General features: G+C 43.1%; 4 non-coding genes and 2 pseudogenes across 4 annotated transcripts; 5 read left to right on the top strand and 1 right to left on the bottom strand.

Annotated features, from left to right (window-relative positions):
- Positions 1 to 6,945: 6,945 nt before the first annotated feature.
- On the top strand, positions 6,946 to 7,064 carry LOC148824628 (5S ribosomal RNA; annotated as a pseudogene).
- A 10,691-nt stretch (positions 7,065 to 17,755) lies between these two features.
- LOC148824627 (5S ribosomal RNA) lies at positions 17,756 to 17,874 on the top strand (annotated as a pseudogene).
- A 26,090-nt stretch (positions 17,875 to 43,964) lies between these two features.
- trnag-ccc (transfer RNA glycine (anticodon CCC)) lies at positions 43,965 to 44,036 on the bottom strand. The gene has a single exon. It is a non-coding gene; the product is annotated as a tRNA-Gly (tRNA).
- Positions 44,037 to 49,575: 5,539 nt separating this feature from the next.
- trnal-uaa (transfer RNA leucine (anticodon UAA)) lies at positions 49,576 to 49,658 on the top strand. Its single transcript has one exon. It is a non-coding gene; the product is annotated as a tRNA-Leu (tRNA).
- A 10,254-nt stretch (positions 49,659 to 59,912) lies between these two features.
- On the top strand, positions 59,913 to 59,994 carry trnas-acu (transfer RNA serine (anticodon ACU)). The gene has a single exon. It is a non-coding gene; the product is annotated as a tRNA-Ser (tRNA).
- Positions 59,995 to 68,482: 8,488 nt separating this feature from the next.
- On the top strand, positions 68,483 to 68,556 carry trnat-agu (transfer RNA threonine (anticodon AGU)). The gene has a single exon. It is a non-coding gene; the product is annotated as a tRNA-Thr (tRNA).
- The last annotated feature ends 3,533 nt before the right edge of the window (positions 68,557 to 72,089 follow it).

Below are 72,089 nucleotides of genomic sequence, written 5' to 3'. Positions count from 1 at the left end.
TGCTCTCACGAGGCACCAGTTCTGTAGGGTTTGGGCATTTACGGTGACAATTATTAATTGTAGCCGTAAATCACGAAATTGATTCTTTTAATGGCCTTAGAATCCAACCATGCGATATAACTCAAACAACGCACACACACACGGGTACTAATACACGAGGATACATTTATTAATACATAAAATATGCATGTAAACCTAACAGATCTTATCGTGACGGTTTTTAGAATACAAAAGATATATATTCATTCAGTAACAAAGAGTTACATATATCAAGAGGACATACGTTCAGTATATCATTCATTTAGACCATTTCGTAATTGAACTTGGTTACAACTTCTACATTAGATACTCAAAACAAGTACATAACTCTTAGGAATTAAATTGATATCAACTGGTTGGGATAACAATTGAATTCTTGAGCTGTAATGCATTGAAGTTGAATACTCATCCAATCTCTGGGGATTCAGATCTCCTGCGGGCTCTCTGGCTCTGTGCCAGGCTGTGCTGTGCTGCTTGCGACGGTGCGCTGCTGATGCTCACTGACTGGCTAGTTAGTGTTGGCTTTAACTAGCAAAGTTTGTGCACAGGAGAAGAGATGACTGTGGGTCCCAGCAAGTCATGAAGCGCTAGTTCTGAATAGTGATTCAGCTGTCCACAGTTCCGACCTGTTCACGAGGCTTGCTGCTGATGCTAACCTCGGGTGGATCCTTTGGTTACTCTCTGTCAACCTCCGCTCTCGACTCTTAGAACAGAGGAAAGTTCTGGCACTTGGACACACTGGCCGTTCCGTGGTTGTCCAGGCTGAGTCTCAGGATGGTCAGGAGGCGCGCTGCGAGAATGTCCTGCCCTTGGGAGCCTTCTGCTCATGGGCCGTCCTGCCCTGGAATTCTCCTTTAGAATTCTCCTTAGAAAAGTCTTTAGAATAGTCTTGGAGCTCTGTGTTGCCTGTTTTTACCTGGAGGAACTTCAGCTCATTCATTGGCTGAAAGTTCCATGGGCATCAGAATCCCACGTGGGTTACTCGGCCCTACCAGTCCCTGATTGGTTGATCAAGGTGAGATATGAGTCACTTACTCCTGACACTTAGGAATGTAGTCCAGATGTCCATCTGGCACTCCCTAGACAGATAGGTGCCAATGGATGACCATTGATCATGATAGCCAGGCTTAGCTAAGTGCATCCCCATTTGGGAGCTGTCCCTTATCAAAAGAAAACATCTTTAAATCAGCCTGCATGAATAGCTTCTCTGTTGCTGCACCACAGAGATGAAGAGAGAGATGGGGCCTCATTTGGGAAAGCACAGCAACACTTAATTCTGTCTTATTAATAAGCATTGCCGCTACATATTCCCCCTTTTTGAAGGTCACGAGGTCCTGAGGCGTTGTTGCCTTCAAAACAAAACAGAGTTAAGTGATGTCCCTTGTCATTAGAACATTAACCTTAAATGTCCACATTACTCCTTGAGAATTCATATCGGAACCAGCATTGGGAACAAACAGGATGAATAAAATCTGGAGTATGTATAAACACGGTAGGAGACATCATCTCAGTCTAGGCATTACACATCAGGAAGTTCACTGTCAGTATCTGATACCTCTGTAGGCAGATATTTGGGAAGAAGTAACTTCCTTTCTTTTGACATGCTACCTTTGACTCATTCATGCTACCCGGAGTACATCTTGATGTGAGAGTACAGCATTCAGAGTACATTGTCAGTCATGACCCAGCTACCCGGCAGTAGTGTTACAATAACAACAGTTCTTGTTCCCAGCCCCCCTGATAAACCACGACACCTGTGTTGGGCACCTGCCAGGGTGGGTTGGAGGTTTGTTCCATTAAAGCAAACTAACTACCTGTACCTCTTCAGGGCGTAGTGTTTCTTGGATTTCTATCCAATTCAATAGTGTGGCACCTGAAGGCATCCACGACCTCCAGTTTGGTCTTATGTTGTCTGGTTCCAGACCGTACAGTGTTAAGTCACCAAGCTGTACTATGGCCTCCTCGGGAACTTGCAGGAAAACTGATTGGTTAGGTAGCTGCATTGTGGTAGCTGTATCATGCCTGTCACAAGTCATGGTGACAGTTAAATGTGGTGTGCTGACCAGCCATTTACTTCCCACCTGCTCTTCATGGGGTTCATTAACCTCCTTCTGCCCATTAGTAGCTTTACACCCTTCATTGGTGAATCATTTAGACACAGCCAATGGATAGCTTTGGTAGCTATACCCATCTCAAGATTTGGAACCGAATTCAATCTTGGATTGCCTTCTGGGTGAGCTATGAGCGATGGGGTGGTTAATGTCACATACTCCTCTACTGAGAAGAGTGGAATCAAGTGGGTTGGGAATTGTGCCATGGCTAGACTGGCTACAGTGGCACTAATCTCCCTTAACAGGTCTTGTGTCAACATTCTGGCCTGTTGCACACAAGCATAAACCCACTGTATAACACCGGCAATCATGTCCACTGGTTGGGGGATAAGGTTTAACCCTGTTGCATAGGAAATTGCCTGTAGGGTTTTCCCTAAGCTTTCCAACTTTTGCTGCTGTTGATACCGTCTGTCACTACCCTCGGGCATCTCTGACACCTACCTACTTGGGGCAGTCAGGGTGAGAGTGCCAGTAGCAAACAAACCTACCAGAAATAGCAAATGCACAACAGTGGTGGCAGCAATCAGTCCCCCAAAAGTCTTTTAGGGTGGCTAATCCCAGTCATCTCCTTCTGAGTGACTGTCACCTTTCTAAGCTGGCGCAGCATGTACATGGTGTCTTTCTCAGTATGCCATGTGGCATCCTGGACACCAACATCCTGGAAATCTGGGGAGATCTGACGCAGCTGCTGATGCTGCTCCTCCATTTCCAGGGCATCTGCTTTTTTGATTTGTTCATGCCTGTGCTCTAGGAACCCTGCAGGGGCGGTGCAGCTGTGGAGCATGCCTGACCCTCGGCTGAGTGGTCATCTGGAGCACCTGAGTGATCTGGGATTGTTACCCCGAGTCTCACTGTTCAGGTCCACCCTGCACACTTCCTGATTGAGGAATCCCTCTATCGGCATGTTAACAAACGTTCGCTGGGCGTGGGTGTAGGACACCTGCTCGCTCCCCCCTTCCCTAGCTAGGGGTTCAGGAAGCTTCCCCAGCACTGGGATAGCTAGTTCACTGTCTTTGAACTTACTATCACCCACCAGGCCCATGTCAGTGCAGGCAGGAATTCTGACACCCCTCTTTGCGATGCCCTGCACTGGCAGGCGGGTGGCTTGACCATCCAGCTCCAATCTGGCTGAACCACTGTTGGTCAGACTCAGACTGACAGACTGAGCTGGTGGCTGTAAGAAAACCGGCTCGGCTTTCATTCCCTGTCCCTTCTGGGGGACTGGGTGTGTTGGCAACCCTGCCGTTGAGGCAGGAACAATCAGGTCAATCTCACTCACTACCTGGTAGTTGTGAGAAATAATGTTACCTGACTGCAGGTTCCCTGGGTCACAGCAGAGGGAATTGGCATCTGGGATCAGGTGTGTCCACAGCGCAGTAGTCTCAGCGTCCAGCTGGACCTCCTGTCTAACCTGTGAATGTTGCACCAGGGGCACCTGGTGGTGGCCCTGTGACAGCTGCTCAAGCAGATCCTCACTGATAGAGGACCTCTCAGGGCTAAGGGTGAGGGCTACATCACCAACCTGCTCTCTTGCCATCTGGATCCGTTCCACCACTGCGGGGTGGTGGTCCTGACCCCTCTTGGGTGCCAGGGTGCACAGGGAAAGCTCCTTCTCATCACCAGGTGAGGAGATCTGCTCCTCTTTAGGGATGTAAAAGGGGTGTGTTTTACCTGGTGGATCCGGCGGCTGCTTGGAGCACCGCTCCTGTGGCAGGGAGGCTGTTGGGACCTTGGCCGGGACAGGACTACCCTGTATATTCGGGGAACAAGGAAATATTTTTATTTCTTGTCCAGAGGGAACAGAAGGAATCTTCACATAGGCTTCTGTGTTCGGTGGGCACTGTGTGAGCACAGTCTGCCTCTTGGCCCCCCTTTCCTTCTGTACAGAAGGCTTAGGAGCCTTGACCTGTTTCCACACTTTGCCTTTCTGGTGATCCACCAAAGGTTCCACTCTGAGTCGCATGCCCTTTTCTTTTTCTACCCGTTTGAGCTTGCCGTGTGACATCAAACACCTTTCAACCTCAGTGTCAATTAGTGTCTCACTGTGTAAGACATCTCCCATGGCAGCCTTGAGGTAAAAGCTTCCTGCTTTTCCTCTCTGTTTTACTGCCTGCTCTGTGACTTCAGGGGTGGAGTCAGCACTCGCTTGGGAGTGGCTGACCTCATCCAGGCAGGAACCCTTCCACTCAATCAGATAGACTGAGGGAGGGAGAGGGGGCGGGTCTCTGCCTCCTCCAGTGGAGAGTATCAGCTCATTCACGCTTCCGGCAGCCTTGGGGAGTGGTTGTCTCTGTCCTAATAAAACTTGTTCAAGCCTGGCCAGGCGGGCGGCTACTGAATCCTTTTGTTCAGCTTTATCTAGCCCTTTCCCTCCCCCGGTGTTCTCATGGCACTTAGGACGCTGGGTGCGGTCCTGTGTGCCTGCTTTGGAACGGGGCTTAGCCAGCTCAGGAGCCTGTGCTCCTTCGAGCAGGGGGGAATTAACCCTGCTGGCTCTGACGGCGAACACAGTCGCTTTAACAGCTTTTTGCTCAGAGCGACTTTGGACATCATACTCCCAGGCTTTCTGCATGAATCTCTTAATATCAGTCATTTTCATGGTCTGTGCATCTGTATGCATTAAGATCATCTTTCTGACTGACGGGTGGAGATTCGCAATGAATAAACCCTTGAAATGTGTGTTCTCTTTGCAACCCTCATCATTTCGCCCTGCAAAATAAGTTCATCTAAGTCTCTCGTAATATTCGCGAGGGGACTCTGCTCTCTCGTGCTTAATGTTAAGGTGCTTTCTCCTGTTCTGTGGCGTTTGGCAGGTACTGCAGGGTATACCTGAGGTCTTGAATATAACTCTCGATATTATTCTCTGACACTGCAGGGTCAAATCTCTCCATGTCCTTTGCTAGCTCTCTCAGAGAATGGAGGTTTATTCTCCTAGCTTCTCCGCTGACGGAGATATGACGGAGATCGTGGTCAGACCTGTCGCTGCTAGAGAGAGTGCTTAATAGCGACTCGAATTCAGACCTTTTAGCAACCATCGTTAAACTTAAAGAGTATTACTTTTAAGTATGAAATCACAGTTCTACCACAGAAAACCACAAGATCAAGTATGCAATCAACCCAGTAGATCGCAAAATATCACAAAACAATCAAGCACTGCTTAAAGAGCAAGGGGAACTTTTTTCCTTTCGGCTTTCAGCACACTGTATTGTCGAGTATGAAACCCGCGGTGTTTTATATTGAATTATTCCACTTGGTTGACTCATTTCAGTCTTACCATAGCCCGTCCAGGGACGCCAATAAATGTAGTGTGCTCTCTGAAGGCACCAGTTCTGTAGGGTTTGGGCATTTACGGGGACATTTATTAATTGTAGCCGTAAATCACAAAATGATTCTTTTGATGGCCTTAGAATCCAACCATGCGATATAACTCAAACAACGCACACAGACGGGTACTAATACACGAGGATACATTTATTAATACATCAAATATGCATATAAACCTAACAGATCTTATCGAGAGGGTTATCAGAATACAAAAGGTATATATACAATCAGTTACAAAGAGTTACATATATCAAGAGGACATACGTTCAGTATATCATTCATTTAGACCGTTTCATAAAGTGAACTTGGTTACAACTTCTACATTAGATACTGAAAACAAGTACATAACTCTTAGGAATTAAATTGATATCAACTGGTTGGGATAACAATTGAATTCTTGAGCTGTAATGCATTTTAGTTGAATACTCATCCAATCTCTGGGGATTCAGATCTCCTGCGGGCTCTCTGGTTCCGTGCCAGGCTGTGCTGTGCTGCAGATGCTCACTGACCGGCTAGTTAGTGTTGGCTTTAACTAGCAAAGTTTGTGCACAGGAGAAAAGATGACTGTGGGTCCCAGCAAGTCAGGAAGAGGACCGGTTCATTCCTGATGAAGCGCTAGTTCTGAATAGTGATTCAGCTGTCCACAGTTCCGACCTGTTCACGAGGCTTGCTGCTGGTGCTAACCTCGGGTGGATCCTCTGGTTACTCTCTGGCAACCTCCGCTCTAGACTCTTAGAACAAAGGAAAGTTCTGGCACTCGGACACACTGGCCGTTCCGTGGTTGTCCGGGCTGAGTCTCAGGATGGTCAGGAGGCGCGCTGCGAGAATGTCCTGCCCTTGGGAGCCTTTAGCTCCTGGGCCGTCCTGCCCTGGAATTCTCCTTTGAATTCCCTTTAGAAAAGTCCACGAAATAGTCTCTCAGGCCCTCTGTGTTGCCTGTTTTTACCTGGAGGAACTTCACCTCGTTCATTGGCTGAAAGTTCCACGGGCATTACATCACGAGTCCCACGTGGGTTACTCGGCCCTACCAGTCCCTGATTGGTTGATCAAGGTGAGATATGAGCCACTTACTCCTGACACTTAGGAATGCAGTCCAGATGTATATCTGGCACACCCTAGACAGATAGGTGCCAATGGATGACCATTGATCATGATAGCCAGGCTTAGCTAAGTGCATCCCCATTTGGGAGCTGTCCCTTAACAAAAGAAAACATCTTTAAATCAGCCTGCATGAATAGTTTCTCTGTGGCTGCACCACAGAGATGAACAGAGAGATGGGGCCTCATTTGGAAAAGCACAGCAACACTTAATTCTGTCTTATTAACAAGCATTGCCGCTACAAGTGAAAGACTGAAGTGAAATAGAGCGGGGACGAAGGCAGTGAAGAGAGAGAACGTGGGAAGAAGAGCGTCGTAAAAGAGGTGATGGAGCTGTCCTCTCTAAAAGATGGGTGCCAGTGAGCCCTGCTGCTGCTTATGGTCACACCCCCTTGAGCACTCCTGATCTTGTCTGATCTCGAAAGCTAAGCAGGGACGGGCCTGGTTAGTACTTGGATGGGAGACCGCCTGGGAATACCAGGTGCTGTAAGCTTTTAAGCGCAGGAGGCGCCCTATCCCCGCTCGCTCGCTCATTCCCCTGTTCACACGTGCAGTGCGGCTTTTCCGTCTGTTTATTTGTCAGCTTTGGCGAGAGACGGGTGCTTGTGTATTAGCGTGAGCGTTTTTTATTCTGATCATGAACAGTTTTACAAGTCCGCAAAGGATCGAGGAAAGGTTTATCGCCAGCTGAAAAGAGACACAGCGCTTCGGCTGTGGAGACTTGTTCGGCTGGCGTTCGGGGAGTCGCGTTTTTCAGAATTGTATTGAGATCGTTTTCCACAGAGCTCAGATGTCAAAGCACAGCAGCAGCTCTCCACAGCGATCCTCTATAGCGCCCTTTCTCCCGCAGCTCCGTCCTCATTGGAAGGAAGCAAGAGTGAAAGGCTGAAGTGAAATAGAGCGGGGACGAAGGCAGTGAAGAGAGAGAACGTGGGAAGATGAGAAAAACGCAAGGGAAAAAAAGCAGCGTCGTAAAAGAGGTGACGGAGCTGTCCTCTCTATAAGAAGGGTGCCAGTGAGCCCTGCTCTCGCTTACGGCCACACCCCCTTGAGCAGGCCCTCTGACGTCACAGGGGGCGTGGTCAGCGTGAGAGCAGGAAGAAGGAGAGGAATAGAGGATTTGTTTGTCTCAAGTAAGACTTTGTTTTTTGTGAATTTTTGGGGTTTTTTGGTGTTTTTGGTTGATTTTTGAAGCCCTCCCCTTCAGCCTAGCGCTGTTTGGGGAGGGGAGAGACTTTTGGTTTTTTGTTGTTGCTTTTTTGTTGCTTTCTGAGTCCTGTTTGTGTTTTAATGGAAGGAAAAAACATGGAGGCAGAGAATGTTATTGTAGTGGAGGAGGAGAGTGGTGTAGGAAAGAGAAGGATGAGGAATTCAGACCGACCCCCCCGGCGGGTTTTTGCAAGGGCGCATACTGTTGTGGTGGATGTGAGCGGCGTGGAGAAACCATCTGCGGATGCTATTATCGCAGCGGTGCACGGCGTCTGTGGGGAGGGCTCTCTTTTTGCCTGTCGCCCCCGGACGCCAAAAGAGTTTGAACTGACTCTGGACTCAAAAGAACATGCGGACGCGGTGGCTGTGGGGCTGGATGTGCAGGGCACACCCTGCTACTGCCGCTGGCTGGAGCGGAAGGAGGTAGTGGTTTCCTTTCTCCACCTCCCGGCATATATCTCAGATGAGACTATCAAGGAGAAGCTGAGTAGCTGGGGGGTGAGAGTGATTTCGGACATCAGGATGCGCCACTACCCCGGGACCACCATTGCTGATGGCACGAGGTTTGTTCGGATTCACTTTCCCGAGCATGTAGCCTCGTTGCCATACAGCACCCGCTTCGCCACGGCAGAGGGGGAGCAGTACTTCAGGGTCCTCCACGACCAGCAACAAAGGGTGTGTCATGTCTGCCTGGACTCGGGGCACATCGCCAAGGACTGCCCTGAGTTCCTCTGCTATGAGTGCTGACAGCCCGGCCACCGCGCCAGCAACTGCACCGCTGCCAAGTGCCCAGACTGCCTCCATGCGCTCATGAGCTGCAACTGTGAGCCGGAGCCGGAAGATCCAGCCGCCGCAGGAGCAGCTGCCCGCAACGCTGAGGGGGTTGAAGATGGACTACAAGTGGCCGCTGCAGCTGAGCATGGAGAGTTGCCAGCAGCGGCGCCCCAGGACCCCGGTGAGCCAGCAACGCCCCAGCCGGTGATGGGGGAGAGGCAGAGGGAGGCCCCTCCAATCCTGGGTACAGCGCAGCAGAAAGGAGCCGGGGACCAGCCAGCATCTCCACCAGCAGGGGCGCCCCGTTGCCCTAACAAACCTGCTGCGTCCCACTCTGTGCCGCAAGAGAAGCGGAGGGAGGTTGCTCCACAACAGGCGGCGGTGCAGCGTGGTGCAGCTGAGATCCTACGGGCACCACCACCACCAGAGGCGGCCCCTCAGCGTACCAGTGGGCTTATGACACCCCAGCCTGTGCAGGGAGAGAGGCAGAGGGAGGAGGCGACGGCACCAGCACCACCACCACCATCACCGTCAGCGGTTCCCCAGCTTACCGGTGAGCCAGCAGGGCCCTCTTCTGGGTCCAGGGATGAGAAACCTGCTGGGGTCAGCAAAGGCGCTGCTGCGAGGCGTGTGACCAAGCGGCAGCGGCAACGGCGACAAGATCCTGGCAAGGTGGACATAGGCCCAAACGAAGAGACCCCCGAGGACCCAGAGGAGCCTGAGGGGAAGCGCCCGGTTGCCCTGCAGCGGCCACAAGACACCGCCCTGCCTGGTGAGGGAGCCTCTTCAATACTTGGGCAGGCACCGTTGGCAGAGACTGAGGAAGGGGAGTTGGATATGGTCGTGGGAGGAAAGGTAGGGGAAGTGGTGGAAGAAGGAATGGAGGATGGGTGTCTGGAGATGGATGGGGCAGGGACAGAGGAGGGGAAATTACAGGGCATGAAGATGGAGGGGGAAGGGAGGTGGTGGAGATGGATGGGGTGGAGAGGGAGGACAGGGAGGAGGGGGAGGGGAGTGGGCGAGCCGGGGTACAACTGCCTGGGCCCTCGAAGGCTGGGATCCAGTGGCACCACGTCAGGCCTCAGCCCAACCTCAAGCCCAGTTCAAGAGTTGTCCGCAGACCCATCCCTGATGTCTCTGCGGTGGCGGAGACAGGGGCTGGGGAGGAAGCGGCAAGTGTTGGCAATGAGAATGTGGCAGAAAGGGCAGGGGAACTGTCGTGCGGGCCGGAGAATTAACTTCACTCTTTCCCGGCCATATGCGTGATGGCATCTTTCGCCTCTTTAAATGCCAACGGGCTGAGGGACGGAGCGAAGCTGGGGGCAGTGTTACCTCTGCTGGGGCGGACGGATGTTGTCTGCCTCCAGGAGACCTTCTGGGACGTGGAGTGTGTCCGGAAGGTGCGAGCACAGTGGGACGGGGAGCTGTTTTACAGCAACGCCTCCAGCCTGTGCAGGAGGGGGGGTGGCCGTGGTGGTGAGGAGGGGAGTGTGCGAGAGCGTCAGGCTCCTGCACCGCGACACGGACGGCCGGCTCCTGCAGGTCTGTCTCGGGTTTCCAGGACAGTCCGTGCTGCTGAGCAACATCTACGCCCCCAATGGGGAAGCGGAGCGGCTCGCCTTCTTCACGCAGCTGGAGGCGAGCTGCTTTCAGCAGCCAGGGCTGGTCGTCGGAGATTTTAACTGTGCACTGAGTGCGCTCGATGTCGCGGTTGGGATGACCTTTAAGAGCAGCGCTGCTCGCAGCTTCCTGGAGCGCAGTGCGGAAGCTCACGGGTTCGTGGATGTGTGGCATCAGGCTTATGGTGCGCGGAGGGACTTTTCTCGGCGGCAGGTCGTTGAAGGTGTCTTGAGACAGAGCCGGATCGACCTGTTGCTGGGGCACATGAGTCTCTTCCCGTGCCGGAGCCGGATGCGCTATGTGTTCATGACCCTGAGCGACCATGCTGTGCTTCACTTCTCTCTAGCAGTGGCACAGGAAGACCGGGGCCCCAGCCTCCTGTGCTTTAATAACGCGCTCCTGGGGGAGGCTTCATTCTGTCAGGGCATAGAAGACCTAATCCGGCAGCAGCTGCAGTGTCCCCTGTATAGGTCAGAAAAGCTGGTCTGGTGGGATAATCTCAAGTACGCCATCAAAGAGTTCAGTATCTCGTATGGCCTGTCCCGGGGGCGGGAGAAGGCCAGGCGGGAGAGACAGTTTCGGGCTCGGATCGCCTCAGAGCTCGGGCTCCTGGCAGATCACGGCGGGGGCTGCGAGCTCTTGCTGGAGCTGAGGGGTGAGCTGCAAGCCCTGGAGGAGGAGAAGTGGAGAGGAGCCAGGGTGCGCAGCAGAGCCCACACAGTGGGCAAAAGACGTATAATATACGTCTATTAAACGCATACCTTAGACGTCTAAATGTGGTCCGCAATTCGTCTAAAATGAAATTCTAATATACGTCTATTGTTATACGTCAATTATACGTCTATGATTAGATGTGCATTATACGTAAATGGTTGGAGTTCTATTATACGGATAAATTTAGAGGACTATTATACATATATGGTTGGGGTTCCAGATAACTTTAGAGGACTATTATACGTATATGGTTAGAGATCTATTATACAGATAACCTTAGAGGTCTATTATACGTATATGGTTAGAGGTCTATTATACGTATATGGTTAGAGGTCTATTATACGGATAACTTTAGAGGTCTATTATACGTATATGGTTAGAGGTCTATTATACGGATAACTTTAGAGGACTATTATACGTATATGGTTAGAGGTCTATTATACAGATAACTTTAGAGGACTATTATACATATATGTGTAGAGGTCTATTATACATCAAAGATAGGTTTTACAGGTGTAGAAACTAGTAAATCAAGCCAATGATTTGGTTTAGAAATTTATTCTGAAAATACACATTCACACCTGTGTAGTGGTTTGATGGGTTTACTGAGACAATTATTAATTGTAACAGTAATCGCAAGGTTGTTCGTTGTAGCTTTTAGAAAATCAATCGTCAGAACAACTAACAACGCACACACACGGGTTCAATACACGAGATACATTTATTAATATAAATTGTGCACCAAAGATATACTAGTCTGCCTGGATACGAGCGGCAGACCTTACTGTGAGGGTTATCAATATACAAGGTATATAATCTCGAAGAGATGCAAACACAAAGAGATACACAACAGAGAATAGATGTCAATATATATCGTTCGGTTACCAAATCGCTAATCAGTGTTATTACCCACTGTTACTCTAAACTCGGAAGTAAATACATTACTCATGAATTAAATTGATAACAACTTGTGTTGAGGTACAATTGAATTCTCGAGACGCAATGTAGAACATGGGGTTTACTTATCCACTGTGTATGGATTTGGAATCTCCCGGCACGAACACCAAACCAGCTGACAGGCTCTGTTGCAGCCTCTGTTGCAGCGGTTGTCCAATGGGCGTTGTGTCGGCATCCTCTGGCTACCGGCCAACCAGTCAAGGTGCAGCTCGGAGAAGGACGGGCGGAGGAATCTGACTGCGGCGTGCAGGGCAGTCGTTGCTCCGAGGGGATTTACCAGCAGTCCGGCTGGCTAGTAGAAAGTCTCTATGCACAGAGTGTGACTGCGAGTCCTCACAAGTCACTCTTTTGCCTGGGAAGAAGCTGGTTCGTTCCCGGTCCAGTGCTGCTTCTGAATAAGCTATTCAGGTTGTCAACGAGGGTCCAACTGTAGGCTGCCGTTGATCAAGCGGAGCATTCACGCTGGTAGAATTCTGAGTACGTACGGGATCCTCGGCCTCGCGCTTAGAACAAAGTCCAAGTCCTTTTGCAGACAACAGCAGTTGTCACGTGATTGTCTCTGAGGATGCACGAAAATGGCCAAGGAGAGCCCCGATCTGAGCTTGCGCTCCCTTTTTGACCAAGACCCAGATGTGTGCTGATTGGTTGAGAGTTTGGCGGGCATTGGAGACCCACGTGGTATTCCCACGCCCTGCCAGTCCCTGATTGGTTGGTCAAGATGAGATATAAGTCACTTACTCTTGACACTTAGGAATGCAGTCCAGATGTCCATTCGGCACTCCCTAGACTGATAGGCGCCAATGGATGACCATTGATCATGATAGCCAGGCTTAGCTAAGTGCATCCCCGTCTGGGAGCTTGTTCCTTATCAAAAGAAAACATCTTAAATCAGCCTGCATGAAGACTTTCTCTGTGGCTGCACCACAGAGATGGAGGGTGAGATGGGGCCTCCTTTAGGACAGCATACCAAAGCTTAATTCTGTCTTATTAACATGCATTGCCACTACACCTGAAAAATATGTATTTCAAATTATACATTGTATACAATCAATCAACAATCAACATACGGGCAATAATCATAAAAAACACAACTAGCTACAAATTCTGGTAACATGGCAATATACAGTATAGTAATGACAAACACAAACTAATTACATTAATACACTAACTCAAAACCACATTTATTCAAATATAAATTTTAAAATGTACAACTTCTATATTTCCAAGAAAAAAAATATTACAATGGAAGTTAAGACGATTTTTGTCCACTATTTGCAAACCCTGTCTAATTGTCCTAACAGTTAGAACCAGAAACCTATTATTTTCAGTGTCCAGATCTCCTGGCCCCCTGCCTTGCATATGCATTCTTCAAGTAACGCATTGCGTGCTCCTTTATTTCTTTTTCTGTTGATGTAGGGTGGGACTTCAGCACTGCAGCTAGGAGAAAATTATATATTACTTCCCAAATAAATGATGATTAATATCTTCTTTAGTATAATCTAAAAAATGAACGGTTTACTAAGCTCAAAGCTGAAATAAATGTATAAAATTTGGCTTGCATCATAGCAGTTGAGCAATAAAGTCTGTCCTAATTAAAGAGTACCCAAAGTTTGAAAGTACAACATAGAATAAGAATAAGAGAAACGGCAAAACGATTTTGTGTCATCTTCCCCATTCACACTATTTTATGTGCCATTTTTTGCTTATTCACGTACTATTTTAATCAAAATAATATTAAGAAAGATCTGTATGTATTCAGATAGTATTATTATTATTCATACTTACTCGTCAAAAGAGGATTGCTCAGATATTTGCGGATAAATACTTCAATCTTCTACGTTTGAAAAACGTGTCCAAAATGGTGACCAACGAATACTAGCAATGCATTGTGGTATTTAACCGGAAAATATGCTGGGTTAGATATTTTCTCAACGTATGCGTTTATTAATGTTGTCGATATTATGATTGAAATTTAACATTGATAATACATCGCGGCTATGTGCCCCCTGCTATGTGCTGATGTGCAATTTTAACGCATGCAGTTAGTAAGGATTGGTCACTGTTGTATGGTATTATATATAATGACATTATGGAATAGGATGGGGACAGGCCTGGCATCACGGGGGAGGGAGGAGTGTCACCCCTTCAGTTTTGGGCAAAAAGATTTACCTATCTTAATTAGCGCCCAAAAAAATAGTTGTACTTTGTCAATGGTCAGACAACACTAAATGACAATAACAGTCACTCGGACTGTTTGATGTGCAGGAGGGCTATCCGTCCAGGAACTGCACATACTGTATCAGTGTCATTATTGAGTGTCAACATTACGATCCTGTTTGCTCAGGTGGACCGATTCCTTGCAGTAGTTTATCATCATACTTAAAATCGTTATATAACTAGGACTAGTTATAGCAGTCTGTGCTTTCTATCGGTTTTACAACAATTTTTTCTTAACGATTCAGAACCTCCATCGATGTAGCTGCAAAAATGAACGCTTGTGGTACTTTTCGCTCCAGGCAATACAAACCACGAGAGTGCCGAAAAATGTGAAACTGAACTTCATCGCAAATACCAGATTGCTAGTCGTTATCTTCTATCATGAAGCACTAATCAATGGCATAGCTGCGAGATCCCCGGGCACTGCGCACTGATGGGGGACGGGGTGTCCAGGAAATGGTATCAACTTTTCTCAAGAAAATAAAAATAGAAACTCTATAGGCACTCAAACATTTTACTGTTTTTTTCAGGCAGGTGCACCGTGTACGAAGTAAATTCTTTTCGCAGTAATTAATTTATTTATTATATTTATTACTTTATTTATTATACACGTGCAAATAAAATAATTACTGCGAAAAGAATTTACTTCGTACACTGTGCAGAGTGCCGTATACTCCTAGTTGCGGCATACACGATACATACAGTAAAAAGCCTCAGGCACTGTGTTAGATGTATTTTTGACGTTATATATGCGTTTATTCATGTCGTCGATTTTACGGTTGCAATTCGACGTTGATTATACGTCGCGGCGACGTATACATACGTATAGCCGTATTTTCGCTGTGAATATACGTATATTCGACGAATCACTGCCCACTGGGCAGTATCTGGCCGAGGGCGAGAAGAGCACGAGGTTCTTCTTCGGCCTGGAGCAGGAGAGGCAGCGCAGCTCCTACATCAAGGAGCTGGTGGGATAGGACGGTGTGCAGCTCTCTGCCCCTGAGGCTGTTAGGAATGAGGTGTTTTCTTTTTATAGCGCCTTGTTCTGGTCCGAAGGGGTGGATGAGCAGCAGACCCGGGCTATGCTGGCCGGGGTGAGTACGCGCCTGTCACAGAGCGATCGTGAGCTCTGTGACAGTGCGCTGAGCTTGCAGGAAGTGCTTGAGGCACTTCGGGGCTCGTCTCCTAACAAGAGCCCCGGACTGGGACGGGATCTCCTCCGAGCTCTACAGACACTTTCAGCAGTCCCTGGGGCCCCTCCTTCTGGAGGTGTTCCAGGAGATTGCCAGGACCGGCGCTCTGACCCCATCTATGAGAAGGGGGGTGATCTCTCTTGTCTACAAAAAGCAGGGGGATCCCTCCCTTTTGAAAAACTTTCGCCCGATCAGCCTGTTGAACTCTATAAGATCCTAACTCGTGTTCTCTCCCTCAGGCTCGGGAAGGTTCTGCCCAGGATCCTGTCACCTTCGCAGACCTACTGCGTCAAGTGGAGAGACATCGCGGATACGGTGTGCTCCATCAGAGATGTCGTGGACTTTATGTGGGAGCAGCCGAGGGGCGGATACGTCCTGAAACTGGACCAGGAGAAGGCCTTCGACAGGGTGGAGCATTCCTTCCTGTTTGAGGTCTTGAAGAGCTTCGGCTTCGGCGAGGCCTTCATCTCCTGGGTGAGGCTCGTGTACAAGGGGATCGTGAGCTGTGTCAAGGTGAACGGTTCCCTCACGAGCTTCTTTCCAGTGACCAGGTCAGTGTGGCAGGGCTGCCCTCTGTCGGCTCTGCTCTACTCCTTAGTGGCTGAGCCCCTGGGTCTGGTGATCCGCAGTAAGGAGGGGGTGTGCGGCGTCGCCTTGCCTGGGGGCACCGCCACCTCGTTGATCTACCAATATGCTGACGACACCACACTGATGTTGGCAGAGGTGGCGGAGATCTCGGCCATTTTGGAGGTGATGTAGGCCTACTGCGCTGCCTCGGGCGCCAAGGTAAACTTGGAGAAGTCTGATGTCATGCCGGTGGGGAGGGCAGACCTGGTCACGGGTCACCTGGAGGTCCTTGGCGTCTACATTAGCGCTGATGAGCAGGCCACTGGGCTTCTCCTGTGGAAGGAGAAGCTCATTAAGATGAGGGCCAGGCTAAATCGGTGGAGACACAGGTCCCTGACCCTTAGGGGAAGGGTCCTGCTCGATAACACACTGTGCCTGTCCCTCTTGTGGTACCCACTGTCTGTGATGCCTCTTCCTGAACGGGTAGAGAACGAGATTAGGCAACTGGTGGTGGGATTCGTGTGGGAGGGGAAGCCTCCGCGGGTCGCTCATGACACCCTCATTGGGGAAATCTCCAGGGGTGCACCACCAGCATGTTCTACAGGCTGATGGTGGCGAAACGGTTCAGAGCGCCGGTCTCAGAGGTGTTCTGGGGTAAGATCTTCCGCCACCTCGAGCCGGCATGGATCTGGACATGTCTGAGGCTGCCTTTCCTGCCCCAGAGATGCGAGCAGCTGGACTTCTTCATCCATCACAACTGCGTTTTCACCAAGATTGTGCTGCAGCGCTTCCATGCTGGGGAGGACTCCCTCTGCCCGGTGTGCGGGCAGTGGACGGAGGGGCTGCTGCACCTCTTTGTCAGTTATGATGGATTGAAGGATTTGAGGGCGTACTTGACGGATCTGCTGGATGGCCTGTTTTGCTCTGTTCGAGGAACTGTTCTTGACGGGGTGCCCTGGAAAGAGCTGTTCCTTTTTGGATACCGCGGGTCTGAGGGGGGGAGTTAATGCGATTTTAGTGAACCTCCTCCTCAGCCTAGTGAGGGCAGCTGTCTGGGAGAGGAGGAACCTGGTGATGTACAATGGCTTGAAGCCAGACCTTGTCAGGCTGTACATCGCCAGGGTGAAGGACTGCTTCTCTCTCAGCCTGGCCTACTGCAGGGCTGTGAGGCAGATGGCCAACTTTCACAGGATCTTTTTAAAAAATAACATCTTTGTGGACCTGCGGGAGGAAGGCCTGTATTTCCGGCTCTGAGGGTGGGGGTGCTTAATGTCTCTGGATAGATAGAGAAGTCTTGGAATTGGAAAATATTTTACCTTTGTGGTTCAGTGTTGTTATATGTATTTTGTTTAGTTGTTTTAGTGCCTTAATTTTCTTTTTCTTCTTCAACCTTGTTTTGTATATAGATATGTTTGATTGTTGTTGTATTTGTCTTTTAATTATATTCTCTTTGTTTTTAAACCATGTAAATATTTTAGTGCTTTTTTGATAAATAAAAAACACACAAAAAGGAGTTTTTTTATTCTGATCATGAACCTTATATGTTGCCAGTTTTACAAGTCCGCAAAGGATCGAGTAAAGGTTTGCCAGCTGAAAAGAGACACAGCGCTTCGGCTGTGTAGACTTGTTCGGCTGGCGTTCTGGGAGTCGCGTTTTTCAGAATTGTATTGAGATTGTTTTCCACAGAGCTCAGATGTCAAAGCACAGCAGCAGCTCTCCACAGCGATCCTCTATAGCGCCCTTTCTCCCACAGCTCCGTCCTTATTGGAAGGAAGCAAGAGTGAAATAGTGAAGTGAAATAGAGCGGGGACGAAGGTAGTGAAGAGAGAGAACGTGGGAAGAAGAGAAAAACGCAAGGGAAAAAAAGCAGCGTCGTAAAAGAGGTGACGGAGCTGTCCTCTCTATAAGAAGGGTGCCAGTGAGCCATGCTCTTACCTATGGCCACACCCCCTTGAGCACGCCTGATATCGTCTGATCTCGGAAGCTAAGCAGGGGCGGGCCTGGTTAGTACTTGGATGGGAGACCGCCTGGGAATACCAGGTGCTATAAGCCTTTAATTGCAGGAGGCACCCTATCTCCGCTCACTCGCTCATTCTCCTGTTCACACGTGCAGTGCGGCTTTTTGGCTTTTTATTTGTCAGCTTTGGTGAGACACAGGTGCTTGTGTATTAGCATGAGCGTTTTTTATTCTTATCATGAACCTTATATACAGTATCTCTACATCCCATAACCTTTAACGGCAGGTGCCTGGGTGTGGACATGTTGTGATGTAATATTTATTTTAAAAGTAAACATTTTAGTAAAGTCTGTTATATTGTTAAAATCTATAAGCGTTATAAATATCAATTTTTGCTCGTGCTTATAAGTTATCGCTGCTAAATGTGTCTTATTCAATTATTTTAACACTTTTATGACCTATCCACTAAAATATAAAGACCTCACAACTGCATTCCCTCGGTGCTTCCCTACCACCCTAACCCAATTTCTATCCCCAGGACCATCATTAACAATGACTACGTTTTACAGGACGATCCCTCCATTGGTACTCTTTTTTCCGACCGCCCAATCATCTCTTATCGCTGACCACCACATAAGCTTCTTGTTCACAGCTCCCTCGCACTTGGCACTTTCGCCTGTAATAGCACTCGCTGCATCACTTGCAAATACATATCTAACGACATTCAGGGCATCACAGGACAATTCCGGATAACCCTGACAACATCCTGTGTCTCATTTACTGTATCTCTTGCAAAAAATGCCCAGCTATCTACATTTGGGAAACCGAAAGGAGACTAGGAGAATGCTTCAGAGAACATATTAGGGCTGGGAAGGTTAAAGATTTCTCCAAGCCCATAGTTTTTCTTTTCACCTCAAATAGCCAGGATCTCTCAATGACTGACTTATTTTAATGTAATCTTCTCTATTCTCTTGCAGGTTTTGACTTCACACCTTTCTTCACCTCTCTCCATTTTGCACTTCCTGAGTGGCCTCTCTGCTGCTCCTGCCTCCTCCCCTCTCCCAGCTTTTGTTCTTCTGTGCTATTTAATCTTTGTAATCTGCCCTGTCTTTCTCACACCTGAAGAAGGCTTCACAGCCGAAACATTGAGTTTTCTCTCTTCTCTTTTCAGTATGGAATAAACCTATTACTTGTTCATTTGCAGACTACACATGCTGACATAGTTTAGTTCAGGTGGGTAGCTGCTTCAATATACATTTGTAAATGTCAATTTAAAACTGTAAAAATAGTAAGATTGTAACTCCACTTTAAAACGTGGCAAGAAATAGACACATGGCAGGCTACACCCTGGAAAGGACACCCGTCCATCCCAGGGCAAAGATATAAAAAATAAACATATAGGCAGCACATATCAAGCCTTACAAGAAATCATTAACACCCTCAACACACACCACAGGTCCATTAAACTCAAATACACCAAGCATGGTAGCCTGATAGACTTCCTAGACACCAACACATACAAGGTTTCTTCCTTCAACAACACAGACAAACTGGACATCAAGGTATTTTTCAAAGACACATTCACACGGCTTACTGCACAAGGATAGCTTCCACCCAAAACATACTTTCAAAGGACTGGTAAAATCACAACTCCTACACTTCCACAAAATCTGTACACAACAACAAGACTTTGAGGAAGCCAAATACACACTCTTCCAAGCTTATGCCAGAGAAGATACATATGAAGTTTCCTCAAAAATGTGGCACAAACATTTCTAAATAGAAAAACTCCAGATGACAGAAAAATACACCTCAACACATCATATTCTCAACTCAGCATAAAAACCAACCAAAAACCATGATATTAGAAAACACATACTGAGGGAGCACAAAATCATATCTGCACACAGAAAAAAACAAAAACCTTCAGCATTAATTAGTCCAAAGCAAGCTAAAACCTGTACAAAACAGATCATATACACCAAGAGCCAAACATTTCATAACAGAAAACAACGATCCAAAACAAAGAAACTAAAGAAATCTTCCAGTTGCAAAGGGCACTCTCAGAAAACATCAATAACGCCATCTACAGCATCCAGTGCAAAAAGTGTGGGGTGACCTATGTGGGGGAAATGGGTAACTCCATCCGAACCCAGCTGACACAACACAGGTACAGATGTAGCCATTCAAAATGCGCGGGCGATACCGCATTATTTTGCGGTACGCTGTACGCAGTCTACCGCAAGCTACCGGTAAATACCGCGAGTTACCGTAAATTCTCCTATAATACGACAAGCAAAATAATAGTATCCGGAATTTCCGCAAGGTGGAGCTAATAAAGCTCAACCTCTCATGTTTGAGCTGTGGCCATCAAAGTCTTTAACGAAGATATTACTAATAGTATTAAAAATGAATGACCTTGGACAAGCTGTAAGTGTAAACTCAAAGTATTGCCCTGGTCAACATTCTTTTTTTCATTGACCATCTTTGTAAAAGTAACACCACAGCATTTCGCAATCACGCATTTGTTTCCAATCATGCAAAGTACAGTGATTCACCATGCCTTTCACATGCTCATAAAAGAGATTGATTTAGGAACATAAACATATTACCGTATGCAAACTGTACTGTATACAGTATGTATATGTATATTTAATGTCTTAACTGTGCCCGTTTAAGTATTGACTATTCATATCTAATTTTACCACTGAAGGGAAATCTTAGTAGCTGAGCATAAAAAGAATAGGAGCATACTGCAACGCGTGTGAAGGCCATAAACGATATTAATTTTGGAACATAAACATACAGTATATGGCTGGTCTCGGTACTTTAAAGAAAACATACACGAAACATGGTTTCATTATGACCAGAATCTGTCTTGAGATATTTTTAACTTGATTTACAGTATTTGAGAGGTATGTCTTAACACCGATACTACAGTGCTTAAGTACTGCTCACGTATATGTTTCTAGGTTTATATTATGCATTTCATAAGGTCAAATTACTTTTGAGCAACTAATAAGAAGCGCGAAACGGTATGCGTTTTAGTTTCGTTTCGTGCTGGGACCCGTGGATTGATTAGAGATATCAAGTACATACAAGTCATTTTTTAAATGTTGTAGTTCGTCTTGAAAAAATGTTACGAGTACATCATCTATCAACAATTACACAGGTTCTGTTTCCATATTGCGGATTTTGGTTACGTAATATTATTTTCTAGATTTCACGTTGTGAATATATGATTTGGGCAAACAGAGCCGCAAAGAAGTACATTATGGGTTGTTGTTTTTTTTATGCAGTTTTATCTAGAACAAGCGATGCTTAAACCTTTGTCTGATTCTTGTGAAACTATCCACACGACAGTTACAGTACCTAGGAGTTGACTTCAGTGATGTCACTGATGGGATGTTTCTAAAAATCCATCCTCTGTAAAACGTCTTCTCTAGTTGTCCTGCATATGTATTCGCTAATGAAGCTGTGTGTTCTGAGCCTGGATCTCTACATTTCTGTATGAACCAGCTTAGAGGGCTAAAGACAGCTTGTGTTTAAATTGAGTGTAAGGCAATTTATGCTTCTAAAGTCATGGTCAGCATTTATTATTGTACTGTGCTGTAAACTTGTTCTGTGCCAAGTCACATTATTTAATAGCGTTTTTATAGCGTTATCAAATCCGGTGGAGTTTCCTGACTCCCATGTCACATGGTCTGTGATTGAAACTTGTAAAACCGGTTTAATTCGTCACAGCCAGCACTCCGGTTGTAAAGTAGAAGCAGGCGAGATTTCCAGCGAAAAACACCTCCCCCTTCTTCAGGTGTGAGGGTCTTCTGCTCAGAATGAAACGCTAAAATGTAATGTAGGCTCTGAATGGGTTCAATTGTGATTTGGGCTTGATTAAGGTCGCTGCCTTTCATCTAAAACCCTACTTGAATCCTTCTAAACTAAAAATCAGTGTTTGTGAGTTCTAAATAAAGAGGTATCCAGGTAACAGTGAAACGGGCGGACAGTCTGGGGAGATCGCCCGTTTTCCATGTAAATAGTTCCCTGGTTCCGCACCCCTTGGTGTTTCTCTCGCTCTCTCTCGGGTCACCTGATCATTAGCTCGAAAGATTTGAGTGCTTTGTGTATATTCTAATGGTAGTGGGGGCAGGGTGTGTGGGAACAGGTTTGGTTGAAATTGCATTGGAGATCTATGTTCTTCACACCTGAAACATTTTCTCTGAAAGCATTTTCTTCGCAGTTTAACCGATCTTGTTACAGCATGTTACAGTTTACTATTATTAACCATATTAATTTTAAGTGCTTAATGTAAAATCTTGTAAAAATATATTTTCATTGTTCAAATATACATTAAGTCTGACTATCATATAATAAGTTAAATACAAAACTAAAGAAAAAATAGGGTTAAATATAATTCAAAATATTTTGCTAACAATGTTAACTGTTTATGAATAATAAAATGTTTTAGCTAAGGAGTAGGATGGCACAGTTGTTAGTATGTTTTTTGTTTTGTTTCTTTTTCATAAATACAACAGTAGTACCTGATGTCTCAGTGGCTTTCAAAATTAAATTATGCATGCAAACCTGTGAACTAGAAAGATAACTAAGATATCCATCCATTTATAATGGTGGCAAAGTGGTTAGCATTGCTATCTTGCAGCACTGGGGTCCTAGGTTCAATTCCTGCCATCCTGTGTGTGTGGGGTTTACATGTTCTCTCTGGGTTACATGGTTTTTCTCCATATGTGTGATATGACTCCCTCTCGCACTCCAAAACATACTGGTAAGTTAATTGGTTTATGGGAAAACTGGCCCTGGTGTGTGTGTGTTTGTGTCTGTCTGTCCTGTGATGGACTGGCGCTATGTCCAGGGTGTATTCTGCCTTGTGTCCGTTGCTTACTGGGATAGGCTCCAAATCCTCTGTACTGGATAAAGAGATTAGAAATGGAAGTAAAGGCACTGTGTGGATGGAACTATACACAGTGTTAGAAACCCACTATGAAATGGCAGCATCTCACTGAGAATAAAATATTTTATACTGCTGGCTTAAGGAAACAGCCTTTCCACCTCTCTTGCACATCAGTATCCATACCTAGTTATTTAAACAACTTGCCTCTAATTATAAACATCTTAATATGCTGGCTCTGTGGATCCGCATCAGCTATGTTTGCCCATTCCTTCAATTCATGTGCATCCAACACACAGTTCAATGCCAACAACTACACATAATCTAAAATACAATCCTTATTTCAGTATCTATGTAAACATATAGTCTGTTAACTTCATCATCTTCATCAAAAGTATGCCTAACCCCATTAGGAAGTGTTCTTGTTATAAGTGTATTCCTCAGCTTTCCCCAAACTATCTTCTTCTTGCCAACATCTCTAGTCTTTTATCCTGCAATAACTCAGCCAACACTTAAATCTCCAAAAGCTGCTTGTGTTAATTTCTTTAAATCACAAATATCATGTGTAAATACTGGCCATGTAATACTCTGCATTGTGGAATAATAGTTTATTTTAAAGGGAACTAGAGAAACTAAGAACTAGAGAAATCTAGTTTTTTTCTAGAATTAATAAATGCACATCCTGTTCACTGAGGAAATTAAATCCACACTGAGCAATCTTCAATATGTTCAGAATATGACAGCAAGAATCCTATCAGGGATGCATTACACCTGTTTTCAAGTCCTTGCACTGGTTACCTATCAGATTTCGAGTCAACTTCAAAATCCTTATCCTCCTTATATACTGTCCTACAACTGTTATTATTGATCTCCGAATTATTGTACTTGACATGACTTCATTCAGCCTTTCCTGAACGTCTATGACAGGCAGAGAGAGTGCTGTTTCTGGTGCGATCTTTTACAGCTGACATTTCACTGTTTTAAACGAACAAGAAATTAGATTGCTCATAAATCACTTATTCTATATAAACACAGCGTAATTGCCCTCCGAAAATCTTCTTTTTCTTGTTCGTTTTAGAGACCTTGATCGAAACTGATTTTAGATGTCAGAAAGGATTTATTTTCTCTGTATTTCCTACATTGCTTTGTCGAGATTTTAACTTTATATCTAACTTTATATCTAGGCTCAGATTTCAACTATAAATCGTACAGTAATTAATAGCAGTAAATACTGATGTTTATACATAAAAAAGTCATGCCTTGGAGTATAGACCCCCAAAGGAATGCCATAGACTCAAACTGCAAAATAAACACATACAGAAAGAAAGTATTTGTATTGTAATTGCAAATCCTGGTACTGTATGAGTGATTGGTATGACTTTCCTCATTACAAATCTCTTATTAGAATTTAAATTTCTCTGTAACTCCAGGTCAGAACAGAGAAAATGTAACTGCCTTAAGGAGTTTACGATTATGAAAAATAGAAGGATAAGCATGATACGTATGTCTTTTGTCATTTTCTAAGTCATGTTACTGAGCACCAAATCTTATTGAGAATATGAATCCATTTAAGGTTTATACCATTAAAGTAACGGTTTATTCCATGCTGAAAATGTTTGTACCAGACTTTTTTGAGGCCTGTTTAATTGTGTCTGAAGTCTGATGTTGTAAATTTTATTGTTAAAAAGATCCATGAAAATGTCACTACTAAAGTTAGCTGGTACTGTTGGTACTGTAAGTGGCAAGTAGAGCTCATATTTTAGATTTTGTGTAGTTGCTAGCGTTGAACTGTGTGTTGGATGCACATGAATTGAAGGAATGGGCAAACATAGCTGATGCGGATCCACAGAGCCAGCATATTAAGATGTTTATAATTAGAGGCAATTTGTTTAAATAACTAGGTATGGATACTGATGTGCAAGAGAGGTGGAAAGGCTGTTTCCTTAAGCCAGCAGTATAAAATGTTTTATTCTCAGTGAGATGCTGCCATTTCATAGTGGGTTTCTAACACTGTGTATAGTTCCATCCACACAGTGCCTTTACTTCCATCCATTTCTAATCTCTTTATCCAGTACAGAGGATTTGGAGCCTATCCCAGTAAGCGACGGACACAAGGCAGAATACACCCTGGACATAGCGCCAGTCCATCACAGGACAGACAGACACAAACACACACACACCAAGGCCAGTTTAAATCTAACCTCAGAACCTTTCTTTTCAGAAGACTTAGTGTCTGTATCTGCTTCATTTTCTAATTTTGGTAGCACCTCTAACTGCTTGTCTTTCTTATATGCATTTACTTTGTAATCTGTGGTCCTTTTATCTGTTTTTACATCTACTGTATTGCTTTGAGATGCCACCTTTAATGGTGATATATCAAATAAAGTTTTTTATTATTGTTATAGGGAAACATGATCAGATTGTCCCTGGTTCAGAAAAAAAGATCTAAAGTATACTAGTTTGTCACTCTTCTAATTCCCTTTGCTAAATGACTTTTCATACTAATCTGATCAATCTAACTGCCAGTTTTCTGTGCTTTCTCTATCCTGCTAGATTTGCAATTATTCTGAAAATTTTCATCTTGAAATAACTCATTTCTCAATACCTTTTTCACTGTTAACATCTTGCAGCAACTCTGCGACAAAATATACACTCTGACAGTTCATCCTGCTACCAACATTAAATAGAACAAATCTTAAGATTTCTATATTTATGTCTTTATTTAGTGGTTTCATTAGTGACAAAGGCTAAGCTTTCTTGGAAAAATGTCTTTTATGTGTTGTGGAAAAAACTGACTTGCTTTAACAAAATATGTTTACAAATCCTTTCACCTGGCATTTTCGTAGTTAGAAATTATGGAACGCTCTGTTAAAAGCAAGGGAGTTTTTATGTCCGTTGCAGTTCTTTTGCAACATGAATATAATTATATCGTTATTAATTTCTTGAGATACGCGATTCCATATTATATTCCCTTTTAATCAAATTCTAAAAGTATGCTTGTTGACTCCGGTATCGTGTTAGTTAAAGACTTCGATGCTTAAAATGTTTAGGGAGAAATGGAATACTGGTGTGTATTTTTTTCTTTAAAGTACCAAGACCAGCCATATACTGTATGTTTATGTTCCAAAATTAATATCGTTTATGGCCTTCACACGCGTTGCAGTATGCTCCTATTCTTTTTATGCTCAGGCACTAAGTAAAAGGAGATGCTTCATATTGCTTGACTAATTTTAAAAACTAAGTTAGAAATGCAGACGCTCCCTCGGTGCGCTGCTCTGGTGCGCCGGCTCTTACACAGTGCCTGTCTGCCGTAAGCGTTACAATATACATACCCAACACTGCTTGTACCCATCTGTCATGCAAATAAAACACCATGAATTGAATTGAATTGAGGGGAGAAGGGGGGGATACTAAAGCCAATACTGGCTCAATGGGCTTTGACGTGCTAATGCGTTGGTTTAACAGTCCGGGTGTGGCAGGCTTCCAATGTCAACTCGACTCGATTGGAAGACAATGAACGTATTTTAGCCCTAAATGAATTAATAGCAAACATGGTTTACATAAAATACATTTTTCCAAGAAAGTTTATAATAATACGATCTATAGTTGAAATCTGAGCCTACTTTAAAAATAAAGGAAAAGCATTTTCAGAGAGCAATCACGCTGTGTTTATGTAGAAAAAGCGATTAGGTTTATGAGCAATCTAATTACCTAATCGCTTAAAACGCTATATAAAATAAAGTTTATTTAGAGATGAATGATCAATGTGGTAGTTTAAATAATGTGAGTCAGGAAACTAACACAGCGCAACCGGATTTAATAACGCAATAAAAACGCTATAAAATAATGTGACACAGTACAGCACAGTACAATAATACTGACCATGACTTTAGAAGCATAAATTACCTTACACTCAATTTAAACACAAGCTGTCTTTCTGTATGAACCTCTAAGCTGGTTCATACAGAAAATGTAGAAATGCATTAGCCTGATTATGATTAAAAACACATAATTAAACACGCGTTTGCGATTTAAATCAGAACACGATTTAAATCAATATAAATGTTTATATTGTAACGCATACTGTCCAGCCTCCATTTCTCTATAAAAATTTACTGTTGCACACACACACACAATAGAAGCAGGAACCGCTGTCAGAAGGGAAGATATGTTCAAAATATCGCAAATATCGATCATGTTGCGATATTTTGAAATATAAAAGTCAACTGATTGTCCATAATATCGCTTACCTATTTTTTTGAAGAAATGTTTGTTAAAATAAAAGTCCAGCACCAGCTGGATTCGAACACACAACCTGCCAGTTGGTAGTCACGCACCTAGACCAGTAGGCTACAAGAGAGCTCGCATGATCAGGCAGGCGAAACAGCCCTACACAGCCCTGCTGCAGTACACGGATATAATCATACCGTTATTAAATTCTTTAGATACGCGATTCCATATTATATTCCCTTTTAATCAAATTCTAAAAGTATGCTTGTTGACTCCGGTATCACGTTAGTTAAAGACTTCGAAGCTTACAATGTTTAGGGAGAAATAGAATACCGGTGTGTATTTTTTTCTTTAAAGTACCAAGACCAGCTATATACTGTATGTTTACGTTCCAAAATTAATATCGTTTATGGCCTTCACACGCATTACAGTATGCTCCTATTCTTTTTATGCTCAGCTACTAAGATTTCCCTTCAGTGGTAAAATTCAATATCTACAACGAGCACAGTAAAGACGTTTACAGTAAGTCTTTCTACGACAGACCAACGGACCACGAGTGCCCCTGTCGGTCAACCAATCACGCCCCGCGGTATCCCGTGTCATCATACCTGCGGTATCTGTACCGCGGTGTCTGTGCCGCGCACTTTGAATGGCTGCATCTGTACATCAGGAACCACGGGATTGGAAAGCAACCCCAACTGGACAGAGATAGAAAGAAAGAAAAAGGAAAGGGAGTGGATCAAAAGACTTAATACTATCTTTACACAAGACCTGAACATCAGAAAAACCGGGAGGGTTTTAGTCGTTGAAAGGAGAGTGCTCTCCTTGTCCCAGATGGTCCTCTCTCGGATAAAATCCGGGAGAAAGAGCTTTGTTCCCCTCTCCTAACTAGCCAGATCCTACAGGGACTGGAACTCTTCACCATACTAACACTTACGCAACAAAGAGAAGAATAATTGAAACCAATCAGCTATGGAAACTCGCACAGCTTGCACAGTCCTACTAGGGAGGAAAACAAAAGACCCTGATTGCTTATTGAGATGTTAATGGTCCATGCATAATCCCCACCAGGGAAAGCAGAAACCCATTCAACTGAAACTGCACCGACTCATACAGAAACGTACAGAAGGAACACAGACCATAGGATACAAACTAGCCCCCTTACAAAACAGGATAAAAACAGGCCAGCAGAGACACAGTGTTCCAGAACAATGCCTGAAGAAGACCCAGGCAGAAACATAGTGACACACAGAAAGGCAAGATTGTCTTCCTATGGAGCCACAGATTCTACAGAGGTAAAGCTGCCTAACAGTGGAAACCTAACGGTGTCAACGAAGCTTTAGGCATTTAAATGGTAAGTATGGATCAATCCAGAGTTGACAACGCACGCAACCGTACGGTCACCCTCCACACTGCCTACACACCAAGCATGTCAAACAGACAGGATACCTTCCAACAAGGAACCAGGATCATCTACAAAATGATCCAAACAGTCCACCATTAACAAATTGTTATTTATACAATCCAGACATTTAATATTATTAGTTCTAAATGTCACGACCACTAACCGGCCCAGACCAGCTCCTAAGAGGTCTAATCAGTCCCAGCAGCAGGGTGATAATTACAAACGCCGCCGCACGTGTTAATTCTCATCAGACGCCTTACCGTGAGGCAGGCTGCATTATTTAAGCCTCCCTTACCCGCATATCACTGCTCGGTATTGAGTTCACTACGTGTTGCTCTACCTAGCGTTTCTTTCCCTTTTGCCTACTGGATTTTCTGACTTCGCCTTTTGCCTTTGGACTTCGTTTCTCGTCTCGACCCTCGGATTGTTTGCTACCAGTGACTATTTTTCGGTATTGACCCTGCAGCTCTTGTTTCGACCACGTACCTGTCTCTCGTTCTGGATTGTTCGCCACCAGTGCCTTTACCGGATCTTGACCTACCTTACGCCTTCGGACTACGACTGGATCCCGCAGATGCGCAAGCTCTTCGCTCCCTCCTCCACCAGCACTCCCAAGCTCTATCTCAGTTACAGCAGTCTGTTCAACTTCTTACCAATCACGGTGCCTGGCTTTCGTGCCCCCAGCACCTTCTACTGCTCCTCCTGCAGTTTCTTCTGCTCAAGCTGCGGACCCGCCCACCCCCCCCCCCCCCCCGAACCTTACCATTTGTTCTTCCTGAAAAATATGACGGTAATCCTTCTGGTTGCAGAGGATTCATTACTCAATGCTACCTCTCTTTTCATCTGCATCCAGAGCGTTTTCCTACGTCGCAAGAACAGATTGGTTTTGCGATCTCCCTGTTGACAGGCAAGGCTTTGGATTGGGCTTCTGTTTTTTTGACCAGAGCAGATTCGCAACCCATGGATTTCAATAGCTTTGCGGATCGTCTTCAGGCACGTTTTTCGCAGAACAATCTGGACCTGGTTCACCTTCGGCTCTCGGCAATTCAACAGGGTGATAGACCTCTACAGGATTATGTGGAGGAATTTCAGTCTCTTGCCACAGAGTCCGCCTGGAACCCAGAGGTGCTTGTTTGCCTTTTCTGTAAGGGTTTGTCAGAGGAGTTGAAGGAACACTTGGTATTCATGCCAATCCACTCTCATTCCCTGGAAGTAGCGATCTCCCAGGTCCTGGAATTGGACACTCGCATCAGAATCCGGAAAGCAGACAGACCCACTGGAAGCAGACGTGGCCCTCCCGAGGCATCGCTTCCTGCTTTGCCAGCTCTGCCACATGCTCCTCTTTCCCTTCAAGAAAAGGAAAGGCGCCGCCGAGAGGCACGATGTTTGTACTGTGCTTCTCCTAACCATCGGCTCGCTACTTGTCCTTCAAGACCACCGTCTGCACCTCGTGCTCTACCGCAGCCTTCAGCTAAGGTCAGCAGTGCTGTTTTTTCCCCAGCCTCTTCTGGCACTCTGTTTCCGGCGGAATTGTCATGGTCTGATACTCATCTTCCCCTGTCGATTTTTGTTGATTCAGGTGCAGAAGGATCATTCATAGACGCTTCCTTCGTCCACCGATGGAATATCCCCGTGGTTTCTGTGTCACCCCCCGTCAGCATTCTAGCCCTAGATGGTTCTCCACTCACCCCTGCTCAGGTTTCTCTGCAAACCATCCCGCTCTCTCTCAGGGTTGGGGCCACTCATATGGAAGATATTTCATTTCTTCTCCTGGACTCGCCTGCCTACCCGCTGATCCTGGGCCTTCCCTGGCTCAGGAAACACGACCCCCACATCTCCTGGGCCAAGAATGAGATAATTGCCTGGAGTCACACTTGCCATGCCAATTGGCCAATTGTTGTCGCCTCCCTGTTAAGGTCTCTGCCGCTATCCTCCCTGTAGATGCTCCACCTTCTATTCCACCTCAATACGTTCACCTGAAACAGGCATTCGATAAACAACAGGCTCTCTTGCTTCCCCCTCATCGAACTTGCGACTGTGTCATCGATTTATTGCCAGGATCACTCCCCCCCAAGGGTTGCATTTACCCTTTAACCCAAAAGGAGAATCAGGCCTTACAAGACTACATTAAGGAAGCCCTAGACTCAGGTTTTATTCGCCCCTCCTCTTCTCCTGTCTGTGCTGGTTTCTTTTTTATTGAAAAGAAGGATGGCTCATTGCGCCCATGCATCGACTACAGGGGGTTGAACTCCATCACAATTAAGCATCGCTACCCTCTGCCTCTAATTCCAGCGGCTTTGGTGTCCTTACGTGGAGCCACCATCTTTTCAAAATTGGATTTACGTGGGGCTTATAACCTTATCAGGATATGGGAGGGGGACGAATGGAAGACGGCCTTTATGACTACGCATGGGCACTATGAATACCAGGTCATGCCCTTTGGCTTTGTCAATGCTCCGGCTGTCTTCCAGTCCTTTATGAATGATATTTTTAGGGACATTATTGGTAGCTTTGTTCTGGTATATCTCGATGACATTTTGATTTTTTCTACCAACCCTCAGGATCATGTCCACCATGTACAGGAGGTCTTGTCAAGATTGATTAACAATAGGCTCTATGCTAAGCTGGAAAAATGTGTGTTCCGTGTCTCCAAGATCCATTTCCTCGGTTACAGTATCTCTCCTCTGGGTGTGGCCATGGACTCATCTAAGGTAGCAGCCATTAACGACTGGCCAGTTCCGCGCAATCTAAAGCAGATCCAGCGTTTTCTGGGTTTTGCTAATTTTTATAGGCGGTTCATTAGGAACTTTAGTTCAGTTGTGGCGCCCATCTCTGCTCTAACTCGCAACCGACCTGGCCGAGGTAAGTGGAACCCGGAGGCGGACAAGGCATTCCTACGCTTAAAGCACCTCTTCAGCACTGCTCCTCTTCTCCGTCACCCGGATCCCTCCCGGCCCTTTGTAGTGGAAGTGGACGCCTCTGCCTACGGGGTTGGGGCAGTCCTCTCCCAGCGTCAGGAAGAAGGACAGGTTCTACATCCATGTGTCGTCTTCTCCAAGAAGCTCTCTCCTGCCGAAGTGAATTATGACGTGGGTAATCGCGAAATCCTTGCTATCAAGCTGGCCCTTGAGGAATGGATTCACTGGCTGGAGGGGGCTCAGTATCCTTTTGTTATAATCACGGACCACAAGAACTTGGCCTACATCCAATCGGCTAAACGCCTCAATTCACGTCAAGCTCGCTGGTCTCTGTTCTTCTCGCGCTTCAACTTCATGATCACCTATACCCCTGGATCTAAGAATGGTAGGGCGGATGCTCTTTCCCGACTTCACGAACCCCCGGATCTGGATTATGCACCCGAACCGATAATTTCAACTAACCGTGTCGTGGCAGCAGTTCGGTGCTCGATTGAGGATCAAGTCAGGCGGGCCCTGGACAAGACCACCATCCCGCTCCGTTGCCCCGTGGACAAATTGTTTGTGGTGGATAATTTACGTTCGGCGGTTTTACAGTGGAGTCATGACTCACGGTTCGCAGGCCACCCTGGGGTCAAACGTACTTTGGATCTCCTGAGTAGGGACTTCTGGTGGCCTACCATGAGAGCGGATGTAGCAGACTATATTCGAGCATGTCCTACCTGTGCCAGAACCAAGACCCCGCATGCCAGGAAGATGGGTCTCTTGCACCCCCTCCCGGTCCCCTACCGCCCTTGGTCTCACATAGCGGTGGATTTCATCACGGATCTCCCCAGCAGTCAAGGTAATACGGTTATCATGGTGGTCTCAGATCGATTTTCCAAATCAGCCCACTTTGCTCCGCTCCCAGCCTTACCCACGGCCCAGGAGATGGCAATGCTGTTCGTCCAGCACGTATTTCGCCTACATGGTTTGCCCAGGGATGTGGTCTCAGACAGAGGTCCCCAGTTTGTCTCGGCCTTTTGGAGAGCTTTTTGTCAGGCCCTGGGCACTCATGTATCCTTAACGTCGGGATATCACCCTGAAGCCAATGGGCAGGTGGAGAGAACTAATCAAACGCTCCTGGCTTTTCTTAGAGCCTTCACTTCATCTTCCCAAGATGACTGGTCATCTTTACTTCCCTGGGCAGAGTACGCTTATAACTCCCTTACATCCTCCTCCACAGGCCTCTCTCCCTTCCTTTGCTCCTTAGGTTACCAACCTTCCCTCATCTCTGACGCCCCTCTGGTTACGACAGTTCCTTCTCTGAGACAATACATCTCGAAGTTAAGGAGGATCTGGAAGGTGGCTAGAACATCTCTTCTCAAGTCAACTCAGCGCCAGGCCGCTTTTGCCAACAGACGTCGTAGACCTGCCCTCGGTTCAGGAAAGGTCAGTTCGTCTGGCTGGCCACCAAGAATTTACCCTTGCGCCTGTCCTCCAAGAAGCTAGGCCCCAAGTATATAGGTCCTTTCCAGATCCTCTCACGAATTACACCAGTCACCTACCGACTAGCGCTCCCCCCCACTTTCAGAATCCATTCCGCCTTCCACGTCTCTCTTTTGAAACCATTTCACCGTTCTCCCCTGGTGGCCCCTCCTGCTCGTCCACCACCTCCTCGTACTATTCAGGGGCGTCCGGCGTATACAGTAAATAAGATCCTGGATTCAAGATGGCACCGTAATACCATTCAGTATCTTGTGGATTGGGAAGGGTATGGACCGGAAGACAGATCTTGGGTTCCGGAGGGAGATATTCTCGACCCAGCTCTCATCACCGATTTTCATCGTAATTTTCCCCAGCGACCGTCTCGGGCGTCGGGAGCCGCCCGTGAAGGGGGGGGGTACTGTCACGACCACTAACCGGCCCAGACCAGCTCCTAAGAGGTCTAAATCAGTCCCAGCAGCAGGGTGATAATTACAAACGCCGCCGCACGTGTTAATTCTCATCAGACGCCTTACCGTGAGGCAGGCTGCATTATTTAAGCCTCCCTTACCCGCATATCACTGCTCGGTATTGAGTTCACTACGTGTTGCTCTACCTAGCGTTTCTTTCCCTTTTGCCTACTGGATTTTCTGACTTCGCCTTTTGCCTTTGGATTTGTTTCTCGTCTCGATCCTCGGATTGTTTGCTACCAGTGACTATTTTTCGGTATTGACCCTGCAGCTCTTGTTTCGACCACGTACCTGTCTCTCGTTCTGGATTGTTCGCCACCAGTGCCTTTACCGGATCTTGACCTACCTTACGCCTTCGGACTACGACTCAGCTCCTGGATTTGCTCTGTCCGCCTACTCACCGCCCAAGGTTTCCTGCATCTGCATCGGATCCTTTTCACCACAACCTAGCTTCGTTACAACTAAAGTTGTTTTTGATCTTTAAATCAAATGTTATCTGTATGTGACTGCGAATGAGAAAATGGTCTTTTTGAGTCTCTTTGGCAACAAAGAAATATAAGTTTTGCAAATTTCATTGTCTGCAAGGAAAAAAGTCTTTGCATGTTGTTTTTTTACTTGGACAAAGAGAGGGCGAATGATTCCCACCCCTCTTTCCAGAAGCACTCCACCCCAGCCTAGAAGACTCCCCACCCCAGCTGAAGAGCCAGCGGACAGGTGGAAGATGGAAGCTGAAGAAGATGTGAAACCTGCACAGTCTCATTTCAGTCCAGCATGGACACTTCCCACAAATACTGCCCTCTCTGTGATCAGTCTTCAGCCGATACCTCAAATTGAACCCAGGGCCCCAAGGCTAAAGCAGCAACACTGACCACTGCACCACTGTGCAACATGGCTGCCTATAAACACATAGGCAGCACATATCACACCTTTCAAGAAATCATTAACACCCTCAACACACAACACAGATCCATTAAACTCAAATACACCAAGCATGACAGCCAGATAGGCTTCCTAGACACCACCACATACAAGGGTTCCTCCTTCAACAACACAGACAAACTGGAAAACAAAAGTATTTTTCAAAGATACAGACACATATGTTTACTAAAGAAAGCTTTCACCCAAAACATACTTTCAAAGGACTGGTAAAATCACAACTCCTACACTTCCACAAAATGTGTACACAGCAAGACTTTGAGGAAGCCAAAACATACACTCTTCCAAGCTCTACACCCAAGAGGATACACATGAAGTTTCCTAAAAAATGTGGCAAAAACATTTCTAAATAGAAATACTCCAGATGGCAGAAGAATACTCCTCATCACAACATATTCCCCAACTCAGCATAAAAACCAACCAAAAACTAAAGTTTACATTCACCATGATGTTAGAAAACACAAACATACTGAGGGAGCACAAAATCACATCTGTATACAGAAAAAAAACGAAACCTTCAGGATTACTTAGTCCAAAGCAAGCTATAACCTGTACAAAACAGATCATTTGCACCAAGAGCTGAACATTTCATAACAGAAAACAATGATCCAAAACAACAGAATCAAAGAAATCTTCCAGTTGCAAAGGGCACCAGGAAACACCAATAACGCCATCTACGGCATCCAGTGCAAAAACTGCGGGGTGACCTATGTGGGGAAACAGCTAACTCCATCCAAACCCAACCGGCACAACATCAGGAGTACTCATCTGGTGGCACACTTCCTACAGAATGGGCCGGAAGTGCTGGAAGCCACGGGACTGGAAAGCAACCCCAACTGGACAGAGACAGAAAGAAAGAAAGAAAAAGGAAAGGGAGTGGATCAAAAGACTTGATATTATCTTTCCACAAGGCCTGAAAATCGGAAAAACTGGGAGGGTTTCAGTCGTTGTAAGGAGAGTGCAGCCCTCCTTGTCCCAGATGGTCTCCTCTCTGAGAAAATCTGGGAGAAAGAGTTTTGTTCTCCTCTCCTAACTAGCTAGATCCTACAGGGACTGGAACTCTTCACAGTCACCATACTAACACTTAGGCAACAAACAGAAGAATAATTGAAACCAATCAGCTATGGAAACTCTCACAGCTCACAGTCCTATTAGGGAGGAAAACAAAAGACCCTTATTGCCTATTGAGATGTTAACGGTCCATGCATAATCCCCAGCAGGGAAAGCAGAAACCCATTCACCAACTGAAACTGCACCTACTCACACAGAAACTTACAGAAAGAAACCAGCCACCTGGGAGGAACTACAACACACCGCCCCTTACAAAACAGAATAAAACAGGCCAGCAGGGACACAGTGCTCCAGAACAATGCCTGAAGACCCAGGCAGGTCGAAATGTAACAACACACAGAAAAGGAAGATTGTCTTCCTATGGAGCCACAGATTCTACAGAGGTAAAGCTGCCTAACAGTGGAAACTTAACGGTGTCCACGAAGCTTTAGACATTTAAATGGTAAGTATGGATCGATATGGTATGTATGTATGTAGACTTGACAACACACGCAACCGTACGGTCACCCTCCACACTGTCGCCCAAACTGCCTACACTCCAAACATGTCAAACAGACAGGATACCTTCAAACAAGCTACCATTTACAAAACAGCAGTTTTTTTGGAAGGGAGAACTGAGCACCCGCCAGCCTACGACGGAAGACCGAGGAACTCAAGCGCCTCATAAAACCTGCCAAGCCACCCAAACTCACATATTTGAAGCTGGTAAGCAATGCCAAAAATTGGCTTCACACCACACTGCAGATCCTCGAAGAGCACTACAAGGACAACTAGAGGATCTTGAGCTTCCCACTGGGAGGAAGCTTTCACACTTGCTTCCAACTGATCAAAGAAACATTATGGGAGGAAATTGCAGAACACCACCTTTGGACCCTACAGTACACAAGCTATCAATACTGGGTTAGGGAAGGACACTCGGGCAGATCAAATTATCACAGCAGTTTTTAAATTCTACAATGACTTCTACTGGAAAGACTGCGACAAAGACCAAGTAAGAGTTTAGTTGTTTTATAAAGTCATTATTTTAGAGCAAGGTATAATTTTGATAAAAATACAATACACAAAATGGTGAAGCTATTGGAGAGAAAATTAAGGCTCAGTTAAGAAACTGAAACAGTCTTGACTTGTTTCTTTACACAAACGTTATTTATTTTCAAAAGAGACCCATGAGGATTCCTCTGGTGTGCAAGACCTGCCTGAAGACATTTGACCAGTTTCCTCTTCCCCTAAAGATGGTGTGTATGAAATGAGCCTCAGCAGAGGAGATCAGCGAGATCTCACTCCAGGCCAGGAAGGACTTGTTGAATCACCTGAGGAATGGGCAGGTTGGGGATTGCAAGAGCATAGAGCTCATATCTGGTGAGACTGGCGGAGTCCATGGGCTGTTTTATGTGGAATCCTGAAGACACATCATCAAGGTGAGATATTTATAATTTATAAGGGTTCTTCTGTTTCTTTTTAAATTTACCATTATGTAAAGGTATGTTAAAATTATATACCTGTGTTCCAGATGCCCTGAGCAAGACTGAAGCAGAGGAGGAAGGGGAAGACATGAGTTCTGGAGAACTTTCTATTTTTACAAATGTATCTATTATTTTATACTTGTATTCTAGTTTGTCTTATAGGTATACAATTTTTAAATGTGAATCTTGTATTCCTACTGGCCCAGTAGTTAAAAGCCATCATCAGGCTCTCAGGAAGACGGTAGCCCAGTCTGGACTGGACAGAAAGCACTCCCTGGATGCTCCTCTCCTGCCTGGGCTTAAACAGGCATTTAAAATTGAGTAGTGGTATTTCCATAGCACATGTTTTTACTCCTTAGCTTAAAATTCACCCATGTGAAATATCAGCCATAAACATTGTGACTTTACATTTTTCAGGTAGAAAATGTTTCCAGATTCCTGTTTCTTTATGGATCAATCTGCATCTTCCTTAAACTTTGTAAAGGACATAACCAAAACACAATTATTGTAACCAAATGAAGACCACTGGACTGTCTCACCAAACCATTGCTAATTATATCAAGAACATAAACCGTTTTCCGCGCTACATCCTGAAGGCTATCAATGTGAAAGTAGATGATCCCAGCTTGGCTAACCTCATCATCAACTTCCATAGTATCCTAAAGGATATTGAGAAGAAAATCAGTAAGAATGTTGCCAAGAGATTACCAGAAAGAGGTACTTTTCATTTTTTAACTTTATTCAACTGTACTTCTTTTAATTTGAATTAAAAAAAAGATGTTGATAGCATTACTTTCTCCCATAGATATAGACAGATGCAGAGTCCATAACCAAGTACCAGAGATTGCTGGAAGGTGTTGAGGGTTGCAAAGAGATGTGTTGCACATACTGGGCAAGACATACAGCTCTTAAGAGAACGCGCTGCCTGACCATCATCTTGTGCTGTATTACCTGCAGACCTTTCTCCAGCTGAAGGACCTGCAGCACCCAGGGGTGGTAAAGAACATGACAGTAAGAATACTTTCATGCAACAAATAAGTTACACACACACACACACACACACACACATATACTGTATATATATGGGATTTTTACAGTTTGGTGTATTAAGTTTTATTTTCTTGCTATTACAGGTCAAGGAATGGATGCGTGTTGTTTCAACAAGGAATGGAAGTGTTGTTTCAACAAGTGGGCAAAAAGATGGTCTAGTTTGCTGTTAACCAGCACAAAACCTCATCACAGCAGCTGGCTTCCTTTGCATTGAGTGAAGAGGAACATGTAAGTGGATGGCTACATTGATAAGCCCCTCCACTCGATTCAGGGTTGTGGTGGAACTGGAACCATCCTGGCAAGCAGTGCAAAGCACAGTATCGCCCATAATGTGACACCAGTTCATCACAGGACTCGCACACTCACACCACGGCCAATTTTCATAGAAGCCCATTAAAATCCATGTTAATACAGAACAAAAGACCTCCACTTGCATAGCTCCCATCATGTATAGTATTTAAGAAAATCTCCAATGTACCTTAATTGCATTTTATTTGTGTTTTATCAGCCGTTTCATCTTTACTTCACTAAACTAAGCTGTAATGCCCAGGTCAGCAGCTGTGAAGGGAGACAAAAAGTTTTTCAGTTCATCTGCGGGAGAGCCAATTCACAGTCCTTCCAACAACTTGAGAAGACTGCATGAGAAGTAAGCAGAATAATATATTACTTTATATTTCTGTGGGTTGGAAACATTCACATATGCTTGCTTGTTTGTTTTGTAGATTCCTCCGGCCATTCATTACCAGCCAGGACGGCAATTGAGATGACAGCAAAAAATGTAACCGATGCACAGAAGAGCATTATGGCGGATTACTTAGCCCATTCCAATGGGCCCGCAGAGAAACATTATAGAATACTGACTCAGCCAGCATCTGCTCAGCAATCAAAGTAATTGAAGGCTTTGCAGGACAAGGAGTTTAGTAAACATCATCACAATCTTAAAATAAGTCTCACAAAACAATCATTCTTTTCTTTTTTTTAACTTCAGGTCAAGTAATCAATCATCAGACTCTGGACAAGAATGCACACCTGCTGTGGAGTAGGTTTGAATACAGTACACCTACTCAGTTATTTTTTGACATTGTGTGTTACAGAGACCTGTGATATTTTATTTAAAATTTTTACAACAGTGGATCAAGGCCAAGATCCACAACAGCAGCTGCAGGATTTACATGTCCGAAGATGGATGATGCTACAGTCTTCCAGCAGCTGATAAAGGTGTTTCCAGTGTTAGTATATGGGCAGCTTACCAAAAAAAGGAACATCTGAAACTGACTGGAAGTCATGACAGATGGAAATCAGAACAGAGGAAGTGAGACTGCAGACCATTAATGGCAAGTTTACAAATCAATTATCTTCACCGACAAACACTAAGTTTGGAATATATTCTGAGGATTTATATTGTGGTTTTCCTTCTAGACCTTTACACTAGATGGCTGTCAGGTAACCTACTATATTCAAAAGATGGACTGCTCAGCCAATGCATCAACAGTATCTGAAGTGTTTGAGAAGTGGAAGCCCAAGACAGGACTGCCACCAAATGACAAGCAAATTAAAAAGATAGAAAAGCATCAAATCTGGGAAGGCCTGAGCATCAGTGACAATCCTGTGAAGGGGAAGAAGGTTGTGACTTCCAGGTTTTCAGAAAGGAGAGGTGGTGTGTGATTATCATGGCGAGATCATCACAGAGACAGCTGCTGAAGCCCTAACGGCACAGATGGCAGAGGGAGAGAAGATACATCTTTTCTTTTTTTGATGGACCTGCACAAAAACTGTGCATTGATGCTCGTGAAGAACACTGTGCCTGCCTCACAGATATGGAGACGATCAGAAGGTGGATAAATCCATCAAAGAAAAAAAAACATCAAGGCTGTAAGAGGGTCATTTATATAAACGTCATAATCCTGTCTGTGACAAAAAATGACATTGTTGAGGGAGAAGAGCTCCTCTTTGATTACAGCATTTCCAGAAAATCATTTCAAGGCAAAGCACAAGCTCTGGAGTGGTTGGATCACTGACCATTTCCAAAACAGAAACTCAGTAAGTGTACTAAAGTGCATATTTTGAAGATATATATTTTCTTGTAGCTTAAAATTAATGTTAGAATTATGTTTGTGTTATTGCCTTAAAAATGGCATTTTTCATTCTCACCAGCAAGGATATAAGGAAGGGATATGGGACTGACAAAAAGATACATACTTTTCAGAAGAGCATAGAAGGCAGATAACTACCCCACTCAATTGTTACTGCAAAGAAATGCCACATCGTGTAAAAAAAAAGGTTTTGAGAAGTGAACCATTCTTGAAATTTATTGACAGAATCTGAATAGCACAGCATTCCCAGACGAGGGACTGGAGTTTCCTGCAGCGTTAGATGGGTAGTCTCTTGGTAAGAGAGAGATCGACTGAGTACTGGAAGTCATGAACGACACCTTTCCAATTCACCGAGAACAGAGCCCACAAGTGGTAGTTTCTGAATGGGTTAAAGACAACATGGCTCTACAGTTATCTTATAACTTTTAAGAAGTTACAAAAGTGATTACCATATTGTCAGTGGTTTATATTTAAAATCTAAAGATTTGAAATTTAATCTGTTTCTTAAACAAATTACATTGTTCACAGGAACAGCAGCCCAAATCATTTGATGACTGTAAATATGACAAGCTTGTGATAGTGTAAATTGTACAGTGCAAAACAGTTGTATTGTTTTGGTTTTGTCTTCAACATAATCATATTGGTAGGCATGTTATTTTTATAGCAGCAACCTGCCATTCACCACCAGCCAAGATGCCACAAGGTACAAGAGATGACCCAGAAGTACTTAATGATGCAGAGAAGAGCATATGGGTGAAAAAAAGAAGTCAAGAAATATCCATTAACACGTGCATCTACAAATCAGAAGATGGGTGATGGTCAACATTTCAGGAGTCACACTGGAGATTAAATTCAAGTTCTTACAGCGATTTTCTATATTTGGCTTCAACACAAATCATATTAATATGTTCACATTAATAATTTGCACAAAATGCCCGATATTCAATACAGGCTACGTTCAGAGGAGTACACACAACCCAGCCAGAACGTTGCTAGCTGAAGTGCGGCGGACTACAGGGAAAGTACTCTTGCCCACATGGATGTCTCTGCTCTGAAAACCAGTGGATAAAGGTATATGACAGTCTGTTCTCAGCTGTTGATTTTGTGCAAAACATTGAATATGAAAGATTGAAGTGTCACCATTCTATGAAGTTCAGACATAAGTATTATATTGATAAGCTAGGTCTGTTCTACTAATACCTGAAGAACTTTTATATTGCACTGCTTGCTTTGGTTTCCTTCACGGGCTCTGGTTTTCAGACATCAGTCCAAGATCATTGGTGGGTTAATTGGTTTCTGGTAAAATTGGCCTTAAGTGTGAGTGTGTGTGTTTGTATTTCCATCTGGCATCCTGAGAAGATGTCTTTGTTTTCTTTTCTTAATTGCTGTTGATTACTAGAGTTTATTTGGCATAATACCTTCGAGATGAATACTTTCTTTTTTGTCAATAGTCTTATTTTAATCAACGATGTCAATGAGTTAGTACCTTAACCTTAAAGAACAAGCAGTAAAAAAATAAAAAAATAAAAAATAAAAACACACTTCAGATGGGTTATAAGCTGAAGTTTTTGTAAGTGAACCGAGATTCCTGTGCAGTGCAGAGACCCGTCTTTAAAACGCTGCATGTATATATGGTGGACTTAAAATTTGTCCAATTTTGTCACAATGTAAAAGTATATTAAATAGGTGACATACTCTATCTATAAAGATTTGACTAATTTTAATTCCATACTTCCATTGACTGCTTTGGAATACATTCCTTAAGTTTCCCTGAATAATCATTGTCTCACAGAGAAGACCTGGGTGACACAACAGGGGTCAGGGCTGTGCTGAATGGAGGTTTGTGTAGACTGGCCAGTGTCTATGGGAGACTGTGGGATCACCGGGGGTTCCCCCAATGCCTGTAACATTGCCAGGGGGTGTAATCACCGACAAAAGCTGAAGTTTCCTTCATTGAGGGGTCACTATTTGTCACATCCTGGCTGGATAAGAGACAAAAGATAAGCCTCCCACTGTCTCAGACAGAGCAGTCTGGGACACTCCAGGCTGGACTGGACCATTGTCTTTGGAAGATGGGGTAACAGGAGATGAATTAGATCACACAAGACTGTCAGTCCTGCCTAGCTGTTATGTGACTGACGGACTTACCCCCACATTGAGAAGAGACAACTGGCTTCTGTGTAGAAAGCAGACCATTTCATTTTAACTGGTTAATCAGATCTAATGAGCTGTATTACCCTTGACAAGACTGGACACTTTACATCTAACTTCCTCCAACCCCCCCTCCTCTACAAACAGCCCTACTTGTTCCCAGTGAAACCAGCCTGGAGCAGCAGAACAGAGGTTTTTGTTTCTTAATATTGTCTGCTGTTGTAAAACAAGTCATCCCTTGGGGATAAAAACTCTCCTTTGAGGCTGGTGGGTGTCTCCTGTATTTGCCCCATATTCCCAGGGCTTCTCAGCTGAGTGATCAAAAGCTGAACGACAGTATGCTGAATTTCACACTGGGTTACAACAGACCCTAGTGGGAGAGTGGGGAGGGGAAGGGACTCCCCACAAGGGGACACTCTTATCTTTATCTCACGTAGCCCCGCCTACATTAATGAGTACGGAGTTTGCGTGAGTGAGGTCAATAACGAGCAAAATCAGACCCAATCTACTGCTTTCACTAACAACAGCCCTTTATTTTGGGTTTTAACCTCCACCTATTACCCCTCAGACTCAATCTTTCTGAAACAGGGTTATAATTTAAGTTTTGCCCAGCACTGTTTGAGCAGAAGAAAGAAATAATAGCGCTATTCCCGACGGTCTAGCACAGTAACCACCAACTCCAATAACTTTAACTAGAGAAAGCAACCCAGCTTCAGCTCAAAAGGAAAACTATTAAAATTATAATTCTCCAACACTGGCTGGAGACTCTCTGTGTCCGGGCTCAGCGGTTATATAGGACAGGACTCGGCGCGCAACAGGTGCGGCTCATTGCTCTGCGCTCCCCGTGCGGAATGCGCGTCTCTTCCCTCCTGACTCGTCACACCGCCTTCATACTCTACAGCGGGGAAAAAAAAACTCCCCTTTACTGTCTTCATACATCCCTCTTAAATCCCAGAAACACAGAAACTCCGAGGCGTTTTTGTGAGTCAGTACTGGGTTTTTCTGTTTGAGGTTACAAGCAGAAACAATAAAAGCGTTGAAGGCAGGAAGTTATTTCTGCTCGTAGGCAATAACGTGTAAAAATAACTTTTCTGATTCCTAAAACCTAATAAAATCCATCTAAGTCTTCCTTTCGTTCCCAATGCACATTACTGAATATAAACCAGTCAAGTTCAGGTACTTTTCTGATTTATCTGAATAGTTCTGGCGCAGCAGTTACAACAAAGATACTTACAAACTATTTTTTTTCCTTACGAGCTCTTGCCGTTTTTAAATTGAATATTTTTTCAATTCGCTAAGTCACAAGAAACACCAACAACACTCATCGTAAGCATCTGACCAATCACATTCCTGAATTTTAAACCCATTTAGTATTTATTTTTAAATTGTTTAATTTTTTTTTATTTTACACCTGTTTTACGTATTCTTGCTGCTGTCCTTTTACAGCCACTTGGACAGACCGCTCTGAGACATCTGCGTTCAGTAAGCGCTGAGCCTGCTCTCAGAGCAAATTGCCTCTTTTACATAGCAGCCCCGACACTGAGATTGTAAATTTCTCAGATTGTAGGCTTCTACCTGGCTCGTGTAAATGTTATTCAAGCTCCTCAGTAATAGATGTCTATTATGTAATGAAATGCACCTGAAAGCAAACGCTGGGTCTGTTTCCTTTCCAGCTCAAGTCCAATAGCGGTTTTTTTTTCAAGTGACATTTACAGGCATCAGACACTTTTTAATAAAACAAAAGTATCCTGAAACTCCCTAACTTTTAGGTTTGTTTAAACCTGTAATAAAAAGGGATCTGAAACTTCCAGGATTTCATTCTCTGATGTAGCTGTCTTTCAAGTCGGACGTGATGTTTCGCAGATGTCGACTGTGCCTTTTCTCTTGTGTTCAAGGGTATTTGCTGTGTGAGCTCCTCACTGCGTGTCCTGTATTGCTCTTTCATTTAGATTATCTATGTGGTGTACAGACAGAACTCAACCGCATGGTGAGAATTCCGGATTCAGCACCAGCAGAACCTGAAAATCTAAGAGCTGACCCCGACGTGATTTGAACACGCAGCCTTCAGATCGGGAGTCAGACGCGCTACCGCTGCGCCACGAGTTCACACCAATCCTCACCTTTTAAACCCCCAGAGGAGAAAAATCAGCGTCGCGAAATTTTTTTTTTCATTCTCTCCTGTGAGGAGCACCGCCCTTCTGAAGAGAGTATCTTCTTCCCAGACCACATTTCATTCTTCCTCCGCAGCCCTTGTGCAGGTGTTGTTCTCGATAACAGATCCAGGAACACTGATTGTTATTCTATTTTTTTTAATTTAGTACGCCATGGTGCAATGGTAGTACGTCTGACTCTAAATCCCGAAATTAAGTTTTCAAAGTACATGGGAGTCAACTGATACTGATCAGGTTCTTCTGCTGCTGCTGAACCCACAGTCTTCACCTTAAAGTCCAATTCCCTAAGCCTGCTGACCTTATATGTCCCATCCCTTCTCGTAAAAACTCGTATTTTCAGAATACGCAGTATAGAATGTAAAAAACTCCAGTAGTAAAAATTTTACGGAGTGTATCACTTTCACTGAGACCGAGGAGTGTTAAGCTGTTTATGAGTCTTTGTGGCTCGGCTGTTAACCAAAAGGGTGGTGGTTTGAGCCTTCCCAGGGACGCTATGAGCCTTTTAATGTACACACCCTCCTCACTTCATTTCTGCATGGCCGGTCTTGTACCGCATTCAAATACTTACTGCCCGTAGAAGGCAGCAGGCTCGTAAACATAGCTCACTGTGTATATAATGAAAAAGCGAAGGTTAGTTTCTCATCTGCATGTTGCAGAGCCTTACGCACCTCGTACCAGCAGCTGGGGTTTGATCCCTGCACGGGCTATTAGTTGAAAGACCATTGTATACGACGTGCAACAGATTTATTAAGCTAGCTTTTATGTTTCACACTATATTGTGATCTTGAAACCAAAATTATTAGAAGGAAAGCTTTTTTACACTGACGTTACTCCTTTTAATATAACCCAGATTGTGAAAACAACTCCGCCCTGTCAAAAGAAAATGTTACACAGAAGTTGGAAAGCACACTCTCAATCCATCTGTATATTTGATTTCCACGATCCGTTCAAGGCTGCTTAGTGCTTCGCAAGCAAATCATTTCAGGGAAGAAACTCAGTTTAGTGAACTACTTTTGTATTTTCACTCATTGAATTTGATCGTTGTACTCTCTTTGCATTCTCAGCAATAATATTTCAAAATTACAGTTCGGATGTATTGGAAACCTTCACAAGCATTATTAGGTTAGGATTGTAAAATTGTATTTTAATATCTTGGTATATTTACTTTCATTTTAATATAGATATAACCATAAATGTTGTTAAGCATATTGTACTTTTGTAGTACTTTTTAAAACATTTTAGCTGAGGACTACATGCAAGACATCTGTAAACGAAGATATAATTACAATAAAATTGGCAATTAACAGAAAACCACAATTTGTATAATATTTTTCATTGATATCGATGATCAGTTGAAGGATTTGAAGAAACTATCAAAGAAACAGCAGATGATTTTGGTTCTGAACCCATCTTTACACCTCAATAATCCATTTGTCCTCGAAAAAAGAAAAGACAGGCATATTTTGAGTCTCATAATTATCCTCTTCTCGATCCAAAAGAAACGTATACATTTGATTGCTTCAGTAGTATTTTGGATTTTCTTACGAAGATCTCACGAAGTATTACCAGGATCTATATTTAGCTTTCGGTAGCGATAACACTGCTGATATTGATTGAGTAAAAATCTATGATGTATTGACAGCTTTATCTGAAGCGAGAAGTCCTCGAACGCCGCTTATGAAGTGTTGGGATTCATACCAAGAAATACTTTTTGTTTTCCCACCCAAAATGCTGCTATTGCATTACACATTATATGAACATTACCAGTTTTGGTAGCTTCTGGGTGCGATTTTCCAAAACTGAAACTACTAAATTATTTAAGATGAACCATGTCCGAAAATTGTAAATCATGACTAATATTAATATCAACTGAAATTACTACAGAAAAAAAGATTTAACCGAAATATTCATAAGACTATGCAAGCCTAAAAAGTAGAACAATTAAATTCATATAACTTTTATTTTTTTTAGAAGTGGGCTCACACACCTGAAGACACTAACGTTTCTCTCCGTTAGAGTATGTGAATAACAGTTTAACCCAAAATGTTTGTAATTGTGATTTTGTTCAAATGCAATAAATCGTCTATCAGCAGTAAGAAATTATTAAGAAAGTAAGAAATTGTTTTATTTCACAAACTGTAAGACGTGAAGAGAGTTTACAATTCGTATCCTTCGTTTTGTCTTTTAACTTAAGCGTTCAGGATCCAAGCCCGTGTGCGGACGGTTGTGTTTCTTGAATCTCTTGTAATCATCAAAAGTCGTTGTTTAGTCCTTCAGTTTTTTCTCGAGTTGTACCATGGATATTTTATACGATGCAGCTTTCAGCTCAGTGTGGAGTGCAGAAGGATGACTCGCTCGCTGAACGATCTCTAAAGAAATCCCGGGTGAGATTCAACCGGTGGCTTCTTCAACAGCCACGACAAGTCTGAAGACTTCCTCTGAATTTCCTGAATATGACGTTAAATTAGTTCGAATAATTTGGTAGTTAACACAACTAAACGCTTTGGAGGTATATTTAAAACAGCAGAGCAAGACTTCAGGCACTTCGAGTATGCATGAAATTAATTGTGTAAACCTGGATCTATATGAACAAGAGTTCTCTTGTTCATAATATCTTTTTATATTTGTTAATTGAATATATCAATTGAATATATCTGTTATATTTTTGAATGGGATGGGACTGTACACTGGTGGTTCCCAGGGGAAAACGGGGTTATTGAGCCATTGGACATTCAGAGAGTATATGTTGTGTGGGCGAATGTAACCGTGTGCGAAAGTAAAAAAATCCTCTTAGATGATCAAAGAATAAATTGGGTGGGTGAATGTAACTGTGCTCTAACAATCCTCTTAGATGAAGCGCTACAGATGCAGCCCCTGAAAGTGTATTCGACTTACCTGTATAGTACTGCTGACACAAATGTAGCCTCTACATCAGACAGAAAAGGCAATGTGTTTGCTTAATCGCGTGAAGGATCTCCTTGTGAATCTGTCTCATTCATCAATGGAAATAGAAGCCATTAGAATACGATACATGTTCACCTTTAACCCCGCAGCTGCCGGACGTGCTTGTTTTGGGACTATTTGCAATGAGTATCGCATTAGTCGGTATGTGTCCTTAAAAATGTAAGGGACATTCAGTTAACGGGACAGAGACAAAGTAATAATCCTATTTTAACGTGTCCTGCATTTTAACTTACTGAACAGATAAATTGAAATGTTCTGATTCAGAGCCCCTGCAGTTCGTCCAAATTAGAACCACAACAATACTCCTGAGTCCTGAGCACCACACTGAGCACACGATCAGCTGGGCTCTCACTTGTTTAGCACGACTTCTTGTTACGGTTGAACTCAGAGCTGGAGATGATCTCCATATTCTACCACACTAACTAATCCTAAACGTAGCACACAGTGCACACTTTTTTTAAACAATTTAAAGTATTACACAAAGGCTGTAAAGCACACTCTGAATCGATCCGAATATTTGATTTCCGCGATCCGTTTAGGCAACAACAGGCAACGTGGCGCTTCTCCAGCAAAGCATTTCTCACTTTTGTGAACTACTGGTGCTTTTAACAAAGTGATACAAGGAGCGTGTCAGGATGGCCGAGTGGTCTAAGGTGCCCTACTCAAGGACTCTTGTCTTTCCATTGCTTGGGTGTTCTGGTCTCTGAGTAGTGGTGTGGGTTCAAATCCCACTCCTGACAGCTGCTCTCTCTTGCATTTTTCCCGTCTTGTTGTGCCCGCTGACAATGACAGGAAGAGGAAAATGGAGAAACCGGTTTGCGGGCACATGATGTGCAGGGAAATGTTTCGTGAACACTTACACGTTATTAGCAGAAAGTCAAATAGGCTTCGATTTCTGCCTTAAAAACTGTTTGGGGTGCCTGTAATCGAGTAAAGATTTACGGCCAAGCTATGCATTCAAAGGTGAAAGACCGAAATATAAATCCAGAAGATTTATTAAAACGCGCGTGTCCTCCCTCCATTATGACCTTCATACACTCCTCTTAACATTAAGCACTCCTCTTAACTCTTAGCAGAACATTAAAGTTTTACAGACGGAAGCATTACGCCAGCACAACCGATATTAAAACACAGTACGATTTGCAATCTGGAAAGTGATCTCAGCAGACGTTGTTCCCTGCATAACGCTAAAGGTGGCAAAGCGCATTTGGGTTGAGAGGACGCAATACAGCTTTTGTTTCCTGCCTTGTTGTCAAGCTGACAAAGTATCTCTAAAAACTTTGCTTAGGTTCTCAAGAGACTGTCAAAACAAAATCCCACTGATTGCTTTCCAAGTCAGAAGAAAAAGGGTCACAGAAGCATCTGGCAGCGGTGGGATTTGAACCAACGCCCCCAAAGAGACTGGAACCTTGACCCAGCACCTTAGTCCGCTCGGCCACACTACCCTCTATAGAGCTTGCCTTGTCTCATTACTTGTTCGGAGAAAGCTAGGCTTTCACTCGTCGTCCGACCTCGTGGCGTTAGGACCGTGGAACCGACTGCACCTGCTTTTTCTGAGATGCTTCCCCTCTCATGGAGAGATCTCGACTTTAACACCTCTGGACATAGTTCTTCTGTGGAGCAGGCTTCAGACCTCTGCATACAGCATTCTTGATGTCATTTTATTTTTACAGCAGCACGCATCCTGAAAGTTTTTTTTAATATTTTTTTTATTTGAACAACAAAAATACATATAATATAAAAAATAGAACATACTGTATGACGTATCAATAACATCGTCAGGGGCACGTGCATAAGAAGCACTATCGGTTTCAGATAGCTTTTATTCAGCGCTGCTCTAAACTTTACATTTGCTCGGGCTTGTTTTCCCCATGAAAAAAGACATTTCCCTAATTACATTTAACTTTTTTTTCCTTTTCATCAAGTAGAAATAAATAAAACTTATAATTCCATTTAAGAGCCACAGGCAGCATGCCTGGTGGTCTAAGGCGTTGCGTTCAGGTTGTGGCTTCCCCTTGAGATGTTTGTTTAAATCCTACTTCTGACAAAGAAGATAGAGTAGAAACAATAAAATCCCTAAGTAGAAAGCATCTCGCATTTCATGTGTTCAATGTTAATTGTCTCGGTGGTTGATGGCTCTTCTCTCCTGCAGGGTGACGGCAAACTTCTTCAGAGAGGGAGTCTCCCACGTAAGGCTGCTCTTCATCAAGAGCGGAGACAACAGGAACAGAATTCAAACTGACATGAATTACTTCTTGAGCATTTATGACTGTCTTTAAAAAGCTGAGAGCAGGCGAAAACGTATTTGGAAAAGAGGAAATGACTGCTGACCGTAAACAGAGCTCACGCTCAGCTCCGGACAAGCGCTCCTCGTTAGTATAGTGCTGAGTACCCCTGCTTGTTGCGCGGGAGACCGGGGTACGTTTCTGTGACAGGGAGCTGGTTTAATTTTTTTTTTAATTGTTGAATCATAATTAAATGTTAAACAACTGAGCGGCATAATGCTGTAGACCAGGATGGCCGAGTGGTTAAGGCGTTGGATTTAAGATCCAATGGACGAAAGTCCATGTGGGTTCAATCCCCACTCCTGGTAGTATTGTAAAAAGTTTTAAGTGACAGAACACTTTGATGATTTACATTCTATTTAAATATGAATTTACTAAATTTCATTTCAGTTCTCTTCACTCCCACTCCCTGGCATAACTGAACTCTCACTTTCGCATACTGAAGGCTTTACATGCATTAGCTGTGATACAGCTCCCAATAAAGACGGAATCCAACAGTTTGTTCTGTCTCTCATGGTGATCCTCTTCTCGATCCAAATGAAATGTTTAATATGATGCCTCGAGAAAAAAAAAGGAGTGAATTTCCACCTGGATTGATTGATGCCCCATCAAACATTTTGTAACATCCCCGGAAGTTTATACAGTAGAATCCTGGTTTGTGGCTTAAATTCAAGGTAAACAAGACTAAGGAAACGAGTTGGAAACTTGATGTCGAACTGGAATTTAATCACCCGGAATATTTCACTACATTGGGCAATATGTGCCAGAGAGGAGCACTTTAGATCCCTTCGATATCTCAGTTGGTAGCGCGGCGGACTGTATTAGGAACAGTTAGGAATCCTTAAGTCGCTGTTTTGACTCCAGCTCGAAGGAAGGTGCTGTTGTGAACTTTAATCAAAGAGTTAAAATAGCGAATCTTTTTCACTCAGACGTTGATCAAAAGCTCAATAAACGATGAAGCAGAGGCTCTTGTTCCGAATTCAGCTAACATCTGATTGTCTTGTTTTGGCCAAGATCTGATCTTTGAATTAAGGGACTACTCTGTCTGATTTGTAATTCAAAAGTAAATACAAATGTCACTGTTTTCAAAGGATAGGTACTTAATTGGCTTTATGATTTGGTATTGATTTTGTATCATTATATTATTAAGTTTGTGCTTTCTGTGTTTTTTATCATATTGTGAACTTATTTCTTAAACAAATGCTTACAAAGGCAAACACAGCACACATCTGTTTATACCAGCAGTGAATTGTGCATTTTTATTAAGTACAATCTACTGTATTTTTAGAAAAAAATGGCGTACTGTGCACGATATGTTGCAGAAACACAACCTGATATTTTCATAATATTATTTTAATAAAATATTATTATTTTAATCATTTGACAAGTATGAGGTCCCGGATCCAAATCTTCAGTTCTGATTTTTTTTGTGATATCTTCTCTTCCTCTCGTGGAAATCACAAGATGTGAGCAAATGTTTTTTGTTCTTTTTTTTCACGTTGCGATCCAAAGAGCCTCAGACGCACAGTCTGACAGTAACCAAACCAGAAAGGATTCTGCTGGGAGCCGGACTGAGCTCATTCTCACGCCCTGTGCTGAAAACAGAATTATCTCTTTCCCGAACATCGTCTACAGCTGCTAGATATTGCTCTGCGTCCTACTGCTCCAGCAATTCCTTTGACCAAAGACAGATCACTTGTGCGCTTTTAACTTTCTTGCAGCTCCAGGCTCTTTGATGGTTCATGCTGATCATCCTGTGGATCCAAAAGAAAATTTTAAAGCTGATACATTTTCGATTGTAATTTGCATCTAGCTACAACGTCCCTGGAAAAGATATTTTATTAGTTGCGTGCAATCGGAATCTTTTACTTTACGGATGGTAGTGGAAATAGTTTTAAAAATGTTTTCTAAAGAAGATTGTATTGCCAGGACCTGCCTTTAGCGCTCAGTAGCGATTACGCTGTTGATATAGATGGAGATGAAATGTAAGATGAATTGATGATCTAAGCTAAAATAGCACTAACACCACTCCTGTAACAGTGTTTGTATTCATTGCAAGTAATATTCTTTTTCAAACCCGACCGTTGCTTTTGCATTAAGTGTTATGTAACCATTAGAGGTTTCGGTAGCTTCTGAAGAGCGCACTTTTCCAAACTGAAGCCTATAAGAACATTATTCAAGATGCACCATGGCCCAGAATGGTGCATCGGGACAAGGATTAACATCAATTGAAAGTACTCCCAAATAAAAGATTTGACCTAAAATTTAAAAGAGTAGGCAAGTATTAAAACAACACCATAACTTCTTGACATAACTTCCAAACTCTTTCCTGGTTCAGGCCATGTAAAATGACATCATCAGTGGAGTCATGCCGAGGTTGTGAGTTTAAGCCTCACCTGGAGCAGCCTGGTTTTCTGTTTTGACAGGTAAACAGTGTTTTGTGTTATTTGCTAAATGGAGAGAGGATTCTGTGTTAATTGTGCTCCTCCTGGAAGAGGTCAAGATGAGATGTTCACGAGGCTGGTGGTAAATATCCTATCCAGGAATATTTTTTGTTCTTTATCGGGGAATATCGAATATCCGGGCTGTATATCGGGGCTGTAGGGGGTCAGATCTATAGATGTAGTAAACACATTAGTGGAGACGGTGTGTCTGCTCTCTGTGAGAGAGACTGGCGGGAAGAATAATCTGTGGTCTGGGAAGAAGAGACCCTCGTTGGAAGAGCGGCGCTCCTCACAGGAGAGAATGAAAAAAATCTTTTTCAGGGACGCTGATTTTTCTCTTTGGGGGAGTTAAAAGCGCTTGTCGCGAGTGACCACGTGGCGCAACGGTAGCACCTCTGACTCCCCATCAGAAAGTTGTGTGTTCAAGTCACGTCGAGGTCAGCTGATGTGTTTGCTGGTGCCGAACCCGGATATTACACCACGCAGTTGGGTTTTATCTGTACACCACTTAGGTAATCTGAATGAAATAACAGAGCAGTACAGAACACCTAGTCAGGAGCTTATGCAGCGAATCATCTTGAACACGACAAGAGAAAAGGCACACTGCACAAAAAGACTGATTTAAATCACACAACCCCGGTAGAAGTCGAATCGACAATCTTATAAACCGAAATCAGACGCGTTATCCATTAACCCACTAGCCCGTCACGTAAATGAATTGCACCATGGTGAGTTCTGCGCCGCTACTAGTAATACCCCACCCCCATCTTAAATTTCTAAGTGAGAAACGTATTTTCTACATTTTTGTCAGTTTTAAAACTAGGAGTATACGGCACTCTGCACAGTGTACGAAGTAAATTATTTTCGCAGTAATTAATTAATTTATTATATTTATTAATAAAATAATAAAATAAATTTACTTCGTACACTATGCAGAGTGCCGTATACTCCTAGTTGCGGCACACACGATATATACAGTAAAAAGCCTCAGGCACTGTGTTAGATGTGTTTTCGACGTTATATATGCGTTGATTAATGTCGTCGATTTTACGGTTGCAATTCGACATTGATTATACGTCGCGGCAACGTATATATACGTATAGCCGTATTTTCGCCGTGAATATACGTATATTCGACGAATCACTGCCCACTGGCAATAGGTTTATTCCATGCTGAAAAGAGAAGAGAGAAAACATAACGTTTCAGCTGTGAAACCTTCTTCAGGTTTTTTTCTCTCTTCTCTTTTCAGCATGCAATAAACCTACAGTATTGTTCCTTTGCAGATAAGAATGCTGACGTAGCTACATACCTGAATATATTAAACGTTTCATCTATATGATCAACATAATGTTCTCCTGAATAACTGCTCGAAAGAAGCCGCAGCTCAGGTGTTCGAGAGATTTGAAATCGGATGGGTGGATTTAGAGTCCAGACTGCGAACCGACAGCTGACACATGTCTTTTACAGAACCGTTTTGATTTTCTCTACTTTGTCCCCGTAACGTCATTGTCCTGCTCGCAGCCGAGCCCGACACACGGTACCATCTGATTTCTGTCGCTGGGCGGGTCTGTGTGGGTTCTAATGCCCCAGTATTATGACGGGGACACTGGACTGTAAACAGGTGCCGTCCTTTGGCTGAGACGTAAAACCGAGGTCCTGACTCTGTAGTCATTAAAAATCCCAGATCGTCTCTCGAAAGAGTAGGGGTGTAACCCCGGCATCCTGGCCAAATTTCCCATTGACCCTTTACCAGTCATGGCCTCCTTATAATCCCCATCTCTGAACTGGCTTCATCACTCTGCTCTCCTCCCCACTAATAGCTGATGTGTGGTGAGCGTTCTGGCGCACTATGGCTGCCGTTGCATTATCCAGGTGGGGCTGCACATTGGTGGTGGTGGAGGGGAGTTCCCATTACCTGTAAAGCGCTTTGAGTGGAGTGTCCAGAAAAGCGCTATATAAGTTTAAACAATAATAATAATTATTGTTATTATGTAAAATGCAATAAAAATATCATGTTTGATAAATGTAAAAACTGATAAAGCTAATGCTTTTTTCAGGGCTATATCTACTTAAAAAAAAGAGAAGTCTGTGGCGATTGTGAAATTTGGAGAACATGCACCAGTGGGTGCCTTCACATCTCCAGCTTCAGCCTCGCCTGTAGCTGCAAGAAGGTTAAAAGCGCACAAGTGATCTGTCTTTGGTCAAAGGAATTGCTGGAGCAGTATGACGCAGAGCAATATCTAGCAGCTGTAGACAATGTTCGGGGAAGAGATAATTCTGTTTTCAGCACAGGGAGTGAGAATGAGCTCAGTCCGGCTCCCAGCAGAATCCATCCTGGTTTGGTTACTGTTGACTGTGCGTCTGAGGCTCTTTGGATCGCAACGTGAAAAAAAAAACAATTGTTCACATCGTGTGACTTCCACGAGAGGAAGGGAAGATATCATTTTTAAAAATATCAGGACTGAAGATTTGGATCCGGGGCCTCATACTTATCAAATTATTAAAATAATAGTTATTAAAATATCAGATTGTGTTTCTGCAACATTTTGTGCACAGTACACCATCTTTATCTAAAAATAAAACAGTCACAACGAGGCCTTTACACGCAGTCTGGGGTATTTTTCCCTTTTATATTTTTGCCACTTTATATCGAACCTGTTATACTCCCAAAAGTGCACAGTAGATTTTACTTAATAAAAATGTACAATTCACCGCTGGTATAAACAGATGTGTGCCGTGTCTGCCTTTGTAAGCATTTGTTTAAAAAATAAGTTCACAATACGATAAAAACACAGAAAGCACAAACTTAATAATACAACGATACAAAATCAATACCAAATCATAAAGCCAATTAAGTAGCTATCCTTTGAAAACAGAGAAAACCTTTATATCTACAAAAAAAACTTGACATTTGTATGTATTTTTGAATTACAAAGCAGACAGAGTAGTCCCTTAATTGAAAGATCAGATCTTGGCCAAAACAAGACAATCAGACGTGAGTTGAATTCAGAACAGGAGCCTCTGCTTCGTCATTTACTGAGCTTTTGATCAACGTCTGAATGAAACAGATTCGCTATTTTAACTATTTGATTAAAGTACCTTCCTTCGAGCCGGAGTCAAACCAGAAATCTAAGGATTCCCAGTTGTTTCCACTACAGTCCTCCACTCTACCAGCTGAGCTATCGAATGAATGTCAGGTGCTGCTCTCTGTCACATACTGCCCAATGTTGTGCAATGTTGCGGATGATTTAAATCACAGATCGACATCGTTTCCAACTCGTTTCCTTAGTTTTTTTTACCTTGAATTTAACCCACGAAACAGCATTCTATTGTATAAACTTCCGGGGATATTACAAAATGTTTGATGAGGCATCAATCATTCCAGGCGGAAATGGACTCATTTTTTTTCTCGGGGGATCATATTAAACATTTCATTTGGATCGAGTACAGGATCACCATGAGGAACAAAACTAAGTTTCATTATATGTTTATTAGAAGCTTTATCACAGCTAATGCATGTAAAGCCTTTAGTATGCGACAGTGAGAGTTCAGTTATGCCTGGGAGTGAAGAGAACTGAAATTTAGTAAATTCATATTTAAATAGATTGCAAATCTTCTAAGTGTTCTGTCACTGCAAAATTACAGGAGTCTACCAGCTGCCAGACGTGCTTGTTTTGGGACTATTTCCAATAAGTATCACATTAGTAGTTGTGTGTCCTTACTGGTATCTTTTAAACTGTGAGGGACATTCGGTTATATACAAACGAGACAGAGACACAGTAATAATCCTATTTTACAGTGTCCTGCATTTTAATTTACTGATCAGATAAATTGAAATGTTCTGATTCAGAACCCCTGCAGTTCATACTAATTAGAACTCAACAATGCTCCTGAGTCCTGAGCACACGTTCAGCTGGGCTCTGACTTTGTTCAGCATGACTTGTTGTTGCATTTGAGCTCAGAGCTGGAGATGATCTCCATATTCTACCACACTAACAAGTCCGAAACTTAGTACACAGTACACACTTTTTAAGTGAAGTCAGGTTGTTAAAAAAATAAACCAGCGCCCTGTCACAGAAACGTACCCCGGTCTCCCGCGCAACAAGCGGGGGTACTCAGCACTCTACTAACGAGGAGCGCTTGTCCGCAGCTCAGCGTGAGCTCTGTTTACTGTCAGCAGACATTTCCTCATTTCAAAAGACGTTTTCACCTGCTCTCAGCTTTTTATAGACGGCCATAAACGCTCAAGAAGTAATTCATTTCAGTTTGAAGTCTGTTTCTGTTGTCTCAGCTCTTGATGAAGAAAAGCCGTGCGTGTGAGACTCCCTTTCTGAAGACGTTTGCCGTCACCCTGCAAGAGAGAAGATCCATCAATCACCGAGGCAGCCACTGAGACAATTAACATTAAACACGTGAAATGAGAGATGTTTTCTACCTAGGGATTTTATCGTTTCTACTCTAACTTCTTTGTCAGAAGTGGAATTTGAACAAACGCCTCAAGGAGAAACTGCAACCTGAATGCAACGCCTTAGACCACCAACCATCCTGCCTGGGGCTTTTATATGGAATTATATTTTATTTCTTTCTACTTGTTGAAAAGAAAAAAGTGAAATCATGTAATTAGGGAAATGTCTTTTGTTCATAGGGAAAACTAGTACGAGCAAATGTAAAGTTTAGAGCAGCGCTCAATAAAAACGATCAGAAACCGAAAGCGCTTCTTATGCGGATCAATATATTCCGATACCGCTGGTTCTGCAGAAGAAATAAGAATAGCCGAACTCCAAGCACTGTGTTGCCATTACGGCTACTCTGGCTGCAGCTGCTGTAAGACCTAGTCAGCCGGCACAGAAAGTTGTAGGAGGTCAGACTGGTTGGCACTGTCTAAATAACAGTGTGCGAATTTAAGCTTATGTATTACCATTTACAATGTAATACATGCTCTAAAAGCAATCCTGCACTGGCTGCTATTTGAAACACCTTCATCAAAGACGCGAATTAGAGATTTATGCAGCTGGCTTTTATGCTTCACAATACAATGCAATCAGGAAAATAAACCAATTAGAATAATGCAAAACAACGTCTGTTCTTAAAAATGATAGCTGTTTTACACTGACGTCGCTCTTTATGAGATAATACAGATTGTGAAGACAACTGCACCCTAGCAGATCAAAATATTACACAAAGGCTGTAAAGCACACTCTGAATCGATCTGAAAATGTGATTTCCGCGAACCGTTTAGGCTCCAACAGGGAACTTGGCGCTTCTCCTGCAAAGCATTTACTTTACTGGTGCTTTTAACACACCGCTTTATTTAGCTCGTCAGGATGGCTGAGTGGTCTAAGGCGCCCAACTCATGAACTCTTGTCTTTCCTTGCTTGGGTGTCCCGGTCCTCTGAATAGACGGGTGGGTTCATATCCCACTCCTTACAGCTACTATCTTGCATGTTTCCCGACTGTTGTGCTCGCTAACGGAAAAATGGAGAAACCAGTTTGCGGGCACATGATAGGCAGGGAAATGCTTCGTGAACTCTTCAATGTGATCAGCAGAAAGTCAAATAGGCTTCGAATTCTGCCTTATGAACTGTTTGGGCTGCCTGTAATCTGGAAAGATTTACTGCAAGGTATGCATTCAAATGTGAAAGACTGCAATAAAAAAAACAGAAGAAGATTTATTAAAACATTGTTTTCCTTGCGGTTTCTCCTGTATTTCACTAAATGTGGCATTGTGAAATCAACCTGTAGCCCTACGGAATGCAGTCACTCTCCCAGTGACAGCGGCAGGAGCCGAGACGATTACAGTATATCAGAGCTCGAACAGAGTTCGAAAATCTAGGCAAAGTGATTCATAGAACATTTGTATTAAACTTTCCTATGTGCCTGGCCTTACTGAAGTATTTGTAGCTGTATTTCAGCTTCTGTCTATTTCTATACTTTACAGTAGATAGTGTTTAGCCAGAGAAGAGAGATACAAGCGGTATACCCCCACAGTAACCGTCGATTCCAATAACCTTAACTAAAGCAGGAAGATCAGTTTCTGCTGGACACAGCTGTTTTCTGAACTGCAAATCTCCAACACAGGCTGGGGGCGCTGTGTGTCCAGGCTGAGCGGTTATATGAGAAAAGACTCAGCGAGCTGCAGGCGCGGCTCATTACTCTGCGCTCCCCATGCGGAATGCACGCGTCCTCCCTCCTTTATTACCTTCATACACTCCTCTCAAACCACAGCAAACTCGGTGAACATTTACTGGGTCTTTCTTTCTGAGATCACAGGCAGAAACAATAAACACGCTGAAAACAGGAAGGTATTCCTGATCGTAGGCGAAGATGCGCAAAAATAAATCCCCTAAAATCCAATAAAGTCCTGTCACGTCCAGGTACTATTCTGATGTATCTGAATAGTTATGGCAATGTTGTTACAAAAAAGAGACAAATGAACTTTTTTATTTCATTCGAGCTGTAAATTTGAAAATGTTTTATTTTCAATTATCTAAATAATACAAAACACAATCACTCATCGTAAGCGTCTGACCATTGATATTCCGGAATTATAAGCCCGCACACAGGCATTGCGAAATCACACGCTCACAAGCAATTCAACGAATATGATGCCTTTCAGGGGCCGAATATTAGACACGAGTCATCGTGCGGAGTTTTTTCCTCCTCTACCGCAGTCTTTGCTTCGGACCACCCCTCTTGCCGCATGTGCGCTTAATTTTCGATTTTCTGTATAGAACACCGAATATCTTGAAGAAGTCTGGCAAGGGAGGACTGCTGGATTATTGACGTGTAATATTTGGTTCAAAATCAACATCCTCTGCTATTGCCGTTGCTTCTTTGATAGTTTCTTCAAATTCCTCATCTGACTTTCAATATCGAGGGATATTGTGGATAATACCATACTATCTGTAGCTTTCTTTTGATCGCCTGTTTTATTAAAATGCCAGCCTCTTTTACAGTTATTTTAGATGTTTGGCAAGGTGTAATATCCTCCCTCACATCCTCAGCTAAAATATTTTAAAAGTACAACAAAATTACATTATATTGAACAGCACTAGGTTAACATTTAGAATTCAAATTAAGGTAAATATACGAAAATATTAAAATATAACTCCGGCGATTTGTCGTTTTTGCTTGTCAAGTTCTCAGATAATTTTGCATTGTATTTTTAATTATTTTAGCTGAGGATGCAACAGGAGTATAAGTGAATTTTCCCGCCACACATTGGAACATACATTTCCATGGGTGAATACTATCTGCTTGAAAGTTTCCCTTGTCGGTAATTATTGGAAATTCCCGGTAATGTTGACTCTACTGCAGTCTTTACCTCAGACCAACCCTCAATTGTTTACTACTGCAAATATCAAAATAGTTAAGGTTTTGCGGAAAAATTAAATATCTGTGGTGATGATGTTTACTATGGGAGGAAGTGCGTCCCTGGGTGGGCTCAAAACACCCAACGTTGGGTTAAGAGCCGAACAAGCCAACCAAATGCACCACAGAAACGCTTATCCGCCGCTTTTTGCCATTTACATACTTTTGGTGAACACAAAATTCGCTCACATTTCATCTTTCGTAAGATATATGATTTAAAAAAATTCCACAAAGGAAATGAATACATGCATTAAACCAAATCAAGCCCTCTGTGAGTGTCCCAAATGATCTGTTCTGTAAAACAAGACAGGAAGAAAGGCTTCGCTAGAATTTGAACACACGATTTCCTCTTTATTAAACAGGTGCTTTAACCAGCTAAACCACAGGGCCGGCAGAGGACTATGCTTACAGCCGCGTGGACATACCGCTCTGAGACATCTGCGTTCGGTGTGCGCTGAGCCTGCTCGCCGAGCAAGTTGCCTCCTTTTCATGCACTAGCAGCCCCGATACTAAGAGACAGGATGAGAAATGGCTTTTATCTGGCACTTTTCATATCCAAGGAGATCAATGTGCTTTCCGTGTACAACAGGGTGTCCTCTATACTCGCCACTGAAGCACAGGACACGCCTGGTGGATTGACATCACTCAAGCAAAATAGTGAAATGGCAGGTGGAAGAGGAAAATGACCATCAAGAAGAAAGATGATCTTGAGCGCGCCAACTCATGTCCGAAGGGGCTGACTCCCTCGAGGAGGTGGCCGAGTGGTTAAGGCGATGGACTACTAATCCATTGTGCTCTGCACGCGTGGGTTCGAATCCCATCCTCGTCGTCCTGAGCTTTTGACTTGTGATCCGTTTCTAAGTCGGGTTTGTGCACTTTTGCTACTGTAGTATAGCAGTAATATTTCTAGCGTTGGCTGAACATGGCTTACAACAGTAGCTGACAGACAATAGTCTCTTAATATTTAAGACACCTGAAGAAGGCTCCACGGCCGAAACGTTGTGTTCTCTTTCTTCTTTTTTTCAGCATGGAATAAACTTATTACTTGTTCTTAATATTTAGGTTACACTTATGTTTTGTACTGCTTTCACCTGATATTAATAGTAGTCCTGATGAACGGTTTTGGGACATGGTACATCTTGAAAAATGTTCTTGTTAATTTCAATTTGGAAAAACTGCACTCACCAGAAGCTGAAACAGGTAGTGTTTAGATAATGCGCAATGCAATAGCAACGTTTGGAGTTGAATCTTGCTATGAGTCCTTACCTGTTACAGGAGGCGTTTTGGGACTTTTTTTTACCCCAGATAAAGCTATCAATTAATCTTACATTTCTACTATATCAGTATTAGCAACATTATCTTTACCTCGCACTAAATGTAGCTTTAAATAAGAGTAAATTTTAAAATATATGTAAAAGTAAATGCTATTCCATATATTGTAACTTTGTGGTATTTAGAATGTTTATCTGAGGATGCAAGGGAAAGTATTATACCTTGGGAAACATCCAAGACAAAGGTAAAAGAGGCTCATATTTTAATAAAATTTTCGATCAAAAGAAAACCACAATCTGTATGATATCATTGTCAATATCCCAAGATATCGACGTTCAGTTGAAAGATTTGAAGAAACTCTCCAAGAAGCAACTCCAGTAGCGGAGTTTTGATTTGAACCGATGTTTGCACCTCAATAATCCATTAGTCCTCGAAAGAAACAAAGACAGGGATGTTTTGAGTGTCACCATGATCCTCTTCTCAATCCAAAAGAAAGGTTTTCTATGATCCTGATCCCACTAGCAAAAGAGTCAATTTCTGCCTGCACTGATATCCCTTCAAACGTTTTGTAAGATCTCTGGTAGAATATACAGTAGAATCCAGGTCTATTTCTTCTACTAAAAGAGACTATGGGAGTGAATATTTTGATGTCGAACTGGGATTTAAATAGACAGAAACACTACACTACATTGGGCTACGCGTATGACAAAACGTGGGCGTTTTGAGTTGACCTTTCCATAACTCAGTTGCTAGAGCGTAAAACTGTTTCAAAGAGCAGCGGGCGATTGTTATGTCGCTGTTTTGAATCCGGCTCGAAGGATGGTGTTTTCTTGTTCCTTAATTAAAATGTGAAAGTATCGAATTTGTGTTTCACTTTTACGTTCACCGAACGCTCAGCAAACAGAGAAGCAGAGGCTCCTGTTCAGATATATCCTCACGTCTGATTGTCTTGCTTTGACCTTTAAAATGTGCACTGTTGACTGTTCACTCTTCCTAACATAATTAAAGACCTGCGGAAAAAACTCGGTATCGGGAGTTTAGTTCAGTGGCATCGCGCACATACTCTATGAAGCGTCGTTTTCAATCGCCGGCGTGTCCACTCTGGATTCTTTTTAAACGCGATATCTTTCCTTCCTCTTGTGACTTCCCTCGTGTGTGAATTTCAGGGAGACACATAAACCCTTTGTCTGAAGAGACAAAAGAGACATTTTCTAAACCAGACAAAATGAAAGACGTAGTAATTATAGACACGTACAAAACACGTGAATCTAATTGAGAACATGTGGACCGGGGCGATGTATTACTAGTAGCGGCCCTGAGCTCACTGTAGTGCAGTTGAGTAAGAGGATAGTAGGGACAGTGGCGCAATGGATACCGTGTCTGATTTTAGATCAGAAGTTTTTAGGTTCGATTCCTGCCTGGCTCGTGAAGCTTTTAAACCACGCTACTCAACACTGTCACCTAGTGTGTGCGGTCCTACACAACCTTACTATCGACTGGATGAGTCTCCAGTTCATTCCGCCTGTTTCACCACCGTTATTGTTGGACCACAGCCACAGATATGAGAAGACATACTGTTCCGAACAACTGTCTTAAATAATCACGTTGAAAAAGGTGACTAAGTTTTTTTTTTCTTTAACGTAACCTTACATTTGCCTATAAAGTTTACACTATTTTCTGTAGCCACAAATCCCCAATATTTCTGCTGTTTCCTGAGAAACACGAGTATAGAGTTAAAACACAATAAATAATACCACAAATCTATTCAGTTAACACCCAGATGTGACAGGGGTAACTTGCACCCCCTTTAAATATGTATTTCTTTAATTTCAGTTCTCTTCCCTCCCCAAGATACCTGCAAATTCACTATCGCGTATTAAAGGCTGTACATGCATTACCTGTAATACAGCTACTAACAAAGATATCCATTAAAGTTAATTATTAATAAATAATACTATTATTCATAAAGACATGTATTCATAAGATTCATCATGAATAGTTGTGGTGTCTGGAAAGCAACTGTAGTTAAATATAGAAAAAAAGAGTTGTAGTTATTGAGGTAATTTCAGGTAGAATGCAAGAACTAAAGTTAACTAGTCCCACAGTAATGCGTGGGGTCCTATCAATAGAAAAAAAATATTTGTATCCTGAAAACACAACAACCACAAAAGGAGAAGTATTCTGGGAACCTAGGTAAATCCCTGTAGTAGCTGAACAACTATAAAAACAAACAAAAAACTTGAAAACATAAAGAAAAAGAACATTAAAAACATATCTGGGAAACAACAAAAACACAGAATCTAACTGTGAGAGCTTTTTCAAATTTTTGGTACTGCATCATGCTCCTCTCGTCTAAGAAGATATCTCGTGATATCTTTCTAAGAAAATAATTGCCCGGTGATATCGACTCAGGTACTCAGTTGTTACGTGCTGTAATTCGATACATGCAAAGCATATGTATTCCCTCCAATTATCAATAAGGTATTAAACATTACATGCCACTTTTTCTCTAGCTGATGTTCATGTTGGATCAACTGTGAGAAAGGCATACCTGGTCGTGCTTGAACCAGCACCTTACTTTAATTTTAGTCCCAACCTGACCACACTAAGCAATTGTACCACAGAGACTCCAACAGGTTGGTTTTCTCCATTTACAGTTTTTGGGAAAAAAATAATCTGCATTTTTAAGCAAGATTGTATTTCAAATTTCACAAATTGTAAGTATTTCTTGAAAAACGCTGTTTCAGAAAGAAACTGAGTAGACGGGAATAGTCCAGTCAGTAGAATATTGAACTTCTCATCTCAGGGTCCCTATTCAGGCAGCTGATTTTCTTGCAACTACTTATTTCATGCTGAAACGAGAAGGAAACACATTACAGCAGAGGAGCCTTCTTTGGGTGTGATACAGAATAAACCTTTATTTGTTTCTTCCAAATTAATTTAAACCTCATCTCCAGCACCTAAACTCGTCAGTTGCTTTCAGTAGCTAAAGACACAGACCATACTGCTCCAGGTGAGGTTCAAAACCACAACCTCAGCATGACTTCGCTGTGCACTGCTGTATAAGCACCGCACGCAGACCAATTGCGCCACTGGAGCTGTATACCTCCCGCTCCTCATACAGACTGCCGCTGCAAGAAAATAGGGTTTTGGTTGTGGATCCATCTCCACATGGGGGAAAGGGACAGTAAAATAGCAAGGAAAATACAAGAGAAGAAACTGAAAGAACTGTGGTCAATGCAAAGTATGAAGAAAAGAGGTGGTCAGATACATAAAACAGCTCGGCGGATAATTTGTAACGACGATAAAAATTTTTTAACTAAGTAGCCTTAATGGCAGCACAGTGTTAGGAGTTCGGCTTTTCTTATTTCTTCTGCAGAACCAGCGGTATCGGAATATACTGATCCGCATAAGAAGCGCTTTCAGTTTCTGATCGATTTTATTGAGCACTGCTCTAAACTTTACATTTGCTCGTGCTAGTTTTCCCCATGAAAAAAGACATTTCTCTTATTACATGATTTCACTTTTTTTCTTATCAACTAGGAGAAAGAAATAAAATATAATTAAGTATAAGAGACACGGGTTGGATGGTTGGACTTCAAACTGAAATTAATTACTACTTGAGCATTTATGACAGTCTTTAAAAAGCTGAGAGAAGGCGAAAACGTCAGTAGTATAGAGCGACACCTTTCGTCAAACTTTCCGACAGGCTGTACATGCATACCTGTAATACAGCTACTAACAAAGATATACATTAAAGTTAATTATTAATAAATAATACTATTATTCATAAAGACGCGCATTCATAAGATTCATCGTGAATAGTTGTGGTGTCTGGAAAGCAACTGTAGTTAAATATAGAAAAAAAGAGTTGTAGTTATTGAGGTAATTTCAGGTAGAATGCAAGAACTAAAGTTAACTAGTCCCACAGTAATGCGTGGGGTCCTATCAATAGAAAAAAAATATTTGTATCCTGAAAACACAACAACCACAAAAGGAGAAGTATTCTGGGAACCTAGGTAAATCCCTGTAGTAGCTGAACAACTATAAAAACAAACAAAAAACTTGAAAACATAAAGAAAAAGAACATTAAAAACATATCTGGGAAACAACAAAAACACAGAATCTAACTGTGAGAGCTTTTTCAAATTTTTGGTACTGCATCTTTGGTACTAATTTCAGGTAGAATGAAAGACCTAAAGTTAACACAACAACCACAAAACAAGAAGTCTTCCGGGAACCTAGGTAAATCCCTGTAGTGGTCTAATGACTATAAAAACAAACAAACAAATGAAACAACTTCAAAACATAAAGAAAAAGAACACTTAAAACATATCTGGGGAACAACAAAAACACAGAATCTAACTGCGAGAGCTTTTTCAAGTTTTCAGTACTCTATCGTGCTCCTCTCGTCTAAGTAGGTATCTCTCAGATCATTTGGAGGTCCACAGCTGATGGTAATTTAAGTAAGTAGCTGAGTCAGCATGCGTGGGCTGCAAAAGAACGAGGAAAGGTTTATTCCATGCTGAAATGAGTAGGAAACAACGTTTTGGCTGTGGAACCTTCTTTGGGTGTGATAAGGAATAGACCTTTACTTGTTTCTTTCATATTAATTTAGATCTTATCTCCAGCAAATACCTAAAAGCACTCTAATTGCCACACTGCTCCAGGTGAGGCTCAAACTCACAACCTCAGCATGACTCCACAATGCACGGCTGTATAAGTACCACACACAGACCAATTGCACCACTGGAGCTGTGCTGCTCACTCTCCTCATACAGACTTAAGCTTCAGAAACACAGGGTGAAAACAGGGTTTTTGTTGTGGATCCATCTCCACATGGGGGGAAGGGACAGTAAAATAGCAAGGAAAATACAAGAGAAGAAACTGGAAGAATCGTGCTCACTGTAAAGAAGGAAGGAAAGAGGTGGGTGGATACATAAAACAGCTCGGCGGATAATTTGTAACGTCATTCTTTAGTGACAATCAGCAGACGGATTTCTCTTCATGTTCCGCTGTGCAGTTTGAACGTTTGTTCTCCCAGATCGGTTGGTTATATGAGATCAGCTGATACTAAATCGGACTAATCAGAATCAATACAATTGATGTCTGGCGAAGGAAAATAACCTTTGTACATGATCTGGAATGTGACTGGTTACATTTCTGCACAGTTACAACCCCCTTTATAAAGGTTGTGCACACTTATAAAACCATGGCATTGAAAGTTTTTTATTATTGCTCCAAAAAATGTTCAATTTGTTTTCTTTCTTAAATGTTGTTGATTAAAAGATCTTATTAAATGTGAAAAACTCTGATTGTGAAAAGGTCAAAATGTTAGTGAAAAAATGTGTAATGTGAGGAAAGATGGATTGTGGGAGCCCCTTGACTCCTCGTGTCGTTCTGTATTTCTCTCACATTCTACTGGGAGTGGTGCCGTCGCTTCTGGATAAAGTCTGTCAGTGGTCATTCCAGATGGGTCAGGTATGACTGCGCTTCGGCACAAGAAGAGATATGTGACTTGTGACGACCCTGACAGTGTCTTCATTCTTCTGTCTACTTTTTTCCAGAGCCTGGATAGCTCAGTCGGTCTGTTGTTCTAGCATAATCTGCCCTGCTTTTGAGTCGACAAAGCAACAGGTGCATTCAACACACCAGTCTCCACCGCTTGTTAGGATGGCTGAGTGGTCTTAGCCACTCAAAGACTCAATCATGTGTAGTGACAGTTTTATGTTATTCACAACACGGATTTCCCTTCATGTTCATTAAGATGTGTAATTTGTATGTTGGTTATATGAGAACAGTTTCTTCAAAAGTCTTTTACTTTATGAATTGTAGTAGAAATAGTTTTTTTTTAAATTGTTTTCTAAAGAAGATCTCATGAAGTATTGCCAGGACCTGCCTTTAGCACTCAGTAGCGATAACGCTGTTGATATAGATGGAGAAGAAATGTAAGATGAGTTGATGATCTAAGCTAAAATAGCCTTTACACCCCTCCTGTAACAGTGTTCGTATTCATTGCAAGTAATATTCTTTTACAACCCCGAACATTGCTTTTGCATTAAGGGTTATGTAACCATTAGCGGTTTCGGTAGCTTCTGGAAAGCGCACTTTTCAAACTGAAGCCTATAAGAACATTATTCAAGATGCACCATGGCCCAGAATCATTCATCGGAACAAGGATTAACATCAATTGAAAGTACTCCAAAACAAAAGCTTTGACCGAAAAATTAAAAGAGTAGGCAAGCATTAAAACAACACTATAACTTCTTGACTTCCAATCTCTTTCCTGGTTCAGGCCATGTAAAATGACATAATCAGTGGAGTCATGCCGAGGTTGTGAGTTTAAGCCTCACCTGGAGCAGCCTGGTTTTCTGTCTTGACAGGTAAACAGTGTTTTGTGTTATTTGCTAAATGGACAGAGGATTCTGTGTTAACTGTGCTCCTCCTGGGAGAGGTCAAGATGAGAAGTTCACGAGGCTCGTGGTAAATATCCTATCCAGGAATATCGGGGCTGTAGGGGGTCAGATCTATAGATGTAGTAAACACATTAGTGGAGATGGTGTGTCTGTTCTCTGTGTGAGAGCCGTGCGGGAAGAATAATCTGTGGTCTGGGAAGAAGAGATCCTCGTTGGAAGAGCGGCGCTTCTCACAAGAGAGAATGAAATTTTTTTTTTTTCCCAGGGACGCTGATTTTTCTCTTTGGGGGAATTAAAAGCATTTGTAGGAGTGACCTTGTGGTGCAAGGGTAGCATGTCTGACTCCAGATCAGAAGGTTGGGTGTTCAAATCGCGTCGAGGTCGACTGATGTGTTTGCAGGTTCTGCTGGTGCTGAACCTCGAAATTACCCCACGCGGTTGAGTTTTATCTGTACACCACCTACCCAGAACACGCAGTCAGGAGCTTATGCAGCGAATCATCTTGAACACAACAAGAGAAAAGGCACACTGCACATCCGTGAAACATCACTTCCGACTTTAGAGGCAGTAACATCAGAGAACGGAAGCTTCAGAACTCTTTTTTATTACAGGTTCAAGCAAACCTGAAAGTTAGGGAGTGTTTGGTCACTTTTGTATGAAAAAGTGTCTGAAGCCTGTAATTATAATTTGTCCTTTTTTAACTTTGGTTGAAATCCACTCCCATGTACCAAGACATACAGTATATTCATGTTTGCTTAAATAACTAACGCTATTGGACATTAGCTGGTGTTTTTCGTAACGATTTGCTATTTCATGCAGGAAAGGAAAGAAACCAGACCCAACGTTTGCTTTCAGGTGCGGTCTATTTACATAACGGACATCTATTTCTGAGGAGCCTGATTTAAATCACACAACCCCGGTAGAAGTCGAATCAACAATCTTATAAACCGAAATCAGACGCGTTACCCATTAAACAACTAGCCCGTCACGTAACTGAATTGCGCTTTGGTGAGTTCAGCGCCGCTACTAGTACACCACCACATCTACAATTTCTAAGTGAGAAACGTGTTTTCTACATTTTTATCAGTTTTAAAAAATCATCACTTTTAAACAGACAAAGCGTTTATGTGTCGCTCTGAATTTCTAATTGATTTAGAATTCAAAGAAAATAGCGTTTTGTTCCACAACGGCGTGATATTATCACGTCTTTCACTCTACGTCTCTCTTGCAGTAAAGCAGACCTTGCTAGGTGAGTATTTGCTCCGGTAAATTAGGTCACTTTTCATGTTAACACACTTCTTCTAAACACAACATTTCCTGGTGCACGTTTTCTCCATGAAAAAAGACATTTTCCCTTACATGATTGCTTGTTTTTTTTTCATCAAAGAGTACAGAAAGAAGAAAGAAAGGAAAAGTGTCGTAAATGAACTCTGTCGCCTGTGGGAGATGTCAAGCGCATTGGACATGAAAAGTGCCCGATAAAAGCCATTTCTGTACGTTTCTCTTATTGTCGGGGCCCCTATTGAATGTAAAGGAGGCAACGTGCTCAGCCAGCCGACTCAGCGCTTACTGAACGCAGGAGTCTCAGAGCGGTGTGTCCAAGTGGCAGTAAAAGAGAAGAACTTTGTCGGCGCCGTGGCTTAGTTGGTTAAAGCGCCTGTCTAGTAAACAGGAGATCCTGGGTTCAAATCCCAGCGGTGCCTTTCTTCCTGTCTTCGCGCACCGTTTATTGTTACAGACAATATGCTTCTGCATTATGTTTAAATGAAATGTTCATTTCGTTTTTGGCACGACTTGTTTTTCAAGAAATCCACACATTGCGAAAGATAAAATGCTCATCTTTCTTATCAGTGCAAAAGATTTACTGCCAGCTGGTAAGAAAATGACAACGATTTTTTTTTTTACTTTAGCCAAAAATCTGTGAATGTAGAAAAAATACGACGTGTGTCAGTTTCTATGGCACACTCAGTTAGGGTGTCCTTCAGTTAAACACAACGTTGGTAGATCAAACGCACCCAGAGACACACTTCGAATTAATCCGATCTAAACATTACCTTCTCTAAATGTGATTGAGTTTCTTTCCACGTCCTTAGCCATCTTGATGTTTGCAGAGATTTTCAACTTTTGACCCGAGTCAAACTACAAGTAAATAGTTGAGTACCTAAGTCAATATCACCAGGAATGTGAATATAAATGTAAACATCAATATTTCTGCTGTCTCCTGAGAAACACAAGTATAGAGTTAAAACACAATAAATAATGCTAAAAAACTATTCAGTTAACACCCATATGTGACAAAACACATTTAAGACTTCCATCCCCTTTAAATATGTATTTCCTTAATATCAGTTCTCTTCCCTCCCCAGGATACCTGCAAATTCACTATCGCATATTAAAGGCTGTGTGTAAGTCTTACATGTGTTCTGTCACATCTGGGTGTTAAATTAATAGATGTGTTGTGTTATTTAATATGATTTGACTCCACGCTTGTGTTTCTCGGGAGACAGCAGAAATATTGGGGATTTGCGTCTGGGGTAAAGTTAGCTTGAAGTTCGAAAACGATTTTGGCATGCCTGTAGCGCTTTCACGAAACCTCTTAGAGTTGCGAGAATACTTCCTTTGTGTATAAAATACATTGTGAATGCTTTCTCAGCCTTTACTTTTTTGTTTTTATGACATTTTTTTGACCAAGCACGAATATTCTTTTGTCCATATCTCCGCAATTGAAGCACAGAACGCCTTCAAACCAAATGCATTTTAAAGACAACGAATGTGGATATTTCCACAGCCTTTACATCAAACTATCAGTGAGCTAATTATCTTTTTTTAAACCTCCGGTTTTTCATCGATGCGTAATTACGCACTAACTTGAACCCGAGGGACCGCTGTGTGCACACATTCACAACGCGAGAAATACTGTTCAATACGGCTTCGTGCGAAAAACCCGTATATGACCATAGGAAGCAGAACAGCGCAGTCTCCAATTACCCAGACTGTAAGCACGGGAATAAAGCTTTGTTTGATTTCTGAAACCCTTCCTTTACGTCCTGTTTTCATTCAGGTAAGGGTCAACTATATTGACAATACTACTGACAGCAGGAAGATTAAAATATTCTTTTCTCAGCAGATTATTAAAAACAGCTCCCATGATGTTCAAACCGACATTTTACACAGAACACTGACACAGCTTTGTGTTCCGAATCTCTTTTTCTCGTGCTTTTATTTAATGTGGCACAATGCACTGGGATAGGGGTATTCTGTTCACAAACCAATAGCATTTAAACCACCGCACCCACAATGCTGCAAGTGTTTTGCACACTAAGCAGGTCCTCTGACTTTTCCCAGCTTTGTTTTGGGCTGTGGCCCCTTTCTTTATTTTTTTATTATTTTCTGAAGATAACACTACAGGTAATACACTGGGATAGGTGGGTCGTCTTCATGGCTCAATAGCATTTCAAATACAACAGCCACACTGCTGAAACCAAGTGTTTTACACACCAGACAGGCCCCCTAACCTCATCCAACCTTGCTGTGGCTGTGGCCCCTTTATTTATTTTGTAATGATTTTCTGAAGATAACACTACAGGTGATACACTGGGACAGGTTGGTCTTCTTCATGGCTCAATAGCATTTCAAATACAACAGCCACACTGCTGAAAACCAAGTGTTTTACACACCAGACAGGCCCCCTAACCTCATACAACCTTGCTGTGGCTGTGGCCCCTTTATTTATTTTGTAATGATTTTCTGAAGATAACACTACAGGTGATACACTGGGACAGGTGGGTCTTCTTCATGGCTCAATAGCATTTCAAATACAACAGCCACACTGCTGAAACCAAGTGTTTTACACACCAGACAGGCCCCCTAACCTTATACAACCTTGCTGTGGTTGTGGCCCTTTTCTTTATTTTGTAATGATTTTTTCAATATGGCACCATTAGACAGGCGGTACATGGGGATTGGGGGGTGCTATTCACGAGTCAATAGCTCTTCAAGCACAACAGCCACAGTGCTGCAACCAGGTGTTTTACACACCAGACAGCTCCCCTAACCTTATACAACCTTGCTTTGAGTTGTGGAACATTTCTTTTTTAATGATTTTTTGACTGTAATCAAGTGTTGTGCTCACTAGGCAGGCCTCCTGACCTTTCACAGTCATGCTTTGTTGTGTGCAACTTTAATTATCTTTTTAGGATTTTTTGAACATGGCAACTTCCACCGAGATGGGTGGGGGGTGTGGGGGTGCTCTTCAATAGCTTTTTCTTCTATACACACAAACGGATGTAACCAAGACACTCAGAACCTGTCACGCAGGGGCTGACTGCTGAGGATAGGGATCCAATGCGGTGCCCTTGGTAGGGTTGGCGCGAGACGCAGGCGTAGTCGGAGTAAACAGGCATGGGTCCAAGTCCGGGAAGGCGTAGTACAGGCGTAGGCACGGAATCGACAGGTGAAGGCGTAGTCGAGGGACTGGCAGGGGTCGGAGTCCGGGAAGGCGTAGAAGTTGCGTCGGTAGGCAGAGGCGTAAACGAAGAGACAGGCTGGGGTCAGGATCCGAGAAAGCGAAGGTACAAAATCGGGATGCTAAAGCGGTAGTCGGAAAAGCGGGGTCGAGGTCCAGGGGAGAAGTCATAGTAAGGCAAAGGTGTAGTTAGTAGGTAAGCTCCGGGAGAGAATCTCAATCGTGAGCAATGACTGGGGGACAGATGAGGGTTTAAGTAGAGGACTGATTGACGCGTGCACATTTGGTACAGGGAGAGCTTGAGGGAATGCAGGAGCGCTTGCCTGCGTGAGGGAGATTAGTGACAGAACCAACAGAATCAACCTGAACTCATAGAAAAACAAGAATGCCCCCGAGACACCTGCACCCCCCTCCTGAACCACTCTGGTATCAACACCCCCAAACCCATCCATACCAGCTAACAAGACTCAGAATCGGTGCAACCCTCCAACCTGGACCAAGAGCAGGATTGGACAAGAACCTGCACCACACTACGTACACAGGTTTGTATTTTTGGCTGAAGATGAAAATGTCTAACATAGATTGTTTTGGTTCTAGCAAACAATAATAATAGTTATTAAAATCCAAACACACATAATGAGATCACTCTCTGTCAGTATTCTAGCCCAGACATTCTGGGTCTGGGCTCCTCTGTATTTTGGCTAAAGAGAGTTCAACAACATTATTAAATGCACTGACATCATAATCTGACAAGAGACATTGTTTAGGGGA

Source organism: Atractosteus spatula, chromosome 10 (genome assembly GCF_055471065.1).
Source record: "Atractosteus spatula isolate fAtrSpa1 chromosome 10, fAtrSpa1.hap1, whole genome shotgun sequence".
In the NCBI taxonomy this organism is placed as follows: domain Eukaryota; kingdom Metazoa; phylum Chordata; class Actinopteri; order Semionotiformes; family Lepisosteidae; genus Atractosteus; species Atractosteus spatula.
The sequence above is the reverse complement of the archived record's forward strand: the minus strand, read 5'-3'. Positions and strand labels throughout refer to the sequence as shown.